At 39.5% G+C, this 55,894-nt stretch overlaps 2 protein-coding genes across 4 annotated transcripts; one reads left to right on the top strand and one right to left on the bottom strand.

Moving 5' to 3' along the window:
* Nucleotides 1-14,740: 14,740 nt before the first annotated feature.
* LOC131249122 (cytochrome P450 89A2-like) lies at nt 14,741-16,735 on the top strand. Its single transcript, XM_058249691.1, has one exon. The coding sequence runs from the start codon at nt 15,135-15,137 to the stop codon at nt 16,659-16,661; it is 1,527 nt and encodes a 508-aa protein (XP_058105674.1). The 5' UTR covers nt 14,741-15,134; the 3' UTR covers nt 16,662-16,735.
* Nucleotides 16,736-17,415: 680 nt separating this feature from the next.
* On the bottom strand, nt 17,416-43,120 carry LOC131249124 (sphingoid long-chain bases kinase 2, mitochondrial). Of its 3 annotated transcripts, none has more exons than XM_058249693.1 (12): nt 42,797-43,119; nt 42,634-42,710; nt 40,240-40,293; nt 40,069-40,128; nt 22,313-22,390; nt 22,105-22,151; nt 21,954-21,994; nt 21,487-21,571; nt 21,273-21,387; nt 20,991-21,113; nt 20,429-20,492; nt 17,416-17,662 (listed from the first exon to the last, which is right to left on the bottom strand). In XM_058249693.1, the coding sequence occupies exons 1-12, from the start codon at nt 42,933-42,935 to the stop codon at nt 17,631-17,633; spliced, it is 915 nt and encodes a 304-aa protein (XP_058105676.1). In that variant the 5' UTR covers nt 42,936-43,119; the 3' UTR covers nt 17,416-17,630. The 3 variants fall into 3 exon arrangements, with proteins under 3 accessions (XP_058105676.1, XP_058105675.1, XP_058105677.1); XM_058249692.1 differs by having other exon boundaries at nt 20,392-20,492; nt 42,797-43,115; XM_058249694.1 differs by lacking the exons at nt 17,416-17,662; nt 20,429-20,492 and adding an exon at nt 20,704-20,905 and having other exon boundaries at nt 42,797-43,120.
* Nucleotides 43,121-55,894: the final 12,774 nt, after the last annotated feature.

Below are 55,894 nucleotides of genomic sequence, written 5' to 3' on the forward strand. Positions count from 1 at the left end.
TACAGCCAGAGACACTGAGCAAAAGCCTAGGACAAAAGGTGTTTGATAACATTCTTGGATGTAAGGGAAGTACAATCTCAAACTCTCAACTTGTCTAAGAAATCCTCGAGTTCTGGAAAAATAAGGGAGCTCACCAAAACTTAGAACCCATTGCCACGGAAACACACATCTATGGAATCAAGCTACGGTTAGTCATAAGCAAGTTGCTTTTAAGCAGTTGTATAGGGAGGCTAATTCCTTCGGATTCTTTAGGTACGGGATCGCTAGGCCTTTTCTTTGCATGAGCACCTCTTCATCCATTGTCCTAATGATATCAGGTTCCTCTTTTCTTCTTATTTGCTATACCATTTTCATTATTGATAAAAGAAGAAGAAGATGATGAAAAAAAAAAAACAGGAGAAAATAAATAAAGAAAGAAAGAAACAAGCAGTGCTAATCTAGCTAAGATTTTAATCTTAAAGACAATTTTAAGAGCCCGGACCTGACATCTAATGGCAAGTTCATCATATTTTTCAACAAGATGTGCAAGAAGAGGTCAGGTATTTTAACACCAGCGTTGTAAGCTAATGCATAAAAAGGTTTAAATGAGATTATGAGAAGGACGGTGAGAGGAATAAAGAATCTCGTGATACCTCTAGAAACTCCAAAATTGCTTAGGATCCCTTTGTCACCATTTAAGGGTATATTCCCTCAGAACAAAAATGTAAAGGCTAACTTGGGTCAGGGAGAAAGAGTAAACAAAGCTACATTAGTGCCGTTAGGAGCCCTAAACCAAGGTCATAGATGTAGTTCTCCTTCACGGTGAACTTAATCGTTTTGCTTTCTTTCTTCTTCCACCTGGGATCTCTCCTTGTTATTCTCTTCCATTTTTAGCCTTCTTTTGGAGTCCGAGAGCTAGCCAAGAGTAAGATTTTGAGGGTCGAGTCTCAAACTCTTTACAAATCAAGACTAAGGTGCAAGATACTTTACCTAGAAGAGAGCACTCTGTTAATAAAGAAAGTATAAATTTTGTTTGCAATTTCATATCAGCTAGCAATGTCACGCCTTGAAAACAATGTCTGAGCCCTTGCCTCCACTCCTGAGGTGCGACTTAGGGATTTTTATTTATTTATTTATTTTTATTTTTTTTGGTACAATTGGTTCAGTAGCATCTCCCCTTAAAAATGATACGACAACAACCAAAACAAGATACCACTATTCAAAATACACACAAGTTTAATTGCATTGTTACATTCCCAAATGAAGACTAAGCAAAAGAGGGAATTGTAATCCGCTACTCACCCAACTTCCTCGACAGGCTAAGGTTTCCTAAAAGGTTAAACAGCGACTGGCGTGAGCATTATAAGCCCAATGGGTACATCTCTAATCACGACAAATGATATAATCAGAATGACCATAATAATCAAGATGTACAAGAAGCTGAATATGAATATCATGATACTAATCATCAATGAGGTGGGGCCATGAATGTAATACATATGAAAGCCATCTTCACCACCTCCCAATACTGTCAACTAGAATGCAACCGGTCATACTTGCTCAAGTGGCTTATCTCTCCTGCCAATACCCGACCTTGTTAGTGAGTATCTGTGCACCATACGCACTCACCACCTAGCTCACCAGTCTTGCCACAACCCGACCTCGTCAGTGGGTTACCTACGTACTCACCCACTCGGCCCGTCGATCGTGTTGTTACCCGACCTCGTAAGTGGGGTACCCATGTACTCACCTACCCGGCCCGTCGATCCTACTATGATGTAGGACAATTAACCACTTGCTCTAAAAGCTCGAACTGATAGAGCATGATGAAGTAATCCATTTATCTCAAAGCCCAAGCCCCAAATCCATGGGTTAGGTGACGCAGGGATAAACGTGATGAGGATAACTACTTCGAATCCATGGAGCTTCTCTGGACTCCTCACAAACACTTCTCGAATCCACGAGGAAAGAAACCAGAAAAATAGAAATAACTTCTAATAAACTCGAAATTGATTAATTGATCATTGATAATTGTCTAATGTGTCTCCTTACACCATTAATATAGAAAAAACTAAACTAAAATTCGTAATTACCAAAAATAGCAAAATTCAAACTCTAATAAAAATCCTAATTCTAATAAAACTCTTCTAAGGCCTAATTTCTAAAAATAAAAATTACAAATAAACTTTCTCTAGAAGAGTCCTAGTATAACTAAAAGTTATTTCTAAAAGGAAAGAAAATCTAAAACTCTAAAAATATTTTTAAAATCGGAATTATTAAAAATAGTAAAAATTTTCTAAAAAATCATTTATGAGCTGAAAGCGCACGTTTTCTAACAAAACAGACAGATGTGACCCACTTTATGGGTCAGTTCACCTCAGATGGCCCGTTTCAGTAAAGATTGATAGGTTGTACGCCCCATAACGATACCCAGATCAAAAGTTATGGTCAATTCACAGTCCATCTTCTTTTGGCTCAACCATGCTGGGAACGTATCTATGACACGTTCTACATCAGACCCCTCCACTTGAAAAAACTCATCCTCGAGTTACGCAAGAGACTTGGCACATGAGTCTGAGATAACTTCTAACGCCGATGTTCATTAGCCCATTTTTTGTATTTGGCATTAAGCTCTTGAGCTGACACAATACATGTACTCATGTTTTCCTTGACTTGACTAATATTGATCAGTTCCTTCACATCTGTCTTCAAGATCTCATATTTTTTTTGATAATGTGGGCAATTAGGCGGACTTGCCCCTGAGACGGGATCAACGTGATTTTGTATATCTCGTATGGGAGGCAATTTATCGGGGGTTCATCGAGCACGATCTCCTTGAACTCCTACAAAATTAGCTTCAAATATTCTGAGATATTCACAGGCTCCATATATTCTTTCTTTTCAACTAATGGATATATATGTCTTGTTTCCTCAGATTGTTTGACAAAAGCCTGTTCAATTGTGAGAGACTGTTCCTCAACTTTAAAAGTCTTGGGTTGGTTCTCCCTTCTCATAGGGCCGAGGATAATCTTTTTACCATCTTTAATAAAGATAAATAGGTTATCCCGATCCCTATGTGTAGCATTAATATTATTTTGCCAAGGTTGACCAAGTAACATGTGGCAAGCTTCCATATCGACCACGTCACACATTACTTCATCCATATAATATTTACAAATGGAAAAAGATATACGACATCGTTCAGTTACCTCTGTTTTGTTGATCTCCTTGATCCATCCAATCATATATGGAGATAAGTGTCTTTCTGTTTTCAGTTGTAGCTTTTCTACCATTATTTTCAATACGAAATTCTCATCGCTCCTGACATCGATGATCACATTGTAGACTGTTTTGTATGCAGTGCACCTTATTCGAAAGATATTGTCTCGTTGTAATTTTATTTCTACCTTTGGCATGTGTAACGGCTTCCTCATAATCGAAGTGGTGGCCTGTGATTTACCATCATCTGATGGTGCTTTGTAGAAATTGGGGTTGTGTCGTAAAGCGGCCACAGGCGATTGAGCATCACTTTGAGCTTGGGGCGGAATTAGCGCATCCGCAATACGGTTGAGGGTTGCCTGCAGCCCTTGCATGGTCAACTGACTCTCCCGGTGGAAAGCTTTCATTCTTTCTAAAAGATAACGAATCTCCGAATCACCGTCCACAAGATTTTGATTCATACCTTCATTGTTTGCCATCGGCCCGAGAAAAATCCTCACTCTGATACCAATTGATGCAGGGATGAATGTGATGAGGATAACTACTCCGAATCCACGGAGCTTCTTTGGACTCCTCACAGAGACTTCTCGAATCCACGAGGAAAGAAAGCAGAAAAACAGAAATAAATTCTAAGAAACTCGAAATTGATTAATTGATCATTGATAATTGTCTAATATGTCTCCTTACACCATTAATATAGAAAAAATAAATAAACTAAAATTCGTAATTACCAAAAATAGTAAAATTCTAACTCTAATAAAAATCCTAATTCTAATAAAACTCTTCTAAGGCCTAATTTCTAAAAATAAAAATTACAAATAAACTTCCTCTAGAAGAGTCTTAGTATAACTAAAAGTTATTTCTAAAAGGAAAGAAAATCTAAAACTCTAAAAATATTTAAAAAAATTGGAATTATTAAAAATAGTAAAATTTTTCTAAAAATTCATTTTGAGCTGAAAGCGCACGTTTTCTGATGAAACGGACAGATGTGACCCACTTTATGGGTCAGTTCACCTCGGATGGCCCGTTTCAGTAAAGATCGATAGGTTGTACGCCCCATAACGATACTCGGATCAAAAGTTATTGTCAATTCACGATCCATCTTCTTTTGGCTCAACCATGCTGGGAACGTATCTGTGACACGTTCTACATCATTAGGTCATTGGCCGAACCCTCCTCATAGGCCCCGAATCCATGGGTTCTGCCTCATACGGGCTCTAAATCTATATGTTCCGTGGGCCACCCACCCTTAGTGTGCCCTTGCTTCCCACAGGCCACCCCACTTGAGCTCAGTGTGAAAATAGCTTTATTAATCACCCCCGGTGAAAAGTCTCGTGCATGAGACCTCCTGCTTTGATACAAATTTGATGCAGGACAATTAACCACTTGCTCTAAAAGCTCGAACTGATAGAGAATGATGAATTAATCCATTTATCTCATAGCCCAGGCTCCAAATCCATGGGTTAGGTACTCGGCCGAACCCTCCTCATGGCCCCCAAATCCATGGGTTCCACATCACACGAGCCCCAAATTCATGGGTTCTATAGGCCACCCACCCCGAGTGTGCCCCTGCATCCCACAAGCCACCCCACTCAAGTATGGTGTAAAAATGCCGATGTATTATGCTACTACCTGACCTCATCAATGGAATACCTAGGTACTTAGCACCTTTTCAAGGTATTTTTCCTGTGATAACCAAATCCTGCTCATCTTCCTGTCTCTATGAATATTTATGCCAAGAATCCTCTTTGCAGTCCCCAAATCTTTCATCTCGAATGTCCATGATAACTGAGTCTTTAGTACATTAATTTCAAACATATCATGACTGGCGATCAACATATCATCAACATACAATACTAGGATGATGAATTTTTCATCACTCAGTATCTTGTAATTGACCAATGATCATATTTACTCTGAGTAAATTTCTGACTCAACATGAAATAATCAAATTTTTTATACCACTACCTAAGCAATAGTTTCAGGTCGTACAACAACCTCATTAACCTACAAACTTTTTTCTTTACCCTTTTAATTTTGTAGCTCTCTAGTTGCTTCATATAAATCTGCTCTTCCAACTCCCCATGTAGGAATAGAGTCTTGATATCTATTTGTTCTAACTCGAGATCGTATTGGTCAACCAGCGCCAACACGAATTTGATACCGGTACGAATATCTCTGTGAAGTCAATTCCTTCTCTCTAAGCATAGCCCTTCGCTACCAATCTAGATTTATATCTATTCTATTTTCTTTTAAATAACCATTTGCATCTGATTGCTTTTCGTCCAAATGAAAGCTCCACCAGCTCCCATGTGTGATTTTTGTGCAACGAGTCTATCTCATCATCCATAGCCGCCTTTCACTTTTCTGCATCAGGCTCATTGAGAGCCTCCAGAATAGTAGACAGGTATCCCTCATCTGTAATGGTGGCATATGCAATATTAAAGTCATCTATATATCTTATCAGTAACCTACGATCACGCGGTGGGTTTCTTCTCACAGGTGATTGCTCCACCTGATCATGTACCTCTGTCTACGCATTTGTCTCTGCCTGAGTATCATCTGTGTCAATTTAGACATCTACGGTTAACCTTTCAGGTTCTTCTTGCTCCTCCTGATCATTCTTGCGGAATAAGGAGCTTTCATCGAATTTGACGTCACGGCTAGTGATGACCTTGCGAGTGACATTGTCGATTAACCTATAACCTTTCACATCAATACCATAGCTAACAAAGATATACTTTCTGGCTCTATGGTCTAGATTATCTCTATCAACTGACAGTACATGAGAATAAGCCTCACAACCAAATATGCGCAAATCTGGGTAGTTCAGCTTATGGTCACTCCATACTTCCTCTGAAATTTTACATTCAATTGTTGTAGAATGAAACCGGTTTACCAAATAGCAGGTTGTGTTAACAGCCTCTGTCCATATGTCCTTACCCAACGCAGCATTACTTAAAATGCACCTGCCCCTCTCCAAGAGAGTCCGATTCATTCGCTTAGTCACACCCTTTTGTTCAGGCGTATGTCGTACTGTGTTGTGCCTAATAATCCCTTCATCCTTGCAATATTCATCAAACTCAGTAGAAGTGAATTTTTCACCATTGTCAGTCCTTAAAACCTTTATTTTTCGCCATGAATGTTTTTCCATCATTGTCTTCCATTATTTGAATATGGTGAAAACTTCAAATTTATGTCTTATGAAGTAAATTTAAACTTTTCTGGAGTAGTTGTTAATGAATAAAATAAACCATGACAACTCTTAAATGAAAACCTTTGGCAATGGCCCCCATACGTAAAAGTGCAAATAATCAAGCACTCCCTTACATATATGTTTTCATATTTTAAAAGATAGTCTATATTGTTTATCATATATACAATGCTCGCATATATCTAAATCAGAATTTTTAAAAGTTGGAATCAAACAACGATCAACTAGTACCTTCATGCCCCGCTCACTTATGTAGCCCAAATGAGCATGTCACATACGTAGGGACGTGGAATTTGCAATAGCTATTGTCGCTCCCTGTTGAAGTATTCTCAATCAACCTATAAAGGTTACCATGCCTTTGCGCTCTCATGATCACGAGTGCCCCTTTTGAAACTTTAAGGACATCATCAATATCAGTGAACTTGCACCCTATAGCATCGAGTGCACCTAGAGAAATCAGATTTTTCTTCATATTAGGAACACGCTTGACATCAATCAAGATATAATTCATCCAATCAAATATCTTGATGCTCACCGTACCAATAGTCATAACATTACGGGCATTGTCATTGCCCATAAAAACTTATCCACCATCGCATTCTTTGTAACTGGCAAAACAACTCTGATGATGACTCATGTGGTATGATGCTCCTGTGTCAAGTATGTACTCATTTTTATGATTATCGTATAAGTGACCAATCATGGAAACAGACAGAACATCACCACCACTTGTCTCTTCATCAGATGTGACAACATTGGCGTCCTTGGAAGAAGCCACTAAATTTTCTTTCTTTGCTTCAAGATTTTTACAATCCTTCTTCATGTGTCCACACATCCCACAGTTCTAGCACTTTAATTTTTCTTTGTCCTTGCCCTTGGATTTAGATCTAGGTCTAGAAGATTTTGTACCTCGCTCAAAATCTCTACCCCTCGTAATCAGTGCATCGGAAGATGTTCACATATCGCCGTTTAGCTTTCTCATGGCCTTCCCTTAAAGGATTAAGATAACGGTGTTGACACTCAAGATTTTATTTGCGATACACATCGTGTCCTTAAATGACTCATAAGATGCATGAAGAGAATTTAAAAATATACATGCATGTTCCTCATCTTTGACTGCTTCCTCCATATCCAGCAATTTACACATAAATTTATTAAAGTTGTTGATGTGGGCTTCCAAATCTCCACCCTCTGCTATCTTGAAGGTATAGCGCTATAGCTTCAAGCATAGGCAATTTTCAGATGACTTTTTCACATATATGTTCTCTAACTTCGCCCACAAACTAGCTGCAATTTTCTCCCTCAAAATATTATAGAGAACCTCATCCGTGAGACATAAACGGATGGAGGTTAAAGCATTACTATCAAGGGTTTTCTATTCTTCATCTTTCATAGTAGATTTCTGCTCCTCATGAGCCTCAATCTCGCCTTGCTTAGTTAATAAGCTAATCATCTTAACCTTCTATAACTCAAAATTATTTTTGTTTGAGTACTTCTCAATATTAAACTTGGCCTTACCCATTATAGTTAATCCTTTATATTTAGATCTGTGCCCCAACGATTGCTCCGATACCACTTGTTGGTATTTGTGCTGCGGAATCACACAGATATGGATCTAGAATAGCAATCCAAGAGCACCAAGTAAACACAAAGATTTAATGTGAAAAACCCTTACGGAAAAAAACTGCGGTATAAAGTAACAGAAATTTCACTATGAAAGCACAGATTACAAAGATAGAGAACTTACCCGACTTGAGCAATCCTCAAACCTCACCTTTCTCACTCCTTGAAACCCTAGAGCCCCTTTTTAAAAACCCTAGAACTCTTTTAGAAAACTTAGAATACCTTTAGAATCCTCTCTCAATACATATACAACCATTTATATAGTTTTATAAAGAAGTCAAAACGGAATAGGAAACAAAAAACGCAAAATCTGCATTTCGTAGAAAATCAGCATAAAACCTTCGATGACGTCGAACTAGTTTCAATGTCAAGGAAAAATGACAAAATATGTCCAGCGAGCAGGGGTGAATATTCGAAATAAATTCGATGGCATCGACTAGATTCGATGACATCGAAGCTGGTTCAATGTCATGAAACCCTCCTTGACAAGTTGAAGACATCTGTCAGCAACACATCCGGAGCATCTTGAGCCCAAATGAGATGATCATCTAGGGCATCCATTACCAAAAACAAAACTAAACTTGGCATGATCTGAATGTATAGCCATTCCAATTATCAATAGGCTACAAGTATTAGGGTTTCAACATTGTAAATTCCTAATTATGAATTCACTATTGTAAAACCCTAATTAGGGTTTCAATATTGAAGATGCTTGATCTCAAGAGAAAGAATGAGTGTCAGATCGAGATCAAGAGAGAGCCTGAGAGAGGGAGACCAAGAGTGCTTGCCTAAAAGAAGGAGAGAGGGAGACCGCTTGCTTGGTAGGAGAGAGAGCGTCATGGTGGGTAGCTACTGGAGTTAAAACAGAAGGTGGTTCTATTGGGAAGATGAGTTATGCGGAGTTGTATAGAGAGAGATGATGAGTTCATTGAGATTCGGGTGCGAGAAGTCAGTGAGAGAGTGGGGGTGGGGAGATAAGGGTCGTAGGGTTTTTTTTCTCTATATATAGGGACCCTTTGCCAACACTCGAGTTTAGTTGGCGCTAGTAAAGGGTTGCCCCCAAATGTTGGCAAAGACCCATTTTCCTAGAATGTTACTATAAAGTTATTGAAGAAGATTGCCCATGAAGCTCGCGAGTGTATTGTGAAATAAAAGAGATGAAAAGTATTGGAGCTTATTGCATCTAATGGCATAACCGTAGTCATTTTACGTGAAAGTGTGTGTTTATGTCATCGATTTGATGTTATGGGTCTACCTTGTAAACATGTCATTGTCGTAATCTTAATGGTATGAGAAAATATAAAAGACTATTACGTGTCATACTACACAGTTGACACATGTAATAAGTTGTATGACAAATCGATCCACCTAATGCTAGATTCTAGAAGTTAACCCTAGTCGATGACAATGTGTTACCACCTAAATGTCAACGTTTCCTTGATCGACTGCAGAAGTTGCGAAAGTTACAGATCCGTAGTCAGGATGAGACTAGCTTGATATCGTTGCAAACAATCAAATGCAATCACTGTTAAAGTCTCAAACACAACGGGTGAACATGCATGGCTACTCATTTAAATCGTTATTCATGACTACTCGTTTAAATCATTTATCACATGTACAGGTGCACCGTTGATGCTGACCTTTTTTTAAGCATGTCACTAGTTGTATGTTTGTGATTATTGAATCTTTAAATTTTTTGGAGAAGTTATACATTTTGCATGGGAGATATGAACATTTTGTTGTTATAGGTAGGTCATTATTCAACCTCTAAACATAATCTTATTTGGTCATATGTTATAAATGATGTATGAAAAAAATACTTGTGTGTGTTGGAGAAAATTATGAATACTTATTGGAATGTTAGATTAATAAAATGCTGATTGGTTATGTTTGTATTTGCTACCTTATCTTACAATATGGTTATGTTTATATATTTTATTATTGTATTTACTCACATTATGGTTTTGTTTACTTACCTTATTATTATAAATTTATAATCACTACTTTATTGAGATGAACAGAACTTTCCCGAAGCGACTTTGCTCATGTGGAGCAGGGCTGATGAATGTTTTCTTAGCAAAGACCACTACTAATTTTGGAATATACTTTTACAAATGTCCAACTGAAGTGGTAAGTAATAACATATTTTTAGTTAATATCAATGGTTCATTTATACTTTTTATTTTTATTTGTCCAGACTAATGACAAAAATACAATGGTGATTTTATATGGGATGAAATGTTTCCCTTCCCTTTCTCTCCATCATATGCTTTTACTTTTGGTGAAACTACGTCTAGATCACTTTTTAAAATGACGTGTTGGAATTTTGCAACACAAGTGGTGGATGAAGAAGAATCAATCAATATCTACTTAGATATGTTGATAATATGCTATGAATGGTATATGGCGCATGTGTGTATTGTGTACTTTTAATTGTGGTTATTTTCCTACTGTTATTTGTCTTTATTTCTTTTAATCTACTTTTTTAATGACTCTATTACAAATGATATAATTCTGCAATACTACTGTTAGAATTTAGTTGAATGTTATATATGTCAGCTTGTAGTGGCTTTATAGATTCAGCTTTTAGTGACTATATACACCCAGCTAATAGTTTTGATGCGTTGGTTTCATATCTGATATAATGCATTTTCACTGTGTAGTTTGTTCATATAATGCCTTCTCTTAGATGTGTGGGAAGTCGATTAAGGTCTTCATTAGAATATTTCAATGGAGATGCAAGCCTTAATAAACATCCAATAATTATTTTCTACTTGAAACTTTATCATTTAGGTTTGATGGAACGTGCGGGCTGCTCATTAGTTAGTTTGATTGTATGTGTATGAATCAACCATCATTTATATTTGATTGGATTGAATATATAGGCTATGCATTCAGATTTGATTGGATGTATATGTTGTTCATTAGATGGTTTGATTGGATGTATACGAATCAACCATCATTCAGGTTTAATCAGAAGTATACACTTTAATCAGAAGTATACAGTATGTTTCGGTTTGATTGGATATATAGGTTGTACATTCAGGTTTGACTCAATGTACACATTGTGCATTGGATGGTTTGATTTGATGTGTATAAATCAAACCATAATTCAGGTTTAATTGGAGGTATAGACTATGCATTTAGGTTTGAATAGATGTGTACCCTAGTTATTCAGGTTTCATTGAATTGTGTTATATTACCTTTTTAATAGGAGTAGGTTCTGATAACTTGTCTTTTATGTTTGATTTATATGACAAGCCAAAGTAATTTGATGATCATGACGTGGTAATTTGATAATCATGATGTGCCAGCAGAAACAACTGGCCATTCATTCAGGTCAGATTTGATATATTTACTCACTAATTCAAATTTGATTGAATGGTTAATTTGACTAAACAATCAATGATGTTAATTCAAATCTTCATGTGTACGTTGTTCATTCAAATTTCATTGAAAATGTAGGCTATTCATTGGATGATTTAATTGGATATGTAGGAAGTTGATTCAGGTATATTAAATGAGTGATGAGCAGGTTGTTCATACAAGTTAGGCCCTGTAATATGTTCATTCAGGCTCCATTGGATGTGCAGTCTGTTCCATCAAGTTGAAGGCTTTAATGCCACTTTTCCATTTCCCAACATCAATCAAAGTTAAATAGATAGTATTTTCAATATCTTTTTAAAAGATACATGACTACCAATGAGTATTTAAAAATGCATTAAAAAATGGCATTAAAGCAAGCGGGTTTTTATAAAAACCACTACTTGTTTCAAGGCAAAATAGCATATTATTTAATACTCTTAAAGAGCCATTGTTGAAACGCAGTCACTCAGAAATCGTACACCCAGCATATATAAACTCAACTTAAACCGTTCAAATTGTCGTGTTCTTATATAGTTCGGCATCCAAAAGTCACTGTTTGAATTTTTAACGATCCTAACAACTGATCAATAGGAATTTATTGGTTTAACATAGACCATTGATTATTTTTCCTCTCGAATGGCCATTAATGTCCACTAATCAACCACTTAGTAAATCAAAGAAGTGTAATTTTCTGATCACGGGCCATCTAAATTAGGAGTAATAATTTGAACGGTTTAATTTGAATTAATTATACAGTATGCATAGAATTTCTAAGTGCATGCGCATCAACAATATACAGAGTATAAAAGTTTTCCCATCCTCCTGTAGTAAACGACGGACAGAAGCTGAGTTGGAGTCTCTTGTCCATTTCCACATAAAAGTTTGCTAAAATACAACTCAAGGATTTATTTTATTTTTTTCGACTGTAGCCGTTGGATCTTATGTCATGTTGGGCATAGAATAAGCTTATCTTCCTTAGTGCTGCACGTGGGGCCCACCTGATTGTCAGCAGATCACCCACCATGAAATTTGGATGCCCAAAAAAAATCAGGCTAACCCAACCATCATGCCCAATTTATAGGCTTTTTTTTTTTTTTTTTTTAAACATGGCTGTCTGTTGTTTTCTTTGGTGGGCCTACTGCATTTTTAATACGCCATCCAACGCGTGAATCACGCGATCCCCACCTTGATGATGAGATTATGAAAAACCAGACGTATACCATAGATTAAGAGAAATCTCCAAATTCAACGGTGGCTCACCTGATGGTTGGATCATCCTGATTTTTAGAAATTCCAGATTTCACGGTGGGGATACCTATTGGATGACATAAACATAACCAGGTGGGCCCCACAAGCGGCACTTAGGGCCCGTTTGGCCGGGCGGATTGGAAGGGATTGGATGGTATTGGAAGGGATTGGAAGTTAAATCGCGGGATTGGCCAGGCATGCCAAACTGACTGGGTGACCTAATCCTGGGATATAGCAATTCCATGCATCTTAAGACAATCCACTGATAGCACCATCATTACCTTTAAATCTCATCTAATCCATCATAATTCATTCAAATTTGCCTGGAACGTGTTTGGTTTGAGGGATTGGAAGGGATGGGAAGGTTTAATCCCGGGATTGGCCGGGCGTACCAAACAGACTCGATATAGTAATCCTGGGATATAGCAATCCCATGGATCTTAAGACAATCCACTGACAACACCATCATTACCTTGAAATCCATGCCATCCACCCCGCCAAACGGCCCCTTATAGTATAGGCTTATTTTAGGTTGGACGGAAACATTTCTCACTAAAGGGACTCATAGGACACCAAAATCATTACACCTACGTACATCCAGCTGCAGGTTAGCTTAACATACAACCCATCACGCCACACAGTGATATTTGACTGGTGGAAAAGGTAGGCCACACTTGTAAAAATCACCTAACACAATCAAGGTGGCTTCATCGGGAGTAATTTAATACTCTGGCGTGATGCTTGATATACATATACTTAAAAATTGAATGATGGCATACATTAATTTAAATTAAACTCACTATATTAAGGAACCTGCGGTTGTTTAAGTCACTGTCCAAACGTCAGATTGTTTGAAAAGATACTATCCTTTGATTGGTGGGGCACTCGTTTAATGAAATAGGACCATGGGAAGCTTCTTGATTTTAACTGTCTAATAAATGTGTATCTTCCTGGCCGTTAAATAATCAAGTGTAATTTGTTGTTCATGTTACATATAACCTGGGACCCATATTTTTTTTACGGTTTCATTTATTTAAGCAATTCTTTGTTAATAGCTAAGCGCATGCGTATCATCGGTCACGTTTTACTAGAGTATTAAAGTTCTTCTTTTACTTTGTCAAAAAATAGATGAAGATACTTTAATGTAGTTTGGATATTTTAATAACTAAAAGATGTAACGATTGTTTCACATACGGCAAGTAGTCCTGAGTGGAGGAATGAAGTGAAATGGTAGTCCACTAGCTGGGCAATGTCCTATCTGTCAAGGGAAATTTCAGGAATTGGGACCCACCATAGATAGGGCACTGGTTTTTCTGTAAGGTGATCTTAACCGTTACAAACAATGACCTGAAGGTAACCATTGATCATTTTAAGATCCTATCTGTTCATAGATCTAACCAACAGGATCTTTTGTGGTAACTCATGCTCTAGGGAGCCTATCCATCGTTAGAAATACCTCTTGAACGGTTAAGATCGTCCATAAGCACGGCCCCATCTAGTGGATTAAGAATTCACTTAATAGTCCGCGGACTACGAGACGTCTCCTCCCAATTTTATTGAAAGCCAAAAAGGTCCCTTTCACGTGTAGGCAATTAAAAGCCCAGAAAAGTTTCATCTGTAAATACCACCATCCTCGACCAGTGGTATGAACCATATATACTCGGGTTCTCATTACGGATAAGTGGGGCCCACGTTTAAGTGATCTAGACGGTTTATCCTTTGTGCGTCAGAGCGGATGGAGCAATCCCAAAAACATCTCCGAGATCGGAAGATCCTACCGTCAAAAACTATCGAATTCTCTTTTTTAACTTGTTATTTGCAGGCCACGAATTGAGAGGAAAAAAAAATGGTCCTATGTGTAGCTTGTTGGGGAACGGTCCATCTACAGTAATACCTGCGACCAATGGTCTAGATCAATGAATCATTGAGCCCACTTGTACAAACTCGAAACTTGTGGATGTTGAGCATATCCTGAGGCCGAGGACCAATCAAATTTTCTTCCCCATCGAGAGGATGAGGATCCTATATCATTCCTGAGGATTCGTGTATAATTCCGCAGGATCCAATCATCTTCCCCAATCAGACCTTCAGCTCAGTACCGATATGTGGGCCCCACTTATCGATGATCCATACCGTTGATCCGATGTGCTCCGAGATGGATATACCATGCCCCCAAAAATCCCACAGATTGGAAACTAGCATCAACCCATCGTGTGTACTTATCAATCAAATGTCTTCAGTATCCACCTGCCCCAGAGGAAGGGTGAAGACCATCTAATGAATAGAACTTTTGGTAAATCCTCCATCCGGGGCAGGTCGCACCAGACCCACTTCCTCGATTGTCAATCCATGGGCCTCACTTGTTCAAAATCAACGTTCCAAACTCCTTCAAGGTTCTTCATTTTACGTATATAATGCAGACAGACCCAAAGCAATCTAAAACATCAAGATAGCAATAACATAAGAGTGCTTCCTCACCTTCTCCATGGAGCTTTGGTCCCTCATCTTCCTCTCCATCTCCCTCCTCCTAGCTGCTGTTGGATTCCTGTTCAACCTCCCAAACACCATCATCAAGAACAGAAAAAAACTCCCACCTGGTCCACCCACAATTCCCATATTGGGCAACATCCTATGGCTGAGAAACTCTCCCCTTGATCTGGAGCCCATCCTCCCACATGTCCACGCCAAGTACGGCCCTATCGTCACCCTCCAAGTGGGCCAGCAGACCCTTATCTTCATAAGATCACACTCCTTAGCCCATCAAGCTCTCATCCAGAAAGGATCCACTTTCTCCGATCGACCTCCGGCGGTCGAAGCCCGTCGCATCATAACCTGCAACCAACACAACATCAGCTCATCTACCTACGGCCCGCTCTGGCGTCTCCTACGACGGAACCTCATGTCTGAAATCCTCAACCCCTCGCGCCTTAAATCCTACGCTCCAGGCCGCAAGTGGGTCCTCAGCTTGTTGATCGAACGGCTTAGATGCCAGGCCGAGTCGGGTAAGCCCGTCCATGTCATGGAGAGCTTTCAGTACAGCATGTTTAGCTTGCTCTTGCTTATGTGTTTTGGCCAAAAGCTCCATGAAAGTGATGTGAAAGAGATCAAAGCTGTGCAGCAGCGCTTGCTCTTGAGTGCTTCTGCCCATTCCATCTTCACTTTCTTGCCAATGCTGGGAAAGATTATCTTTCGAAAGCAGTGGAACAATGTCTTGGCGATACGCAGAAGACAGGAAGAGCTTTTCATCCCTCTCATAAGAGGGCGGAAAGATCGAAACAAGCCACATGAAGAGGGAAGCCTTCCCTTTTCTTACGTTGATTCCCTCATTGAACTCGAACTCCCCGAAGAGGGAGGGAGAAAGCTTACTGAAGGTGAGATGGTGACCCTTTGCTCGGAGTTCCTTAATGCAGGGACGGACACAACGTCCACATCACTACAGTGGATCATGGCGAACCTGGTGAGGCATCAGGATGTGCAGGCCAAGCTGGTGGAAGAGATCGAGCAGGTTGTCGGGGATGGACGAGAAGACATTGAAGAGGAGGATTTGCAGCGGATGTCATATCTGAAGGCAGTGATCATGGAAGGACTGCGGCGGCACCCACCAGCCCACTTCGTGCTGCCGCATGCAGTGTCGGAGGAGGTATTATTGGAGGGGTACACAATACCAAAGAATGCGACTGTGAATTTCATGGTGGCGGAGATGGGGTGGGATGGGAATGTGTGGGAGGACCCAATGGAGTTCCGGCCGGAGAGGTTCTTGGGAGAGGGAGAGGCAGTGGTGGACATAACAGGGAGTAGGGAGATCAAGATGATGCCGTTCGGGGCAGGCCGGAGGATATGTCCTGGGCTAGGGCTTGCAATGCTTCATGTGGAGTATTTTGTGGCTAATCTGGTGAGGGAGTTTGAATGGATGGCTGTGGGAGGAGAAGAAGTTGATTTGGCTGAGAAGCGGCAGTTCACTGTTGTTATGAAGAATCCTTTGAAGGCTTGCATCACTCCAAGGAAGAAATAAAATAGCCAAGTTCTTGTTATAAAAACAAATGTAAAACAGAGCTTTGTTCTTGTTTTCAAACTCAGAGATCTCAATTAATAAAAAAAACAATTGTAAAACAGAGCTGAGTTCTTGTTTTCAAACTCACAGATGTCAAAGAAAAGACAAATGTAAAACAGAGCGGATTTCTTGTTTTCAAATTCAAATATCTCAATGATCTGCTTTATGTGGTGGCCCATCCAAGAAGTGGGTCATTCTAGTAAAGAGACAAGATCTGCTCGTCCAAGTGGTTGGATCATTCTACTAAGAGGCCGGAACAAATCAGCAAATTCACCGAGTGGAGAGTCAAGGTCAGCAAGCCCTCTTCAACAACATGGTGAAACAAATAGATATTTCAAGATGGTGAATATGGAGAGGCTTGCCCTTGTTATGCCATACATGATGATCCAGGCCATTTATCTAAAAGGTTCCGCCATGTGGTAGCTAGTCCCACTGGTCAGACATCTTCACCATCTGTACCAATGCGAATCAGTAAATGTTTTTCTAACTCCACTTAGTAGACTGAGATGTCTGTTGAGGAGATTATTTTCCATGTATCACATACACAATGGGACAGCATAGATGAACAGAATGAATAGCACTTGGTGGGCTGAAGGGTCAGGCATCTACTATGTGCCCAATCACAGGATGCTTGGTCACCCCTTTTCTTAATCTGAACCTCTCATATTTTTCATCTTTTTTTTTCCCAGAAATAAAAAACAAAACTGCAATCTCACTAAAGAGATATTATTGGAATACTTTGAAGGGTGTACAAATCCTGTACCTGCTATTAGTCTTTACACATTTAAAACAATGGAAGAGCATGTATAGGCAAACAGCATCATCACTGAAATTAGTACAGCATCTCAATTGCACCAGGTAAAATACAAAACCTTCTAGGAAGAAATCCTAAATGCTCGCCGTCTGACTGAACATAAATGCTACCGCTGCTCACAACTTCTTCCACCTCGATCGAACGTACACTGTAACAGCAACGGCATCCCATAGAGTATAAGTGTGAAATCAGATACGTGAATTCAATGGCGTGAATCAATTCTAAGTAATGTTGTCAAATTGCATATGCGATCGCACTTTTTCTTTTTCTTTTTTGAAAAATGAAAAAATGAAGAAAAAAAAAAAGAGGAAAATTTTGAAAATTTTTCTTAAAAAATGGAGAAAACTTGACTAGTTAGTACAAGTGATTGGATAACTTATTTTACTTATTTCATTATAGTTTGACTGTTTCATTGAGTAATATATTTAATTACATATTATATTTACATAAATTTTAATAAAACAATCAATTTACATAAATTTTAATAAAACAATCAACAAGCTACATTAAAAGAGAATTAATTATTAAAAATTTCAAACATAAAATTTGTATTGATAAATGGATAACTAGAAACAACTTACAAATTATAAGCTGCAACTTACGACTTAATGTACAAATACAATTTACAAAAAAATAAATAAATAAATAAATAAAAGAAGAAGAAGAAGAAGAAGAAGAAGAAACACAACTTACAAAATATAAAAATAAACATACTAACATAGACTACTAATACAATAAGTCCAAGAAAAAGAATCTAAGTCTAAGAATGAGTGAGTGAGAAAAAGAGAGAATGTAGGGGGGAGAGAGAGAGAGAGAGAGAGAGAGAGAGAGAGAGAGAGATGAGAATAAACCAATGAATGAATGAATGACAACTAAAAGAAAAAGAACAAGAATAAATGAATATTACTAAATGAATTGAATGAATGAATGAATGAGAAATAAAACTATAAAAGAAATAGGAAGAAGAAATGAAATGATCTTGATGGTATTCTTGAATCTTGAACTTGGATGGTTGAACACTTGAACTTTCAACTTTGAAAGAATGAATGACAACTAAAAGAAAAAGAACAAGAATAAATGAATATCACTAAATGAATTGAATGAATGAATGAGAAATAAAACTATAAAAGAAAAAGGAAAAAGAAATGAACTGATCTTGATGGTATTCTTGAATCTTGAACTTGGATGGTTGAACACTTAAACTTTCAACTTCAAATTCGAAGTTCGAACTTGGTGGTATTCTTGAATCTTGATCTTGGATGGAAAATGAAAAGTAAATGCAATAGAGAAACTTTTAAGCCTTGAAACTTGAAAGCGTAGTCTTATACAAAGATTAGAGTGAGAGGGAAGAAGTAAAAGAGAGAGAGCTTGAGATTGTAACTTTTAGTAACAAACAGGAGAGCTACCTCTGGATATTGTATGTTTATTGGGGATTCCTTTTTTTTTTTTTGGAAAGATGAAGCAAATTTATTAGGGCCAAATAGCCACACACACACACACAAAAAGAAGAAGAAGAAGAAGAAGAAGAAGAAGAAGAAGAAAAGAAAAGAAGAGGAAAAGGAAAAACAGAACAACTAACAAGATAAAGAAAAAACAACCGAAACAAAAGGACAAATATACAAGCCAAACCCCCTAGAAAGGAAACCCAAAAAAGGGAGCTCGGGTCACCCACTCTAAAATATACATCAAGACCTGATTGAGAACCGTTAAGTGTTGTAGAACTCTGGTTTTGGAAGCAATGATTGTTTCAACCAGATAGCCCACAGCAGAGCCAGCAAGACCAACCTCCATTTGGTACGGGCCTAACTGTGAGCTCTTCTGAAGGTTCTCAACTGTGAGCTCCAACCCACCAGCCATGCAAAAGTCATTTCATCGAGGGGAGGGATTGGCCTGAACAAAGGGGATATTCATCTCCGTGTATAACCTTGCAATCCTCAGAAAATTATCACATAACATCCTCTCTCCAACCTAGACACCTTGCAACGTGTAGATGTAGAATCAAAATAAATAATTTGTGGGTAGAGCCAAAGAGTGTGAACTGTACAAGTTATCAATAATGTTGATTAAATGAGGGAAGGGGTTCCAATGCATAGAGAGGACCATTAGAGAAGTAGCAATAAAAACGATGGAAGCCACTATTTATTTATTTATCCATTTACATTTACTATTTATTTCATATCTATTTTATACCAGATATCAGTACTATATGTATGAGAAATGATCTCATTACTAGGCATTGGATACTTGGCAATAGCAGGTTCTGGAGGAGAGGCTAAAAGCTGGGGATAATACACATCATAGTAAAATAGTAGTTGCCACTTTTAAGGGCTCATAAAGGTATTCAATAATGGTAATGGTGGCCATAATGGCTACCACCATTACTATTTGGATGTGGGCCGTAACAGCTGTTAAAGACTTTTTTTTTCTTTCTTTTTTTCTTTTTTTTTTTTTTGAAAACAAAAACCTTTTTGGCCGCGTAACGGCCTGTTACAGGCCATTTTTCCGCAACGGCCGTTACGTAACTGTTTTTTAATACCTGCCATAGTAGGAATTATTGGAGGTAAGGATTGACGATGTTCATTACTTTTGGACTAACCTTATGCCATCCCTCTATATCAAGGGATGTGAAATTGTGTCTTTTCTCTATATCTTTTTAACTATTTTTCTGAAACTTAGCTATTACTCAAGAGAAAAAGAAGAATGTGATTAGAACTGCATATGTAACAAGGAAAATCATCATCATCATCATCTAAGCCTTATCCCAATTAATTGGGGTTGGCTACATGAATCTTGTTCCACCATCCACTATGTAGCAAGGAAAATGATAATTACAAACAGAATATGCTATAGAACAACGTCTAAAGCAAGAGAAAATACCTTCTTGAACATACATTCTTTTCTGAAAGGTGTGTACCTTTGTACAGCTTGTGCAGCTTAAGAACAAAGTCATACCACTTAAAGTCCTGAAGAATCACGACCTGAAACATGCAGTATAATGCAAGATTGAAATCTAAAGCAAAAGCATTTCATTATGCCATTGCATAATCAGTATCATTGTCACAAAAAAGGAGATCTGTTAAGCTCACATATACCTGCTCCCGCTGTCACAATTGCCAGCCTGGCAAACATGTGGGACATCCAAGCCATACATCACTTGATCACTTGATCTTGCTGAAAAGTAAATCGTCAATTCGTCAGGTAGGGCATGCATGTACTTTGATTGTGGACAGTCAGGCAATCTTTTAAACCATCCATCATTCTCATACATGTACAGTCCACTGATCAGTGTGATTATGAACCAGCTCATATATACAATGAGGCCCACTTGAGTTCATGCTCAGACATCCTACACACATGCCAGGTTGGGCTGCACGCAGACAGGCAGTTTGGCCTGCATGCAAAAAGAAAAAGGAAAGGAAAGAAGAGGGGGGAAAGAGAGAGCATAGAACAGGCTTAATAGTGGAAAATTTATCTACCTCAAAGTTTCCATTGCAAGGGTCAGCACTTGGAGTAATCTTCATGCCACCCCCGAAGAATTTGGCATTTCCTATGCAAAGGGCTGTTACTTGAGGAAATATTTCCCAGTCTCCCTCGTTAACCTAGAGTATAGCACATTAATGGGACCATCATAAATACTAACAAACTAACATAATACTTATTAGTATAGGACAAGTCTCTTCTTCCTTCTTCCTAGAAAAAAAAAAAGTCGACATGTGGAGATCAAACTGTTATTTTCAGGAAACAAAAACATTACCAACCTTGATCCTAAGGTCCCAGTTTCTGTGTGACATAAAGGCTCTCAAAGCACCAATGACATAACATAAGTTTCCAAATCTTTTGTACCTAGAAGCATAAAAACCTGCCTTCGCACTCCTGCAAATTTCCGCAGATCATAATAGTGAGATGCTCCAAATCAGCATTTGGTATTTGGTGATGTCAACTTGAAAAATCTCTTACTGAAGAGGACCTTACAAGTGAATGTCAGCAACATTTATGAAGTAATGAGGTTCTCCACTCTCTCCTCTAATAGTGCCAATATCTATCCGGGTTTTCATCCCTGCTTAACAGCACCATGTCATATGGGTTAGTATAATGCAGACAAAGTAACCGTTAGGCTACATTTGTAAGTCCCCATTTCACAACGGAGACACAAGAGGTAAAACGCCAACTTCCAGGCAAGATATGTTTGGGACTTTCCCTTGCGTATCTCGCTTTTGATTGAGAGCGAAAAAGCAGGAAAATGATGCCCCATGAAAGTCCAGCCGGTTTCTGCATTACCCAAAACACCAAGCCTAACTTGTTTGCTTGGAAATACTGACAAACTCAATTTGGCAGTACATCCAAATTCAACCCAATGTTGTACCATTAATAAAAACATGAGTTCCAGGAAATTCTACAGCCATAAATGAATTATTAAGAAAACAGTGAGGTGAAGGAACCTCTAGCAACGCGTTCAATGGCTTCGTGGGGATCATTTTTCCTGATAAAACAAAACCAAACAGGATCCTATCATTCAATAAATCAAGGCAAAACAGCCAATTTCTCAGAGCCCATACCAAGCAGAGCTATATGAGAATTGCAACAACCCACCATCCAAATGTTCTGGCAAAATCAGATCCAGTCCCAAGAGGAATGAGCTGTAAAAAGGGCATCATCATAATCAAAGCGTCCACTGAGAAGTCTAGATCAAGCAGTGTAGACATCACAATAAAACATACCTTTGGATTTTGTGCTCAAGAAAATATTTCAAAAAAAATGAAAGTAGCATGGTTATCAAGCAGAACCTGTAGCCACTTACACCAAGTGCAGTTGCATGTGTAGCCCCCTGGTCATGAGCCAGGACGGGTTTTCCTGCCCAAAAAAAACCATTTACCACCTGCCAATTGCAAGCCAAAGTATCCAATCAGCAACCTCATACCCCACTCATGTCTTGGTGTTAGGAGTAGGGATACAGAGTATCAATAACCCAACTCAAAAGTTCCAAGCCTTAACAGGCTAACATTGGTTATCTCAACAAGATAACACAGAATTTTAATTTCAAAAGCAATGTTTCTACTGGTCCATGGTGTGTAAGCTACAGGCCTTAAGCTGCCACAATGAAAGAAACTCTACTTGATCCCACTAGGAGCTAGATAAACAGCTTTGGATGGCACCAACTGATTTTTATTGTTGGAAACCGAAGCTATCATTGAAAGAATTCCATGAAATTAAGGAACTCCATATGATAAGTCTACAGCCAGAGACACTGAGCAAAAGCCTAGGACAAAAGGTGTTTGGTAACCTTCTTGGATGTAAGGGAAGTACAATCTCAAACTCTCAACTTGTCTAAGAAATCCTTGAGTTCTGGAAAAATAAGGGAGCTCATCAAAACTCAGGACCCATTGCCATGGAAACACGCATCTATGGAATCAAGCTACTGTTAGTCATAAGCAAGTTGCTTTTAAGCAGTTGTATAGGGAGGCTAATTCCTTCTGGATTCTTTAGGTATGGGATTGCTGGGCCTTTTCTTTGCATGAGCACCTCTTCATCCATTGTCCTAATGATAACAGGTTCCTCTTTTCTTCTTCTTTGCTATACCATTTTCATTATTGATAAAAGAAGAAGAAGATGATGAAAGAAAGAAAAAATTTAAAAAAAGAAGAGGAAAATAAATAAAGAAAGAAAGAAACAAGCAGTGCTAATCTAGCAAAGATTTTAATCTTAAAGACAATTTTAAGAGCCTGGACCTGACATCTAATGGCAAGTTCATCATATTGTTTAACAAGATGTGCAAGAAGAGGTCAGGTATTTTAACACCAGAGTTCTAAGCTAATGCATAAAAAGGTTTAAATGAGATTATGAGAAGGATGGTGAGAGGAATAAAGAATCTCGTGATACCTCTAGAAACTCCAGAATTGCTTAGGATCCCTTTGTCATCATTGAAGGGTATATTCCTTCAGAACAAGAATGTAGAGGCTAACTTGGGTTAGGGAGGAAGAGTAAACAAAGCTACATTAGTGCCGTTAGGAGCCCAGAACCAAGGTCATAGATGTAGTTCTCCTTCACGGTGAACTTAATCGTTTTGCTTTCTTTCTTCTTCCACCTGGGATCTCTCTTTGTTATTCTCTTCCATTTTTAGCCTTCTTTTGGAGTCCGAGAACTAGCCAAGAGTAAGATTTTGAGGGTCGAGTCTCAAACTCTTTACAAATCAAGACTAAGGTGCAAGATACTTTACCTAGAAGAGAGCACTCTGTTAATAAAGAAAGTATAAATTTTGTTTGCAATTTCATATCAGCTAGCAATGTCACGCCTTAAAAACAATGTCTACGCCCTTGTCTCGGCTCCTGAGGTGCGACTTTGGGAGTTTTTTTGGGTACAATTGGTTCAGTAGCATCTCCCCTTAAAAATAATATGACAACATCCAAAACAAGATACCACAATATTCAAAATATGATATGACATCATCCAAAATACACATAAGTTTAATTACACTATTATATTCCCAAATAAAGACTAAGCAAAAGAGGGAAATGTAATCCGCTACTCGCCCAACTACCTCGACAGGCTAAGGTTTCCTAAAAGGTTAAACAGCAACTGGGGTGAGCATTATAAGCCCAGTGGATACATCTCTAATCACGACGAATGATATAATCAGAATGAACATAATAATCAAGATGTACAAGAAGCTGAATATAAATATCATGATACTAACCATCAATGAGGTGGGGCCATGAATGCAATGCGTATGAGAGCCATCTTCACCACCTCCCAATACTGTCAATTGGAATGCAACCAGCCATACTTGCTCAAGTGGCTTATCTCTCCTGCCAATACCCGACCTTGTCAGTGGGTATCTGTGCACCATACGCACTCACCACCTAGCTCACCGGTCTTGCCACTACCCGACCTCGTCAGTGGGGTACCTATGTACTCACCCACCCGGCCCTTCGATCTTGCTGCTACTCGACCTCGTCAGTGGGGTAGCCATGTACTCACCTACCCGGCCCGCCAATCCTACTATGATGTAGGACAATTAACCACTTGCTCTAAAAGCTCAAACTGATAGAGCATGATGAAGTAATCCATGTATCTCATAGCCCAGGCCCCAAATCCATGGGTTAGGTCATCGGCCGAACCCTCCTCATAGGCCCCGAATCCATGGGTTCTACCTCACGGGCTTCAAATCTATGTGTTCCGTGGGCCACCCACTCTGAGTGTGCCCTTGCTTCCCACAGGCCACCCCACTTGAGCTCGGTGTGAAAATGGCTTTATTAATCACCCCCGGTGAGGAGTCTCGTACACGAGACCTCCTGCTCTGATACGAATTTGATGCAGGACAATTAACCACTTGCTCTAAAAGTTGGAACTGATAGAGCATGATGAATTAATCCATTTATCTCATAACCCAGGCCCCAAATCCATGGGTTAGGTCCTCGGCCGAACCCTCCTCATGGCCCCCAAATCCATGGGTTCCGCCTCACAGAGGCCCCAAATCCATGAGTTCTGCAGGCCACCCACCCCGAGTGTACCCCTGCATCCCACAGCCCACCCCACTCGAGCCTGGTGTGAAAATGCCCATGTATTATGCTACTACCTGACCTCATTAATGGAATACCTAGGTACTCACCCACCCGGCCCGCCAATTCACTCACTTCTCGACCTCGTCAATGGCGTACATACGTACTCACCCACCCAAAACGGCGATCCTACCACTACCCAACCTCGTCAATGGAGTACCTACGTACTCACCCAATTGGACCGCCGGTCCTGCCACTAGAGTTATACATCAAGCTGAGTTAAGCTGAGCTTTGCCCTGCTCGGCTCAGCTTGTTCCCCCGACTACCTCAGCTAGAGCTTAGCTCGATTCGACCTTCAAGCTCAAAACGTTGGCCGAGTTTTCTCTCTCTCTTTTTTCATTTTGAAAAATGAAAAGGTAAATTAATGTATTTATAGTAGGTAAGTTAAGCTAGTGTATTTATAGTCTACAAGTAACAAGCTTAATACATCTTTCATAATTTTAATATTCTCCATAGGATGAATACCTACCTAGTATAATTTCGTAGCCATAAGCATAGCCGCCGCGTCCATAATACTCATCTCCTCCATCTAAACCATAACTAGATCCATCATTTTCATTGTCCATGCCCCAGCCGGTATCTTCTCCAAGATGCTCATTAACCTCTCCTGAATCAGAAGGTGAGGAGACTCTTCCATCATGTTCTTGTATAGATTCAGCTAGCTTTTTCAAACTTATACGATGTACCCAAGATTTTGTATAATGAGGCAAGTTTGGAGATAAACCTTGATGGCTTCTTGCTTCTTATGCTCAGCCCTGCTTTGACGTCAAGTCGTCGAGGAGGACATCATTGATATCTAGATGCATCTATCTTTTCCTTGCTTAACTTCAAGGCAATTTTTAATTGCTCTTCTTCCAAAGCTCTCAATGTAGCTTCATTCTCCTCTCCCTCTTCCCTACTAATTATCTTCACTCTCTCTATTTCGAATTCTTCATCAATTAAAATAGGCTTGTTATGGTATATCTTGTGCCTAGTTGTATTCGATGCTGGGGAGAGGGTGGAAGGCTTCCTGTTGGAGTCTACGGGAGCTTGGAATAAAACTTGTACCTCCCGTGATGCTCTAGGACATGATTTTACGTCTCCTCCCAACTTGATAATTGTAGTCTAAACCAATTTGTTTTGTTTACAAATCTAGCCCCACACAAATTGCATTGAATCTTCATTCTTTTAGAGTATGAGAAGTAGACCTAGGAATCATAATGCCAAATGTTCGTGGATGGATCATCTGAAGACATTGTTGCACATCGTTTTGTTGTAAGAGAATTATTTTTATAAGAAAAATAAAGAAATAAACAGAACTGCACAATTTATAAAACAGGAATTTAATGTAACAGCTGAAAGACTAAAAACAGGATATAAATAACACATCACATGGAATTGAAAGAACAGTAAATCCATAATATCCATTCATGATTCAAAACCAACACCAATAATAATAAACTAAATGTTAAACTGTTCAACAGTACCAATAACAAAATGAAAAATTAACCTCCTTCAAAACAGATGGAGGTGCAGTCTCTCCCAAACCCTCGTTGTTGTTCTCTTCATCATCCTCAACTTCAAAACTACTACCGCCCCAAATCGGCTCCAACCAATCTTGTGGACAAACGAGTACTTTAATTGTTTTGTGTAAGAGAGCTTCGATGCTTGCTAATGAGTGACGACCCTACTTCCCTTACTAAATTCAAATTTTGATGCAACTGTTGTAATCGGAATTGATAAAATATCACGTGCCATCATTAATGGTGTAGCGTATTTTGCTTTATGAGCTTGTGCCTTCCACCATTCCAACACTTCAAAATTTGCCCTTGCAACTTTCACAATTGGTTCGTTGAAGTATATGTCAATTTCTGACTCGATACTATCCTCATTTAATTTTTCTTCCTCATAGGCCGAGAAGAGTTCATTGAACACATCATTACTAATTGCCGTCAAACTACAACCACTTTTAGGTTGTATAACTTTATCTGTGTCTTGTCTTTTGGCCAATTTAGCAACATATGAATTATACAATTCTACAACCGCTTCATGATCACTAGTGGTTTATCTTGTTGCTTTTTCAGTCGAATAAATCTTCTTGAAAATGTAATTGAGCATCGCCATCTTACCTCACGAATCAAGAACAACAACCATGGCCATTAATAAATGGCATTCAAACCAGTACTTTTCGAATTTGACTTGCATACCTTCACCCGTTGTCTGTACAAAATCTACACCTGTGACGACACTTCTATGTAGAGGTTCTTTAATCTTCAAAAAGGAAAGAAATAAATTTGCAGTAGAGTATTTACTTCTAGAAAAAATCTTCGTGCATTCATAAAAAAACCTTCAGAAACCTGTAAACATGTTCAGCTCATGTCCAATCATCTTCTGTAGGGCACTGGACATATGATCTATCACACGCCTTATATTCAGGAGATGCAAGTTTCAACTCCATAGCCGAATCCGACATTTCAAATGTTGAATTCCAGCGTGTGCATGCATCCAACTTCAACGTTTTCTGGGACTTAACATTCAAATGATGGAGTTTCTCATTCCAAACACTAAGTCTTGAAGGTGACCCCCTTATATATTTAATATTCTCTATCGTGGGGTCAATTAATTTAAGCCCTTCTTGTACAATCAGATTTAGTATGTAGGAACAGGACCGAACCTGGAATATTTTTCCGTCGAAGAATAACTTGTTGGTCGCCTTGAATTGGTTCCGTAAGTAAAAAATGACACTATCATTTGAGGACGCATTGTTTAATGTTATTGCTGAAATTTTATCATCGATGCCCCATTCTAGAAGACAATTTGACGCAGCGAAGGGCGTGATAAGGATGATCACCATCTTCCTCGAACGATAACACCTTGAATCCACAAGGCCCTCTTGAATCCATAAGAGAAATTTCTCAAATCCACGAGAGAAATGAGATAATATTTGAGAATTTTATAGATAGCTCCTAAAATAAATGAGTTTTCATCCTTAAATACTAAACAATCCCTAAGACACAATTAAAAGAGACCTAAACAAATAAGGAAATAAAATCTGAAAAACGTGCAAGTTTTTGTTGTCCGTCAATTAGATCGTCAATCAATCAATCAGAATGGCGCAAAAATGTCCAAAGACTAAAACTGAAAAAATCATATTTGTTCCGATCGGTCGATTGATCGATCGGCTCAATCAATCTACTTGATCGATCATACTATGATAAATTTTTGTTGATTTTTCTTTGGACTTCTTCCGGTGCATTTTTGTTAGGAGCGTGTGTGCTTGATTCACGTCCTACACAATTATATATGCAGTCTGAAATTGCCAAACCAGTATGAGGGGGAGGAAGATAGCAAAAGTTTAAGATTGACTTGCATAGCTTCCATTCCGCATCAATGTAATGTGTGGTCATTGGTCAATGACATGTACCCCTTCCTTTGATTGGACGCCGTCCACAAATCTGAAGTCAAACTTATACATGATACTGATTTCAATACATCTTTCATCTTTGCCTTTTCATTTAAATACATCTTCATGCACTCTCTTTACATTGTGATACGCAACATCTTATCAACCTTAGGATTAAGGTATTTGCATAATTCATTGAACACTTTGCTATCTACGAATCTAAATGGTTTCTCTTCAACTAAAACTAACCTTGCAATCAACTCTTTCACATTCTCTTTCTCAAATTTATGAGTCGTGATGCTAGCTTAAGTCCCCTATAGATGTGGAAAACGAAAGCATTTGTCGGCCTCCACTCGCAATTCTTAGTCGCTTGGGATATTATGAAAGGTGTCTGGAATAATGAATAGTTTTCGACCCTCTACGTTTTTTAAAAGTTGTCTTGCAATGCGAACATATAACCTTCGTCTCACCACTTCTCGTCTCTTCGTATAATTCTTCCCAAATTACCGACCTTTTCTTCCCTTTACTCGTAGCTGAAGTTTTTACGTTTTTATATCCACCGTTTGCCTCCACATGTAGAGGAGACGTGGTTGATGCACCGGCACCGGGGTTACTTGTAACTTCATCACTAGTCATCTATAATTATAAAGATAGAAAACAATTACACAATCCCAATTTATAAATTTGAATAGTGTCATTCTAATTTGTATGTGAGCATCTCTTGAAGTCCTAATATCTCTATGAATTTAATTCCACTTTTTATCCCATTTAATAATATATCATGCACTACACTCACACAATTTACATGCAAGCCGAAAATTCGGCAGCATCTCCCCATAATTCTCCAAATATATGCAAAATTCTATATTGATTTAATGTTATCAATATTACCTATTATTCATAGAGGAGGCATTCAATCAGTATAGAACTATATATTCAGAGAATAAATTGAAAAATGCACCGAATTTCTGACTGCATGTAAATCATGCAAGCAACATTAAGTACATGATATACTACCAAATTGTCCACAATTTTGGACAATTTAAGAATACATATAAAACAAGCGTTATTAAACCAATAACTATAAAAAGATGTGCTATGAAATCACAGTTTTTGAATCGCACAAGATTGTTATAAACATTGGATAATGCAATGTAGTTTTACATGGATTCTTAAACGAGGTAGATTATTAAATACGCATCTAAACACATTAGTCGACGTGAATGTAATTAACCAATAACCACAATTATTTATAAGTACTCCAGAAATAAACATATCACAATCAGAATTCAACTAACAAAATACAAATCTAATCCAATTACACAAATGTAACTACCAATAAATAAAATCATGCAAATCTAATCCAAAATACAACTCGGCCAATTACAAATCTAATTCAATTGCCCAACTCGACCCAACCCAGCCCCAACTCAACCCACACCAGCTCCAACTTGACTCACACCTAACCCAAACTAGCCCCAACTCGACCCAAACCAGCCCCAACCCGACCCCAAAACCTTCCAATTTGCAAATCAAAACCCCAAATCTCAATTTTGGGATTTAGGATTTTCCTATTTTCAAAAAGAAAAAACCAAAGATTAGATATATACCTTGTTGTTGAGTTGAGAGAGAGAGAGGACGAACTTCAAACAGGTGAGTTCCGAGTCGGGCAGGTCGAGCTGAGCAACTCGATCGAGTCGGGCTGAGAAATGGATAATGGGAGAGAGAGAGAGAGAGAGAGAGAGAGAGAGAGAGAGAGAGAGAGGTGGGTGCGGGCCGTGCAGCCGAGACATTGAGTTGGGCAGACCCTCTAGAGAGTCGGGCAGGTGAGGCGGGGACTAAGAGTGGCCAAGTGGGGAGAGAGAGAGAGGAGCTCGAGCAAGTAGGGGTTTGTAAAGGAGAAGGGGAAAGAAATGGAAGGGTAGAGATTTAGTTTTATATATATATATATATATAGGGAAATGGTTCTATGCGGTCGAGCTCATGGGAACTTCCCATGAGGTCGAGCTATGTGGGCCCCACCGTGATGCGTGTCGAACATCGACACTGTGCATTTGATGGGTCACCTTTAAATTATGAGATATCCCAAAAAATCAGCCGTATACGGAACTCAGGTGGGCCATACCATCTAAAATCATGTGAAGACATCACTAAAACATATAAAAGCACTTGGTGGGGCCCACCTAAATTTTGGATGCGTCTGAAACTTGGTCTGCCCCTCATCCAAGTGGGACACACATAATGGATGGGCTGGATTTGTGAACCACATCTCGGTGGGCCCAACAAATGATTATGAATGTTTTAATGGGAGGGTAACCCCTGTCAACTTTTGTATGTGGTGTGGCCCACCCAAGTCATGGATTGACTTGATTTTTAAGCCTGAGGCCCACCATGGAATGGTGCATCTGACTGATGGGGTAGATGTTCAACACACATCATGGTGGGGCCCACATAACTCGACCTCATGGAAAGTTCCCATGAGGTCAACCTCATAGTACCATTTCCCACATACACGCGCGCGCGCGCACACACACACTTCGGAGCTTTGAGTCGAGCTCCACTCTGCTCAACCTCAGCTCGTTTTCAAACAAATTGATTCATGAGAAGCTTGGATCGCCTCGAGTCATCATTTGAGCTTATTCAAACCGAGCTAGATCGAGCCAAGCTGAGCGAGCTTTTTGAGCTAGCTTGGCTCGTGTATGGCTTTACCTGCCACCACCCAATCTCGTCAGTGGGGTAGTACCTATGTACTCACCCACCCGGCCCGCCAATGAAGGTCCCAAGTGCAAATAATCACGACTTACCAGTTACCACAAACCACAATGTCCCAATATCCAACTCTCATGAGTCCATCATCCTCAACAGTAACCATAATGCATATGTATGAGTCATCATGATGCAATGGTTGAAATGCATTTAATGTATGACAAGTCTTCATACAATTCTAAAATCAATATTTATTCACGTAAAGGTGGAACATATTCAGAGGCTGACAAATATCATGATTCAAAAGCCTATGAATATCCGTATCTGTACACTAGATCACCTATATGAATCATCATGCCGCGTTAGACCTCTTTAACAATGGTCTATTAGAGTGTTACAAAAGGATTTCACTAAAGTACTTGAACAAGGCTACTTACACACCATACTGGTGTACATCGCATAAGTCAAATGTGCCACATGAGTATAACCGAACAATAGTATGCATGTGCATGTCATTAGTGCACATTTCAGCCATCTAATATTTCCTTAAAAGCGTAATTGAACATAGGTTCTTATGCGCACCCTCTACTGTACATCTCATTAGTCAAATAGGCTTGTTTCCCCACATATGCAAGCATCATCTCTAAGCATCGTTGACCAAGTTCAAGTAAACTAATTCAGTCATCAGTGCTCGTTCGAGTAAAATTAGTATGGGCTTTACAATCACAAGGTCAAGCCATTAATCTACATGTTGTTTTTGTGATTAAAGGTCAAATCTTAATCACTACTGTAAGCATCACGCTTTTGACTTGTTAACCTCACACGATGAGCATCGCATAACCACAAAGTGGACCCTGTTGTACACAGCGGTAGGTCACACATTCACATACTCATGGTGGGCCCAATTGTCTAATTAGTGGGTCCACGCTCATAGCGTTACAGTGGACCCCCACTAACCAACAATAGGCCTCGAAAACCTCAAACGGCCAGCCCGTTTAGGTCCAATACACACAAACGACACGATGGGCTCCAACATCCAAGATAGCGGGCCCCACATATCCCAATTAGTACCAGCACATGTACACATCCATGGTGGGCTCCACAGCCTTGTGGGCCTCATGACACATACAAAACACGATGGGCCCCATTGTTCGAAACAGTGAGCCCACAGGCTGTAACACAGTGAGCCCCACTGTCCCAATAATGGGCCTCATGTGCTACCATGAACAGTGACGCCCATAAAGGGCCACAAAAGTTTCAAATCAAACTAATATTTGTGTTTTCCCATCACGCAGGCTTATGTGACCCTACGAACATATTGGATGGCAAATAAACATCAAGGTGGGCCACATGATCTGGTGAGATCCCACCAAGTTTTGGGTCTAGTTGACATTTGTGTTTTCTCTTCAGGCAAGTATGAGTGACCTGACCAGTAGATAATAAACATTAAGTTGGGCCCCACTGCTTGGGACCGTGGAAGTTCTGGATCAAACAGGTATGTGCCAAATCTGAGTGAATTTACCAGTAGGTAGATGGTAAATAAGCATCAAGGTGGGCCCCACTTCCTAGGACCACAGAAGTTTAGGATCCAGTTGATGTGTGTTTTCCATTCATCCAAGTCTGTGTGACCGTTTCAACAAGTTAGATTGTAAATAAACATGACAATGGGCCCAAGGAAGGTTTCAACGGTGGTTGTCAATCACCGTTGTTCCTTGTGGCGGGGTCCACTAGAATTGTGGATCACACTGACATTTATGTTTTTCCTTTTTCTAAGTTTGAGTGACCTTATCAACAAGTTAGGGGTTCACTAGAATTGTGGATCACACTGACATTTATGTTTTTCCTTTTTCTAAGTTTGAGTGACCTTATCAACAAGTTAGATGGTTGGAGAACATCATGGTGGGCCCAAGGGAGATTTCAACAATGGGAATCAATCCCCGTTGTTTCCTATGGTGCGGTCCACTTGAACTTTGGATAATGATGATATTTATGTTTTCCTTTCTTCCATGTCTGAGTGACCTTATCAGCAGATTAGATGGCGAGTAAACATCATGGTGGGCCCAAGAGAGGCTTCAACGATGGGTATCAATCACTATTGTTTCCTATGGTGTGGTCCACTTATGCTTGGATCTACCTCATTTGCGGGTTTTCCTCTACGTCCACGTCTGGATGACCTTATGGACAGGTTAGATGGCAACCAAACATCGCGGTGGGCCCACGGAAGGTTCCAACAGTGGGCGCCAATCACTGTCAGTTGCTATGGTGCGGTCCACTTAAGCTTTGGATTTGCCTCATTTGTAGGCTAGCGGCCTGACATGATTAGGCAAAACGAATGGAGGGCCGGGATACGTCATAGCAAGACCCCAACACGGGTTGCCTAGCCCAATAGCGTGGGCCACACTCATGCCCTATCAACTATAGGCATGGGATGGATGATGTGGATCTTAATGTTCTAATGTACATCATGGTTTAGGATTGGATTTAGGACCACGAATTGGACAAAGCTAAAGATCTAACTACCCAAATTTTGCAAGAAGACAAGGGTATAAGATGACCCACCCAAGTGTGTGCAAGACGATTGTTCAATTTCCTCCTGATCAGCTTCAACTTCCCCACTCCAACTACACCAACCCCAACACCCTTGCTTCCCTTTCTCTTTCTTTCTTTCTCTTTTTTATCTCATACTTTTATTTCTCTCTTTTCTTTCTTTTCCTCGGAAATTTGGATTGTGAGAGGGAGAGGGAGAAAGAGACGGGGTGGAGTGTTGTTATGATTGAGGAGGGATGAGGAGAGTATGGGAGAGATGGGGTGTATGAGAGGTTTATGGGAGAGAGAGAGAGAGAGAGAGAGAGGAGGGGGGGGGAAGAGAGATGGGGGGCATGGGGGGTATGGGAGAGAGAGAGAGAGAGAGAGACGGGGGGTATGGGAGAAGAGAGGGGGGTGGTGATGTTATGGGTAAGGGAGGGGATCAAAGTTTTAGTCAATTGTCAATGTGTAGGGGTTTTTGTGTGTGCGTGCAATGCATATGTGCGAGAGAAGGTACGAGTGTGGGATAGTGGATTTGTGCAAGGCTGTGTAGAATAGTAAATCTCCAACTCCAAACATATACATAAAAAAATAAAAATAAAAAAATCAAAGCATTACAATTTACCTTCACAAAAATTTTGTCCTCGAAATTTAAAGCACAAATACAACAACTAAACAAACAGACGAGGGTATCTATCTCTAATCTCAGCCTCATGCTCTCTGGTTTCCTCATAGTCGCTATGATGCCCCCACTGGTCCCTTACAAGCAATATGACCTTCGACTAGAGGACTTACTCCTGATATAAAATGCAGATTAGTTGCTCAACATCTGATGTGTCCTCTCTAACCTCCAGCTCCTGCCAATCAATGACATGCAAAGGGTCCCACTCATATTTCCTCAACATCGAGACATGAAATACGTTATGAATGCTAGATAGCTAAGGTGGTAGAGCAAGTCAGTATGCTACAACATCAACCCTCTTAAGGATCTTGAATGGCCCAATAAAACACAGGGCTAGCTTCCCTTTCTTCCCAAACCGTATCACACCTTTCATTAGCGATATCTTTAGAAATACATGGTCGCCTACAGCAAACTCGAAGTGTCTCCGATGGTGATTTACGTAACTCTTTTGGTGACTTTGCGGGGCACAAATTTGGTCCCTAATGACAACAACTTTCTCAGTCGTCTCCTAAATAATCTCCAACTCCGTCAAGCTTCTCTCGCCAACCTTTGCCCAATAGCTTGGGGATCTGCCCAGTTGAACATACAATGCCTCGTAGGGTGTTATGCCGATACTCGCCTGACAACTTGTTGTTGTAAGCAAACTCGATCAGCAACTGATGATCATCCCAACTTTCCTTGAAGTCCATAACACAAGCTCATAGCATGTCTTCCAAAATCTAGTTTACACTCCATGCAATTCACTACCATGATTTTTATGTACATACTTGGAGTTGGAGATTTATTATTCATGTGTACTTTCCGCACGTATGCACCTACCCATACGAGCCCGTATAAGTGCACTATCCCACACAAGTACCTACTCTTGCACATGTGCATCGCACGCACAGACACAGTGTGTATCCCAACTCTCCATCCACCGTTGATAGGGCATGAGTGTGACCCACGTTGCTGGGTCAAGCAGCCCATGTTGGGGGGCCCACTACGATGTATTCTAATTCTCCATTCATTTTGTCAAATCATGTAAGAGTGTAGACCCACAAATAAGGCAAATCCGAAGCTCAAGTGGTGCAGTAACTGGCACCCACTGTTAGAACCTTCCGATAGCCCACCATGATGTTTAACTGCCATCTAACTTGTCCATAAGGTCATGCAGACCTGGACGTGAGGGAAAACCCACAGATGAGGCAGATCCAAGCTTAAGGGGAGCACACCATGGGAAATAATGATGATTGACACCCACCATTGAAACCTTCCATGGGCCCACCATGATGTTTACTCACAATCTAACTTACTAATAAGGTCACTCAAAACTGGAAGAAAGGAAAACATAAAAATCAGCATGATCCAAAGTTCAAGTGGACCCCACCATAGGAAACAGTGGTGAGACTCCCACAATTGAAATCTCCCTTGGGCTCACCATGATGTTCACTGGATGTCTAACCTACTGATAAAGTCACTCTAATCTGGAAAAAGGGAAAACATAACTGTCAGCATGATCCACAGCTCTAGTGGACCCCACCACAGGGAACAAGTGTGATTAACACCCACTATTGAAACCTTCCTTGGGCCCACCATGATGTTTATTTACCATCTAACGTGTTGAAATGGTCACTCAAACCTGGATGAATGGAAAACACAAACACCGGTTTGATCCAAAACTTGTGTGGTCCCAGGAAGTGGACCACCTTGATGTTTATTGCCGTCCAACCTACTAGCCAGGTCACTCGAACCTAGCTAAACAGAAAACACAAATGTCGATTAGACCCAAAACTCCGTGGGTCCCACCAGATAGTGTGACCCACGTTGATGTTTATTTCTCATCCAATCTGTTCATAAGGTCACACAGGTATGCTTGATGGGAAAATACAAATATCAGTTTGATCTGAAACTTCTGTGGCCCTTTAAGGGCCTCACCGCACATGGTAGCACGTGAGGCCCACTATTGGGACAATGGGGCTCACCATGATGTGGGCCCAATGTTTCAAATAGTGGGGCCTGTTGCTTTATGTATGTATGTTCCATAAGGCCCACGAGGTCGTGGAGCCCACCATGGACGTGTGCATGTGCTAGTAAATCGGGCTGGTCATGCGGTGTGTAGGGCACGTTGTCTTGGACAGTGGAGCCTACAATGTCGTTTGTGTGTGCTAGAACTAAACAGGTTGGTTGTTTGAGGTTTTCGGGGCCGATTGTTGGGTAGTAAGGTCCACTATGACAGTATGAGCATGGGCCCACTAATTAGACCGTTGGGCCCACCATGGATGTGTGAATGTGTGACCCACTACCGGGGGGCAGCAAGGTCCATCTTGTGGTTATGTGAGGCCCACAACATGAGATCAACAAGCCAAAAGCGTGATGCTTATGGTAATGATTAAGATTTGATATCTGATCACGAGAACGACGCATAGATTAGCGGCTTGACCTTGTAATTGTAAAACCTATGCTAGTTTTACTCGAACGCGCTAATCGAGGGCTAAATTAATCCACTTGAACTTAGTCAACGATGCTTAGAAATGATTCTTACACATATGGGGAAACAAGCCTATTTGACTCATGAAATGTACACTAGATGGTGTGCATAAGATTAAGAACCCATATTTAAGTATGTAATGTGAGGGCATTTTCACACCAGGCTCGAGTAGGGTGGCCTGTGGGACACAGTCACGCAGGGGCATACTCAGGGTGGGCGGCCCGCAAAACCCATGGATTTGGGGCCCGTGTGAGGCGGAACCCATGGATTTGAGGCCCACAAGGAGTGTTCGGCCGAGGACCTAACCCATGGATTTGGGGCTTGGGCTATGAGATAAAGGGATTAATTTGTCATGCTCTATCAGTTCGAGCTTTTATAGCAAGTGGTTAATTGTCCTACATTAAATTGGTATCAGAGCGGGAGGTCTCGTGTTCAAGACTCCTCACCGGGGGTGATTAACGCAGGAGCATTTTCACACCGGGCTCAAATGGGGTGGCCTGTGGGACGCAGGGACATACTCGAGGTGGGCGGCCCGCGGAACCCATAGATTTGGGGCCCGTGTGAGGCAGGTGGCTCATGTGAGGCGGAACCTATGGATTTGGGGCCTGGGCTATGAGATAAAGGGATTAATTCGTCATGTTGTATTAGTTCAAGCTTTTAGAGCAAGTGGTTAATTATCCTGCATCAGTATGCTCTCAAGGAAATATTAGACTAATGAAGTGTGCATTAATGGCATGCACATGCAGACTATTGTTTAGGTATACTCATATAGCACATTTGACATATGCGATGTACACCAGTATAGTGTACAAGTTGTTTTATTCAAGTACTCTAATAAAATCCTTTTGTAACACTCCAATATAACTTTTTGTTAAAGAGGTATAGTGCGGCATGGTAGATTCATACAAGTGATCTAGTGTACAGATATGAGTATTCATAGATCTTTGAATCATGATTTGTGAATTGTGAGTGAACTAGTGTTATAGACTCTAAATATATTGTACACTGGCTTTAATAAATGTTGATTTAAGAACTATATGAAGACTAGTCATACATTGAATGCATTTCAACTATTACATCATAATGACTCATGCATGTGCATTATGATTATTGCTGAAGGTGGTGGGATCATGAGAGTTGGATATTAAGACCTTGTGATAGGTCGTTGTTATTTACCCTTGCACTTGGGACCTTCACAAGTGGGCAGGGTGGGTGAGTACGTAGGTACCCCATTGACAAGGTCAGGTAATGGCAGGACTGGCGGGCCGAGTGGGTGAGTACATAAGTACCCCACTTCAACCGACCAATCTCTCTCTAGAGGGGCCCAAAAGATACAAATACACTCCTAAGGAGCATTCTTGGGAAATTGACTCCTTCCTTTCCAATCGGATTCATGAGTAAAGGAAAAGATCAAATGGAAAGGACTTCCTTACGATGTCGGTTAGTGGAAAGACCAACGGGTCAGTGAGTACGTAGGTATCCCACTGACGAGGTTGATTAGTAGCAAGACTGGCAGGCCGGGTGGGTTCATACATAGGTACCCCCACTGATGAGGTCGGGTAATAGCAAGACCGACGAGCAAATAAGTGATGTGTAGCTATATGGATGGTAAATGACCATGGGGTACTTAAGGCATTTTAGCTTTCTACGAATCCAGTAAGGAGCGGAGCATTGATTAGGGTGGAATGGTAAAAAACAAAAAAAAAGATGATGAAAGGGAGTCCTAAATAGAATTGGATGAAGGTGGTGTGAAATAGATAAAGGCTTTTCACTTAGAGAGGATAAGACCTTAGGAGAAATTGCCGGAACAAGATTTGGAAAGCAAACTCCAAAGCGTTGGAACAAAACCATGACTAATTTTGATGATGATTATGATGACAGCGACAATAGCTGCCATGGTCTAAATAGATGGGAGGTTTGTGTGTACAGGTTATATGGCTGGGATTCGGATGATAATTGCGCAATTTGGAGGTTCTAGAAGATTTCTTCAAGGCTTTCCTAATCAAAGATGAAGGTTCTAGCTAGATGAACGACAAGCAGCATTATTCTATTTGTGAACAACGAATGTGCATTAAATGGGTGAGTAGAATGTCATTTCAGGTCAATTATAGGTTCTGGAGGATTTTCCAATTAATGGAACTCGAACACTTTCAAAATACCAAGGGATGTAGGAGGGTATGATTGTAATTTAACAATATAAAGGACTAGATGGGAATTTGCATGAGGGCGAGAGTTTTTTGTCAATAGGGTAGATGAGATTGAAAATGGATCTTAGCCCTGCACTCAGATACAATGTCATTTCTGAAATTATTTAAACCTGATTTCTTTTATTGTTTCAATTATAGCTTGAAAAAAAAAAAAAAAAGGATAGCAATGTGAACATAATTTTATATCCAAGATTCCTTTTTCATTTTCTCTTTTTTCTTTTTTCCGTTTTTTTATTTTATTTTTTATTTTTTTCCAAAGGGTTTCTAACAATTGATTTAGAAAGAAATTCCTGTTTGGAAAAGATGCAAGTGTCTGAAATTTCAGGTTCTGTTCTAACTGAGCACATCTTTATGTTTCATCATCAGTCTTTGTTCGGGTATCAAAACTGGGTAGCTGTTGTTTATTTCTTCCTTTCTTTCTTTTTGGAAACCTATTTAATGCTTTGAAACATGGTTGAAATCTATATTTCTCTATTTTATCACAAGTAACTCTAGACTTTAAAAAAATTCAATTCAATGGTCCCATGTACCCATGCATATTTTTAAGGGATAAAGATGGTAATACACTAGAGAGGTGTTATTGAAGTCTTCGTCTTGGTAAACAGTGCTTCCATGCTTGTAGCTTTAATACCCTGGGAACAATTGTCTAATAAAATGCAGTGCTTAAATGAAATTGGAGCCTGTAGTTGCATGAAGCATGAAACGAAGCAGTAACAGCCTGAGGTATGGGAGCAGGAGAGTGCCAGTAAAATGTTAGCACAGCCACAACATTTTATAAACACATACAGAGTGGAAGCAGGAGAGTGCCAGTAAAATGATAGCACAGCCACAGCATTTTATAAACACATACAGAGTGGAAGCAGGAGCACGAGTCTGGAGAGGGACTCGTGGCACCTGATTAAAAGGATTGTGCAACTAAGAAACTGGACTTTTCTTTTTTCCTTTTTCCTTTTTCTGTATTTTTTATCTCTGGAGATTGAAAACTAAGAACATTACTTGATGGCTGAAGGAAAGAAAATACACACCTCATGAAGTGTACCATCACCTCCAACTGCTATCACAGCATCAGCTCCCTCCCTTATGGCCTATAACCCACCAATATACAACCAGTTCAAAACATACTTTCCTACCAAAATTGCCTAAAATGACAAAAATGAACTAGGCTCATGTATCATACTTTCAAAGAAAATGTGTACCTCCCTTGTTATGTCAATAGCATGAGAAGGACCTGAAGTCAAGGATTCGTGTACCTAATCAGAGTTCAGAGAAGTCATTAAGAATAGAAACATCACCAAATGACAGTAAGCCAGCTTATAAAAATAAATGGTTTAGATTTTTAAACAAAATTATCATTATGGTTTCAAGGAGGGTCCATTTATCTCCCCAATGTTGAGTCATCTCAAAAGCGAAGGATTAGCAAAAAGCCAAAAACCAAACAATAGTATGCAAAGGACCAACGCAGCTAAGTTACGGTGAAGACAGTACACAGAGAAATGGAGAAATTACAAGGATTGCTTAAGATGAAATGCATGTTCACTTCAGCAAAGGATTCACACATCTTTTATATCGGGAGGCAAAGAGCACTAAGTACAATGTAGCTAACAAAGGAGTTTTTTTCCTAGAAACATTGTGATTTTAAGACTGAACATTAGGTGAAAGAAAGAAATGGCTATTTCAGAACAAACTTCTTGAGACAAAAGACATGTTGTCTCCAAGTATCCCACCATATAAAAGCCAATGGATGGCCAATTTGATTAAGGACCTATTTTAGAAAATGCCTTAGAATGGCCAAATCTTCTTTTGGGGTCATGATCCTATTTATCCTCTCATGGAGCCCCATGCTCCTTTAAAATCTTGTATAAGACAAAGAAGACAGCCAATGCACATCAAAACCAAATGACACTTACATAGATTTCTTTGGTATTAGACTTCTACCAGTTTGTAAAAAGTCTTATACATGATCTTATTTCTTTTTTAGAAAGATCTTTCAAATATTTTTCTCACCAATCCAAACACCAATATCTTAGAGATTTTGACAATTATTGGTCCCTGTTACTATGATATTGGCATATCTACTACACCAGTGACCCATCCAAATCTCATTCGTAAAGAACCCAACATGCACCCATATCATGGATAAGGACTTGCACACTCCCCATTTAGGGCTATCAACAGGCCAAGTGCGTGTTGGTCTCGACCCAAATTTTGAATTGGTGGGCGGAGCAGGGCCATTGGTGATGCAATCAGCCCACATCCCACACATGCACGTTCCGAACATTTGCACAAAAAAGGGCCCACTTTTCATTTTTAGGCAAATCTCTACATTTGGAAATATCCTTACTTTCCATTTCTTTTAAATATTTATATATTAGGTAATTTCCTTTAATATCTTTATGTTATGCAAAAGTATTCTTAGATTCTTCTTATTTAAGTACTTTCTTATTTGAGTGGTTTCTTATTTAGGTAGTCTCCTATTTTTCATATCTTTGCTAGGTAGGGATTTTATTTTTAGATTGTATAGTTTTTATTACAGATTGCAAGGACTGGTTATAATAAGGCCTAGACCTATGGAAAAAGATAGTTAAATGGAATTCTCTAATTTATAGAAATTCTCTTATTTTCTTTACGGTAGAATGAAATTCTCTTATTTTATAGAAATTCTCTTATTTTATAGAAATTCTCTTATTTTCTTATTTTATAAAAAAATCCCATCATGTTATGCAACGGGTGCTCTATGACACAACCAATCTACCTCATAATGCTCCTTCCAATGATAACTGATAAGACCATTGCTGTAGTTACTATTGAAACTCCATCTCCATATGCATTCAGGTAAAGCTGACACCTCCAGAAAAGCTACTAGCAACATAACTTACTAAACCACAGCAACTTATCTACCAAACAGGTTGAAGTACATGCCAACCAGATAGTCCAGATCATGGGTCCCACTGTGGATGGAGCATTGCCCAGAAATCACATGGATTGGCTGATCCAAACCGTCCAACTTTGTGCATGTAAGTTGTACAACGGACAGTTTCTTAACTGCCCATTGGATCCACAACACCAATTGAAGAACTAGGATCACCTGATCCATATGATTATTGGGCCACGGTCCATCCGCAGTGGAGCTATGATTTTGACAATGTAGATCGTTGCCACCATTTCGTGAGTCCTGGAAAAATAATTCGATAGTCTAGCTCCTAACAAGGAGAGTTTATCTGCTATATTCATGGCATATCGAGCCATGATCCTGACCATTCCTAATGCAGCCCTCAGAAATGGATATCCCAAAGTAGAAAAATCCCACTCATCAGACAACACTGTCTGATCGGTGAACAACAATCAGACGGCAGAAAAGCCATCATTGACCATGAAATGGTCACCAAACGAAGATAGAACTAGAACGTCCAACCCATTGAGGATCGGTCCATCCACGACCCGATGAACGGTCGTCATCACAGACATTCTTTACACATTTAAGATCCGATAATGAAATTGGTGCCCTGATTTCAGATAAGATTTCTCCTAAAGCAAATGAAAAAAAAAAAAAAACAGAAAAAGGAAAAAGAAAAAAAGAAAAAGAAACTCACATTGCAATCGCTACCGAGACGCGACCTCAGATACGGTAGCAGCTTCTTCCATTCCTTGCCAGTCCGGCCATTGGCGCCTGTAACAAACATACGCAAATTTCAGAAAAATAAAAGAATTTTTTTAATGAAAAGAAAAGAAAGGAGAATGTGGTTAGAAGAAAACCCTTGGGATTGACGACGAAGACGAGATGGCGAGATGAGTTGTGAGCCGTCCGATCGGAAGAAGAGAGATCGATGGAGGAAGATTTCTCGGATCGGAGAAAAGAGGGGTTTGGCAGTGCGGCTTGTATTCCATAAATCATCTATTCTCTCCCTCTCTTTCTTTCCTTCTTCTTCTTCTTCGTTTTTTTGGGGGAGAGTGGAAACTTGCAGCAATGGAGAAGGTGAGGGCGATAAGATCAAAGTGAGCTTGCTGTCTTAATACTGGCTTAGAATTTTATTAAGATGGCCTGCTCGCACGTTTCTCATCAGGTGGTCCCACCCCAACCAAAGCTCTGTGGGGGCCACATGATGTTTGTATTATATCCGCTCTGTACGGAAGTGGATTAGCTGGTGTACTACACACCAGCTATGTAGTTGCCGTAGGTACCTGTCGTGCGAAGAGGAGCACTGACGCTCCTCGAGCTCTGAGTTGTACGAACGGTTCAAAGGAGATCAAAGTTACATGGACCCCACAGTGATGTATTTATTATATATACACCGTTCATCTATTTTTAGAAATCATTTTCGAGCATTATCCTAAAAATGAATCATATCCAAAGATCATATGGACCACACCATAAATAGCAGTGGAGATAATGATTTTCACTGTTAAACAATTTTTAGGCCCACCATAACGATTATTTTACCTCCAATCTGTTCATGAGGCCACGAAGATCTGAATGAAGAGGAAAAACAAATTTCATATTGATCCAAAACTTTCATGACCCAAAAAGGGTTTCACTGGTAGACATTCAATGCCCTACTGGTTTTTGCGGTGTGGTCCACTTAATAGTTAGATCTGTCTTATGTAGGGGTGTACACGAACCGAGCTAGCTTGGTTAGCTTGCTTGACTTGACTCGAAAAAGCTCCGTTCAGCTCAGTTTGAAGTTGAGTTCGAGCCAAGCTGAGTTGATTTTTTGAGCTCAAAAATGAGTTTGAGCCGAGTTCGAGCAGGCCCTAGCTCGACTCGACTCAGATCGAATTAGTTCGGTGACTCGATTACTTTGCCATTGATGTTGCTCACCAACTGTTTGATAAAATGACTCAACGAAATGTGGCTGGTGGCAATGAAGGTTTGGCTGGTGGCAAGGTGTAAGGAAGGTTTGGCTGGTGGCAAGGAAGGTATGTACATGAAACAAATACTTTTTTTTCTCTTTGTTTTTTTTGTTTTTATGTTATTTAGAAGGTGTTCGAGAAAATACCTGTAAAACCATTGCCTCTGTTTGTAAAACAGTGGGATTTTTGTTAAGGTGTTTGTGGAAATGCCTCAATGACGAATCAATCTTGGCTCGAACTCGGCCCAAGCTGGCCCGAGCTACTGACCAAACCGAGCCGAGCTGGCCAGTCAGGCTCGAGGACCAAGTCAAGCCAAGTTTGAGCTGAGGTCAGCCATTGTTCCAGCCGAGTCGAGCTAAGGCCAGCTCGACTCGATGTACACCCCTAGTCTTATGTTTCGTCTCAAGCCTTAAGACGAGCTCCCCAAATGGATGGACGGTTTGGATATAACACATACCTCATGATCAGACCCACAGAACTTGGTGACGTCAATACAACAACTATACAGGTGGTATGAGGTACACCAGCCAATCCACTTCCCAAGCAACCTATCTTGTGTGGGTACATGTCATGCGGAGACGAGCACCAACGCTCATCGAGCCCCGAGATGTACGAACGGCAGGGAAGCAGGTTGGCTAGTGTACCACACACAAGCTATATAGCTGTTCTAGGTACATGTCGTGCGAAGATGAGCATTGACACTCCTCGAGCTCTGAGTTGTACGAACGGTTCAAAGGATATCAAAGTTACATGGCCCCACAAGGATGTATTTATTATATCGACACCATTCATCTATTTTTATAGATCATTTTAGAGCGTTATCTAAAAAATGAATCATATCCAAAGATCATATGGACCACACCACAAATAGCAACGGAGATAATGATTTTCACCCAATTCGTAGGGCCCAACATAACATTTATTTTCCATCCAATCTGTTTATAAGGTCACAAAGACCTGAATTAAGAGGAAAAACAAATTTCATATCGATCCAAAACTTATGTGACCCCAAAAAGGGTTTTAATGGTAGATGTTCAATCTCCTACTACTTTTTTCAATGTGGTCCACTTGATAGTTAGATCTGTCTCATTTTTCGTCTCAAGTCTTAAGACGAGCTCGCCAAATGGATGAACGGTTTGGATATAACACATACCTCATGATCAGACCCACAGAGCTTGCTGACGTCAATACAACAGCAATATAGTTGGTGGGAGGTACACTAGCCAATCTGCTTCCGAACGGTAGGAGATCAAAGTTGCATGGCCCCACAATTCAATTTGGAGAGATCATTTTAAATCTTGATCCGAAAATGAGTAATTTCCAAGGCTCAAGTGGACCACACCACAAATAGAAGTGAGGACAATAATTCTCACCCTTATAACAATCATAGGGCCCACCGATAATGGGGATATTCTCAATGCTCATAGATCAAAAAAAAAAAAAAAAAAACCCTAAACTTAGATGAAGAGAAAAAAAAAAAAACCAAATATCATATTGATTAAAAAATTTTATGACCTTTCAATGACCGGCCGTTTAATCCTCCACTACTTTTTACAGTGTGGTCCACTTATCTATATATATATATATATATCTGTTTTATTTTTCAGCTCAAGCCTAATAACTAGCTCATCAAGTAGAAGGATGGTTAAGATATAACTCATACCTCATGATGGGACCCACGGAATTTGGTGACATTAACCCACCAGCTAGGTTGCTGGTGTGTGTGGTACACTAGCCAATCCGATTCCCCTTTGTCCATTTGTCTGGTCAGATCATATTTACAACATTAGCCCAAACAATAAAGAGATCTTAATCTTTACCTGTCCACACCTCACAAAACAGAGGAATGAGCTCACCGTTTAATCATTCATAAAGGGACTCCGATGATAGATAAAGGGAAAATATAAATATTAGCCAAATCCAAAACTTTTGCGGCCTTTCGAAGAATTCAATGATAATCATTTAATCTTTATTGTTTATTGTGGCGTGGCCTGCTTAAGTTTTGAAATTTTTTTAAATTACAAACATATTTTAAAATAAACTAGCGTAATAGATAGATAGAGTGAATATATAAAACAAAGATCATGATGGACCCTTGCAACTTAGGTTACTTGGGATTGGGGTGTGAATCTCAGCCCCCATGAGATGGGTGTGTAAAGGAAAGTGGAGCTTGATTTCTAATCTCCCTGCAAACCAAGCTTATTTTACAAGTGTTGCGCGTCAGCTAAACTAAGTGTGCATATGGCATCTTATCCGTTCATTGCATTAGCCCGTCATGAAAGAATGTTGGGGGCCCAAAGCTCAGGCCAATCCAACCACCATTGTGGGCCACAAGATTTATAAAGGTTTTTGTATGGTTGTTAATTATTTTCTATGGTGGGACCTATATACTCACCGTGGCGGGATGATAGGATGCCCTATGTAATCATTAAGTGGGCCACACTTAGAGAAACAATAGGCAACCATCGTCTGAAACCTCCAAACTCAAAATGCAATAATGCAATGGTTAGATGGGTTGATCGTTGTAGCCTCTAACTTCAATAGTTGGGCAACTTCGACAGACTGCTTGTAGCCAGCTGAGAACAGATCACAATAGCCTGCAGAAAGGGCTCACTCGAGGATTGTGCTCTTTCAATCATTGCATGGAGTCTAAACATAAATCATTTATTTGATCATTTTGGGAACAAGCCCAAAAATGAGTTGATTCCAAGGTTGAATTGAACCACACAGTGGGGATTAAACACCTACCGTAGAAAACTTTCCGAGGCCACTAAAGTTTTGGATCAAGCTGATGTTTGTGTCTACCCTACAGGTCACATATGACCTTTCGAATAGGTTATAGGTTGGATGAAAATTAAAAATTATAATGGGTCTTAGGAAGGTTTCAACATGTGAGTCATTATTATTGTTGCTTCCTATGGTGTGGTCCACTCAAGCCTTGTATCTAATTCGTTTTTTCAATCATACCCTAAAATGTTATGGAAAAATGGACAGACGGCATGGACACCCATATATCACGGTAGGCCCTCGGAGCCCTTTGTTGTGGAAAAACATGTGTACATATATATGATGGATATATGCAAAGCTAAAACATAAAATAAAAGAGCCAAACAAAAGCTAAAAGACTCAAACCAAAACAAATTCACCCTTCTCGAATACTTGGGGATCATCGAATTGAGGGAAATGATTTATGACAATATGCGTACCCCATGGGATAGAAACATGGATATTTCTTCTTTACTAAAATAAGAGTTACCTCTCTCCCAATCGTACAAGCAATCACATACTAAGGAATACCGTAGAAGATGAAAATAATGGAATAGTTCTATCTAACTACGACCCTCGCTTTATATGGACCACCACACGAGAGAGCCGGTGGAAAAACTAATACAAACTAAGCTTCACCATACATGGGTATATGTACGAATGTATGGACATAGAGAGAAAAAGAACCACAAAACAAAAGGAGATTAGACGTTTTCTATTGGGGAAGGTCCCTGAACACGCAAGGACAAGAACGTCCACTGCATTAACAGTCTCTCACTTGAAGAATAATTTCTTTAATAGCATAAAAACAGTCCAAATATAACTTCCCAAACATCAACAATCGTTAGGTAACAATAAGCCTAAAACAAATCATGCACCAAATAAACTTCTATATTACAATAGGCTTTGTCAGCATGCCTGTTATGTTGTTGTTGGTGTGAATCTTCTGCAATGATATTTTACCATCTTCCACAACATCGCGAACAAAGTGATATTAAACATCAATATATTTAGTCCAAGCATGAAATACTATATTTTTAGCCAAGTGTAACACGTTATGATTGTCGCAATGAATAACCATTACTTTTTGCTTAAATTTTAATTCTTCTTACAACCTCTTCAAGTAAATAGCTTACTTGCATGCTTGTATAACTGATATGTATTCTATCTCTATAATAGATAAGGCCACCGCTGACTTCAGTCTTGGCATCCAACTAATCGCACTACTGGCTATAAAGAAAATATAACATATAGTAGATCTTCTTTTATCACAATTTGCTGAATAATTTGTATCTACAAACCTAACTAACTAAAAATTTTGACTACTATAGCAAATAGTCGTTTTAAAAGTAACATTCACGTAACGAATGATCCACTTCACAACAATCTAATGATTTCTTCGTGGGTTCGTCATGTATTTACTAACTGCTCTCACTACTTACGCAATGTTTGGTCTGGTGCATACAATGACAAACATATAACTCCCTGCCTCCGATGAATATGGTACTTGAGACATGTCTTCTCTACTTTTGTGTTAGGACACTAATATGAAGACAACCTACAACTAGCAAGCAATGGAGTACTGACTGAATTAGAAATTTGCATGTTCAAGCGACTCAGAACTCTTTCAACATAACACTTATGGGTTATTCAGACTTTTCTTTTTTCCTATCTTTAAGTACGATCATCCCAAGAATCTGATTAACAATACTTAAATCCTTCATATCAAATTCTATGGCCAAACGAGTTTTTAATATTGCAATAATATCTCTATTGGTTCATACAACCAACACGTCATCAACATACAATAATAATATAATAAAGCCACCATTACTATAGCTACAAACATAGGCACAATAGTCTGGCTCACACCTTTGAATTTTCAATCTCACAATGAAAAAATCAAACCACTTTCATCAATATATTGCGCATGCTTTAAATCGCAAAGCGATTTGTTCAGCTAACAAACTAAATTCATTTTTTTTCTTCAATAAAACCTTCGAGTTGAGCCATATAAATTTATTCACCAAGATTCCCATGTAAAAAAATTATTTTTACATCCAACTGCTCCAAGTCAAGCACCGCTGTCATACTCAATATAATACGAACAATACTCAAATAGATAATTGGAGATGATTTTTTAGCATATAATTTTACCACTAATCAAGCTTTGTATCCTTCAACATTCCCTTTAGTATCCTTTTTCAACTTGTAAATTTATTTGGAACAAAGTAGCCTTCCGTCATTTGGGTAATTCAACTAATTCTCAAGTCTTATTCTTATTCAGAGCTTCAATCTCCTCCTTTATGCACACTCTACATTGGCTAGCATCCACAGATTCACATGTCTCTCGGTATGAGTAAGGCCCGCGCTCTTCATTCATGTAAGCATAAGCTGTAACATAATTCTTGAGCCAAACAGAAAGTTTTGTAGCTCTCTTCGGTCGGTTTTGATTGCTTTGAGTTTCAATACTTGTTATCTCTTGAACATGATATCCATCTTTAACAATATCATTAACTTGCTAATCATCTGAATTAGTAAACTGATTTTAAACATCGTTTTAATATTCTAATTTAATTCTTCTTCATAACTTTGAACTCGTAATTCTGTATCTTTGTATAATGAATCTTTATTAAAAATCACATCTCAACTAATTATTAACTTGTGGGCAGTAGGGTCCCACAATTTGTACTCATTTGTCCTATTTACATAGCTAAAAAAAACATACTTTCTGAACCTCGCATCCAGTTTAGTCAAGTGCTATTTAGGAATCCATACATAAGCGTCGCAAAAAAATTTGCGAAGGAACGAATAATTAATAGGTCTTTTATACCATACATTCTTAGGGATCTTGTAATCTAGTGCAATTGTAGGAGAAAGATTTATCAAGTAATAAGTCGTATTAACGACTTCCGCCCAAAAATACTACTCGAACCTAACCAAACTCAACATGTTCCTAGTACAATTCATAAGTGCATGGTTCATACATTCTGCAACTCGGTTTTGATGTGGAGTATCGGGGAACGTTTGGTGTTGGGGGCCGTTGCCCAAAACCTTAGGATCTAGCCTTCCAAAAATGCAAGAATTATGGGATAATAAAGCAATGAAATAAATCAAAGCACAAACCACACAACACAAGAGATTTTTTACTTGGAAAACCCTCAAAGAGGTAAAAACCACGGGACTTAATCTAGAGTAGCAATCCACTATGAAGTAGAACATTACAACCGATCACAAGCACACACCGCTTGGATCAAACCTTCTTCACTCACGCAGGAGCAGATAAACAATAAGAGAATAAGAAAAGCGGAGAGATCTCACCGATTACGAGGACGTAGAAGCGCTGAGATATCAAGTGTACAATAGATCACCTCTATGAGTATAACATCCCTTCCACAAGCTCTCTCTCTCTCTCATACCTTTGATAGCCCTAAACCCTTTAGAAAACCCTTGTAAAGCTTTAGGAAACCCTCTTGTATTACATAGAACAGTCATAGGTACCCCTATTTATAGTTTAGGCAACTCCCTTTCACACCTCTTGGGAAACCGCCTCAAATTTCAGCAGTCTACACAAGATCTGGGCTCAAATCTGTGTAAGCTCGACTGGTCGAGCAGAGTCCTCGACCGGTCGAGCGGCCCACTCGACCGGTCGAGCACCTCCCTCGACTGATCGAATACCACGAAAAAAATAAACCCAAAGTCGCTAGACTTTGAGTTGAGCCAGGGCTCGACTGGTTGAGCACCAATCTCGACCGGTCGAGTGAAGCTCACGACTGGTCGAGCCTGGGAGGAAATCCCATCATTTAGTACCTCTCAATGCAATGTTCATCGGAAAAAATCTTTAAAAAAATTCGAAGTATATTTTCCTTCATTATCAGTTCTTAGACACTTCATCAACTAATGCTTTAAAGTTGATAAAATAAGTAAAAGCATCACTTTTTCTTTTTTAAATATAAATACATACATTTTTTAAGTAATCGTAAATAAAACAAATAAAATGCTTCGAACCTCCTAAGGATTCGACGGAAGCCTCCCTAAGTATCAGAATGAATTAAATTAAAACATCTTTACCTTCGTAATAGATGAAGGAAAACGAGCTTTATAAAGCTTTCCACATAGGCTATCATTACAAAAATATAAATTAATATACGTTAAACTAACAAGTAAATTTCTATTAAGAAATATCTTTAGTCATTGCTTACTCATGTGGGCCAACCGCCTGTGCCAGATTGTAGTAGAGTTTGTCATGGGATTGGTAACAATAGCATCGCCAACTATGACATCTCTAATAAAATGATATAAATTGTCCATTAACTATTCTTCATCATCACCATCACCACCTTTACAATTTTCAACTTGAATCTTTTCACCAGAAATTTTATAGTTATTTTCATCGAACTTTCCCAATAACAAAAGACACTTCCATAAGTTCGATACATGCCGCACATCATAAATTGTACGTGTGATATCATTAAACATAAGAATTTTGACATCTCCAATCTCTACAATTTTACACGTACAATCATCAACCATATAAACTGTGCCGCTATCAGATAATTAATATGTGTAAAAACAATCTTTGTGTGGAGTCATATGCAACAAAATACCCGAAGCTAAGATCCATTGATCGCTCAGATTTTCTCGTGGAATCACTTTAGACAACACTTTCCTGTCTTTAGATGAATTGTCCCTTTCAACTAGATTTCCCTAGGAACATTTTGAATTTGATGCTTGATCATGCCTTTCGGGTCCTCTCGTACTAGGGAAAAGTCCTCTCAATGCTCTAACGCCCATACCGGATATGGACCAAACTGTCTTACGACGTTCTGAACCCAACACACGTACCACTTTAATGGGCGAACAACCCAACCATTGAAACATACTACAACCCTAGGTGTTAAGTTTGTAAATTTCCTGATATGTTTTCTTGCATTTAAAATATTTACACAAATGACCATTTTTTCCATAATTTTAACACTTACCCATTATGTGCCCTTTCGACTTAGATTTCATTTGGTCTTTGTCGTTGGTACCCCTCTCAGTACATCTTTCTCTTACCATTATAGCGTCACCAATAGATTGTTGATACATTTTTATTTTTTTTGCAAGACTCTTCAATAAAGAATGTGAGATGGCCAACTCTATAGTGAGATCTAAACCATTGTTGAGATTCATACTCAAACCATTCCTTGAAATCTGGCATCAAATAGAGTAAAAGTAGATATTTTCTTTATCATCAATCTTCACATCAACCACCACTAATATGCCAATTAGGGTGTTAAACCATTAAAGTGTTCTTGCAAGGGAAACCCATATTTTATCTTCAAGTTATACAGTTGACATTAGAGAAATATTTTATTTGACATCGATTTTTCTTCATATGGGTTTCGTAATTTGTCTCACAAACTTTTGTAGTAGTTTGGTCGAACATGTTGAACAAAACTAAATCTTCTATAGTAAAATGGTCTGCCATGATTAATTGATTTTTACCCTCAAATATTCTGATTTTTATTTCCACGGGATTTTTTTTTTCTTTCCTTGAATTGCAATTGCACATCCTTCCTTCACTAACAACTCATTCATTTTTAGTTTCAATAACATATAATTGAATCTATCAAACTTAGACACCTCAAAGCTGGTAGAACTCAATCTAGCCATCAAAAACACAATTGGAAAACAAACTCTAACACTAATCTTGTGTTAAAAGGTTTTTTAACCTTTGATTATAATACCAATTATTGTAGAAAAACATACACACATGATTAATATAGACAACAGCAGAACACAAGAGAAAATATCTAAATATAGGTCAACATAGTCAAACCAAAATAAAATATAAGAGATAAAAGAATTTACATGGTTGGATAATATTCCTATTTTATACCACAATAACACAGAGTTACCTCTCTCCCAGCCACACAAAAAATATACCACAGAAAATAATGAAATAGTTATAATTATAACCCTCGCATAAAACTTGATATGGACCATTACATGAAAGAGAAGATGCCAAAACCTTATATAAAACAGCTTCATCACACGTGGCAGTACGTATGGATGTATACGTTAAGTAAAAAAAGAACAGCATGAGCCAAAGGAGTGGAGACGTTTCCCAATAAACGTCCCTGTACACGCAAGGACTGAAAACGTGCTCGGCCTTAATGCCTCTGTCCGTTCCTAGCTAGGGACCGATGGGTAGTACTCAATCGGCGTCCCCTTTGATTTTGACATGGTGGCCTGTTGATGGGTGTGGATTTTCATGTGGGCCCCTGTTTACTTGGAATTTCATGTTTTAGACAAAGAGCACGTTGGCTGGAAAGAGAGGACTGCATTCTAAGTTAGCGTACAACCTGCTGTAGTTAACCAGGTCTCTGCAAAATCTGGCCTACGGTTCAGATTCTGCCTACTTGTGGGTCCCCACATGGCCCACTGAATGAGCAGAGCAGCTTGACTACCTGGGCAGGTCATTTATGTGGTGGGCCCGTCAATCCACGTTTCTCCAAGCTGCTTGTCGGGAAGGGCCTACCCTGAATGAGACCGTATACATGAAATCAACGTGGGTTGGTTGGAAAATGCTCAACCGTATATATTCAATGCACTGAGTTTAGCAATTAGGTTTGTCTTATCTAGAGCTGGGCATGGGACGACTCGACTGGCCTGATTCGACTGGTGCAGACCTGACTCAACCCGAAGCCAATGAATGAGTCAGTTCGAATCGAGTAGGGCTTCGCTTAATCTGAAATTAAATCGAGTTGAGTTCGAGTTACCCAGTAACTCGACCCGACTCGACCCAAAACTCAATTCAGCCAAACTCAACTCGATTGGAAACCCGACTTGACTCAGATTCGAGTGTGTGTATCCTAATTTCTAAGTATCTCTAATCCTATTTGCCACACCCGACTTTGACTCCGACACCGACACAATCCTAAACTCTCTCTCTCTACCTCATCTTCCTCTTCTAAACCCAGCAGCCACCCACCGGCATCACCACCCCCCCTCTCTCTCTCTATGACTCGGTACTTTTGACCGGGGTTAGACTCGGTCGAGATTTGTCCATGCTAGACCCGGACTCGGATCGGGTCGGGCATGCTGGACCCAGTACCGAGTCGGGTTAGACCTATTTCAAAACCCGATCGACTCGGGTCAGCCGTAACTTGGTCTGACTAAACTCAATGCCCAGCTCTTACCAAACTAGTTTTTCGACATGATCCAACCATGGTATGGATGGCACAATGAGCGGCTCTAGAATCACACACGTGTTCTAAATTCTCACATGTGCGCGAGTGAAATAGCAGCGACCTGGTTTTCCTTTTAAAAGAATGAAATGACGACGTGCCAAGGGACTCTTTTGGGTAATCTCACTCTCTATCAATCTGACCCTCTTTGGAGCTTGTTATGCTCCTCCAAAGGAAACATTTCTGTTGTCTATAATAACATGGTTTAAAAACAATGGCCCAGATTGGATGATTAAGTGGACCCACGTGAATCATTTGGCTTGGGTGTGTAAGAACTTCAATTAAGTGGGCCTACATGGATCAATAGGCTTGAGTCAGTAAGAATTTCCATTAAGTGGGCCTACATGCATCATTTTGGCTTGGATCAGTAGGAATTTCATTAAGTGGGCCTACATGGATTAATGGGCCTGCATGGATCAATCAGCTTGGGTATTTAATTAGGAATTTCCATTAAGTGGGCCTACATGACTCATTAGGTTTGGGTCTGTAAGAATTTCCATTAAGTTGGCCTACATGGATCAATCAACTTAGATCTGTAAGAATTTCATTAAGTGGGCCTGGATGGATCATTCAGCTTGGGTATGTAAGAATTTTCATTAAGTGGGCCTACACTAATCAATCAACTTGGGTATGTAAGAATTTTCATTAAGTGGGCCTGCACTAATCAATCAACTTGGGTTTGTAAGAATTTCCATTAACTGGGTTTACTGGATCAATGGCCCAGATTGGTCAAACCTCTTTTGACCGTTGGATTATTTGAATTTGAGTAAATGTCCCTTCCCTATGTTATTTGCAAGGGATGCATATTGCATATTGATATGCCAGTGGAACCGTGGCTACTGTACGGTCCGTGGGACCCACAATCATGTATATGTTTTATCCAGACCGATCATAAATTTGGGATCATTATTTTAAGGCATGAACGAGGCAGATCCAAATCTAAGGTGGACACCACAGGAAAAGATTGGTTATTCAACGCCCACCATTGAAAACTTCCTAGGCCCACTCTAATGTTTATTTGTCATCTAACATGTTGACTATGTCTCAAAAGACTGGATGAAGGGAAAACACAAATATCAGCTAGCGTAAAGCCAGACGGACCGCACCACTTGGAACAATGGGATGCATGGACACACTTGAGAGAGAGAGAGAGAGAGACAGAGAGAGAGAGAGGAGGCATGCTCACCTACGCACCTGCGCACCTTTTCACACGTGTCATGGGAGTCTAATTCGAACGGTCCATGTGATGCGGCATCCCATGAAATTGCATCCACATGGGACTAATTTTCACATTGTTCTAAAACTCTGGCGGGCCATAGCAAAGAGAGATGCAAATCAAGCGAGGAAAATGTTTTCTTTTTCCATGGCCCACCAAGTTTTTGATCAAAGTATAAGTTGGGCCCCAGGGGTTTCATGGGGTTCTGCATAAAGTGGATCTGAGTCATAGCACGTACGATGAGTTCTCAAAAAAGTTTGCATGAAACTCCTGTGAACTTTTTAAAGAACTCATCATACATGGTGTAAGTCCCAAATCTAAACGGTCTACGCGAAGCAGAACCTCATCAATGCTCCCGTGCCTAATTTTTTACTTTGATCCAATACTTTGGTGGGCCATGAAAAATGAAAATAGTTTCCTCCCTTGATTTGCATTTCTCTTTACTATGGTCCACCAGAATTTTAGATTAGTGAAAATTTGTTCCTTGGGATTTCATGGGATTCCGCATCACATGGACCGTTCGGATTAGACTCCCATGACACGTATGCAAAGGTGCGCGCATGACTCTCTCTCTCTCCCTACGCGCACACACACACCTTTGGACATGTGATATAACTATTGTGCATCTTTATCCGATATATATGATGGATATTTGCTCCCACGAATACCAAGGTATGTACATATTCATTTGGTTAATGAAAGAGATTTAATCATGCAAGTTATAAATGTTTGTCAACTATTATTAGGCCCAAGTTTTTGGGCCCTTATATATCAAGGGCTAATATT

The sequence above is a fragment of the Magnolia sinica genome, chromosome 6 (assembly GCF_029962835.1).
Source record: "Magnolia sinica isolate HGM2019 chromosome 6, MsV1, whole genome shotgun sequence".
NCBI classification, from domain to species: domain Eukaryota; kingdom Viridiplantae; phylum Streptophyta; class Magnoliopsida; order Magnoliales; family Magnoliaceae; genus Magnolia; species Magnolia sinica.

Bases quoted from the DNA above. Each gene is read 5' to 3' on its own strand.
- LOC131249122 (XM_058249691.1), top strand. From the start codon at position 15,135: ATGGAGCTTTGGTCCCTCATCTTCCTCTCCATCTCCCTCCTCCTAGCT.
- LOC131249124 (XM_058249692.1), bottom strand. From the start codon at position 42,935: ATGATTTATGGAATACAAGCCGCACTGCCAAACCCCTCTTTTCTCCGA. The intron at 21,572-21,953 runs GTTCCTTCACCT...GCTGTTAAGCAG, and splicing joins CATTGAACGCGTTGCTAGAG to GGATGAAAACCCGGATAGAT. The intron at 21,388-21,486 runs GTAAGGTCCTCT...GGAAATTTGCAG, and splicing joins AATGTTGCTGACATTCACTT to GAGTGCGAAGGCAGGTTTTT.